The following is a 72,089-nucleotide window of genomic DNA, read 5'->3' on the forward strand; positions in this document are numbered from 1 at the left end:
GTATCAAATAATATTAGTTATCCAAAGAGTGCAAAAATTGTACCAAATTGAAATAGGAGGGGGATAATACCTAAACTAGGGCTAATCTCTCCCTGGATTGACCCTAGATTTACCCTTCCTACCAGCGGAGGTTGGCGCCCTAATTTGTTGACGTAATGGTCGGCAGCCCTAATGGCCCTAAAGCACCCTAAAAAATCTTGCACTAAATTAACCACAAAAAACACACACATACAAAAAGACAGTGATACCCAATATGAAAATTATCTCGCAATATCAGGAGAAAAGCTGCAACCAAAAATGGGTAGCAGAAAAAGTGCCCTGTATCTAATGATAGGGCCAATCTGTAGTACTAATAGCAGTATTTTAAACTACAGTTTAGGTAATAGACTCAAATCACTCTTCCTACTGCACAATACCCGTAGACTTTAATCTTGTAGCATGCACATTCCTTGTCAAATGACATATCCATCAATAATAGATGTCTGATCAAGCAGTGACAGATGCCGCATTCAATATGCCTATTGCACAGTGCCCATCAAGTTGAAATAATCATGTGCCAAGTGGATCAACATTAAATGCATGACAAAAAGAAAACAGCAGGGTACTTACAAATTGGACAAAAATTCAGAGATCTCACAGATAAATCAGTGGTCTCATTTCACTCTTGATTATACCGACCAACACATGAGTATACAGTCAAATAGTTTCAAAAAAAAGTTTCCACATAGTCGTAGTACTTATCAGCCATTGTTCAGCTCCATCTATTTCCCTGGGCGTTTCCCCCTTAAGATGCAAGGGTTCATCAGTGGATCAGAGTCGTGGGCTTCAGTATTCCCTCTGGCCGTTGTCAATGCTGTGAGCGGCCACACACAGCATTGACAACGGCCAGAGACTTGTGACTATCCAACATCCTCCTGATTACATCCCAGAGGTTTTCAATGGGGTTCAGGTCTGGAACTTGGGCTGCCCATGACAGAGTTTTGATGTTGTGGTCTCTTAATTTTTTCCAGAGCTGTACATTGTGAAAATGACAATGTCCTATGAAGCCTAGCTATCGGATGGAGGACAAAGTTGGTAGTCATGGGGGCATTCAGCAGGCCCTGAGCTGCCATGACAACCCATGGCTTTCCCCAATTGCATCATGATCAATTAGCCTATTAGTGATAAATAGTGGCTTTAAAATGGTTAAAGAGGTTTCCCACTACTAGGACAACCCTTTAATAAGATGAAATAGGGCCTAAATGAAATATTAAAAACAGTTTATACTCCTTGACCAGCACTAGTCCAGTGATGTCAGCATCCCGATTACTGGCACTCATGTGACAAAGGGGTTGTCAAAAAATTGCAAAACTATTTACCCACTTCCCAATGTGTGACGTATGTGTATGCAACTGGTAGACAGTACATGAAGCAGGCTCAGGAGCTGAGCTCGCGCTATGCCCAGCAGATGCCTACTGTATTACACAGCCAACATCTGCATGAAAAAACAACAATGGGCACTTCCTCTCATCTATACTGTTAAGAAGGATTGTCCACTATTTGGACCGCCATTCTGAAATGAAACGGGGCCCCAATAAAAATTAATACAGCTTTTATGCACCTCCAGGACAGGCACTGGTCCAGAGATGGTGGTGCCACTTCTGATGGCACTTATGTGACATTTTTATGTCATGTGTGTCCTCAAGCCCTTGGATGAAACTTCAATGTCCAGGGGTAGGGGAGGAATAGACTTTTTATGGGCTGCTAATTGTTTACAGCACTCACAGGACAATACCAAATCATGCGAGTGCGGCAGATGTGTTGCCAACATTGCTGGAATGATTCTGGTCCAGAAGATGAGTATAAGCTATTTTTATTTTCAGTGGATTTCCTATTTTGTTTTAAGAAGAGGTTGTTCAAGTAATAAACAAGTCCTTTGAACAATAGAGATCAGAGCCAGTGCTGATCATTGCTGGCTGTGTAATACAGTGGGCATTTGCTGGGTATGTTGCAGGCTCATATATTGAACCTGCTCTATACACTGCCTCCCGACTTACAACGTGAAATAATTTAGTAATTTTTGACATTCCAATTGATCTGCACATTAAAATATTGCATACAATTTAACAAGAGCATTAAAAAATGAAAATGTATGTCTTAGTATGATAGCTCTTTTCTTTTTTAAGCTTTTTTAAGCTATCCCTGAAAACCAGGGATTCAAGCTTCAGGAGGCTAATTTGCATATTCCAGGTGCCTTCTGGGAGAAGCGAAGTCTCCCTAAGCTAGAAGATCGTTGGGTACAGCCGGGACCAGCTGCTTCGAAAGCATCACCAAACCAGGGATTCAAGCTTCAGGAGGCTAATTTGCATATTCCAGGTGCCTTCTGGGAGAAGCGAAGTCTCCCTAAGCTAGAAGATCGTTGGGTACAGCCGGGACCAGCTGCTTCGAAAGCATCACCAAACCAGGGATTCAAGCTTCAGGAGGCTAATTTGCATATTCCAGGTGCCTTCTGGGAGAAGCGAAGTCTCCCTAAGCTAGAAGATCGTTGGGTACAGCCGGGACCAGCTGCTTCGAAAGCATCACCAAACCAGGGATTCAAGCTTCAGGAGGCTAATTTGCATATTCCAGGTGCCTTCTGGGAGAAGCGAAGTCTCCCTAAGCTAGAAGATCGTTGGGTACAGCCGGGACCAGCTGCTTCGAAAGCATCACCAAACCAGGGATTCAAGCTTCAGGAGGCTAATTTGCATATTCCAGGTGCCTTCTGGGAGAAGCGAAGTCTCCCTAAGCTAGAAGATCGTTGGGTACAGCCGGGACCAGCTGCTTCGAAAGCATCACCAAACCAGGGATTCAAGCTTCAGGAGGCTAATTTGCATATTCCAGGTGCCTTCTGGGAGAAGCGAAGTCTCCCTAAGCTAGAAGATCGTTGGGTACAGCCGGGACCAGCTGCTTCGAAAGCATCACCAAACCAGGGATTCAAGCTTCAGGAGGCTAATTTGCATATTCCAGGTGCCTTCTGGGAGAAGCGAAGTCTCCCTAAGCTAGAAGATCGTTGGGTACAGCCGGGAATTTTTGCCTGTAGGACATTATTGCAAGAGAGCTTGGCTGAGTAGATTACACAAGAAGGAAAACACACAGCAAGTCAGCAGGATCTAGGAGCAACATGGCAGATGTGACAACCTACATGGTGAGCTGCAGCATGTGCTACATGTTCACAGATCGACCAGAAGAAGAATCCAATTTCACCTGTCAGAAGTGTAGACTAGTGGCCCTTTTAGAAGAAAAGGTGCGGGGTCTGGAAGAAAGAATAGCAACTTTGAAACTCATCAAAGAGAATGAAGACTTTCTAGACAGAACAGAAGCATCTCTACTGGTCACAGAAGGTGCAAAAAGTGTCAGAGAACCTCCAAAAGCAGATGAGTGGAAGCATGTGACCAAAAGAAGCAAGAAGACCATGGAGAAATCACCAACCACACAACTGAAGAACCGATATCAAATCTTTGTAGAGGATGAAGATGGCACACCTAAGAATGAAGCAATACCAGCAAGCAAAAAAGAAAAGGGCACACAGCAACAAGTGACAGCAAAAAGTACAGCCAAGAAGCAACGAAGAGTGGTGGTGGTGGGAGACTCACTACTGAGAGGCACCGAAGCAGCCATCTGCAGACCGGACATAACTACAAGAGAAGTATGCTGCCTTCCAGGTGCGATGATCAAGGATGTGACCGATAGGATACCAAAGCTCTTCAGCTCCAAGGACGTCCACCCATTTCTTCTGATACATGTTGGCACCAATGACACGGCAAGGAAGGACCTACCGACAATCTGCAAGGACTTTGAAAAGTTGGGGAAGAAAGTAAAGGAACTGGATGCACAGGTAGTTTTTTCTTCTATCCTTCCAGTAGACGGGCATGGCACCAGGAGATGGAACAGGATCCTTGATGCAAACAACTGGCTAAGACGATGGTGCAGACAACAAGGATTTGGATTCCTGGACCACGGTGTGAATTACTGGTATGATGGACTCCTCGCCAGAGACGGACTACACCTCAACAAACCTGGGAAACACACATTCGCCAGAAGACTCGCTACACTCATCAGGAGGGCGTTAAACTAGAAGAAGAGGGGACGGGAAGAAAAACATTAGACTCGAACAAAGACGACCCAGGAAAACATACTCAGAAGGGAGGTAAGAACATTTCTAAAACAATCCACAGTGAGGAGATTGGAACAAAACAAAATCCTCTAAACTGCATGCTCGCAAACGCCAGAAGCCTGACAAACAAGATGGAAGAACTAGAAGCAGAAATATCTACAGGTAACTTTGACATAGTGGGAATAACCGAGACATGGTTAGATGAAAGCTATGACTGGGCAGTTAACTTACAGGGTTACAGTCTGTTTAGAAAGGATCGTAAAAATCGGAGAGGAGGAGGGGTTTGTCTCTATGTAAAGTCTTGTCTAAAGTCCACTTTAAGGGAGGATATTAGCGAAGGGAATGAGGATGTCGAGTCCATATGGGTTGAAATTCATGGAGGGAAAAATGGTAACAAAATTCTCATTGGGGTCTGTTACAAACCCCCAAATATAACAGAAAGCATGGAAAGTCTACTTCTAAAGCAGATAGATGAAGCTGCAACCCATAATGAGGTCCTGGTTATGGGGGACTTTAACTACCCGGATATTAACTGGGAAACAGAAACCTGTGAAACCCATAAAGGCAACAGGTTTCTGCTAATAACCAAGAAAAATTATCTTTCACAATTGGTGCAGAATCCAACCAGAGGAGCAGCACTTTTAGACCTAATACTATCTAATAGACCTGACAGAATAACAAATCTGCAGGTGGTTGGGCATTTAGGAAATAGCGACCACAATATTGTGCAGTTTCACCTGTCTTTCACTAGGGGGACTTGTCAGGGAGTCACAAAAACATTGAACTTTAGGAAGGCAAAGTTTGAACAGCTTAGAGATGCCCTTAATCTGGTAGACTGGGACAATATCCTCAGAAATGAGAATACAGATAATAAATGGGAAATGTTTAAGAACATCCTAAATAGGCAGTGTAAGCGGTTTATACCTTGTGGGAATAAAAGGACTAGAAATAGGAAAAACCCAATGTGGCTAAACAAAGAAGTAAGACAGGCAATTAACAGTAAAAAGAAAGCATTTGCACTACTAAAGCAGGATGGCACCATTGAAGCTCTAAAAAACTATAGGGAGAAAAATACTTTATCTAAAAAACTAATTAAAGCTGCCAAAAAGGAAACAGAGAAGCACATTGCTAAGGAGAGTAAAACTAATCCCAAACTGTTCTTCAACTATATCAATAGTAAAAGAATAAAAACTGAAAATGTAGGCCCCTTAAAAAATAGTGAGGAAAGAATGGTTGTAGATGACGAGGAAAAAGCTAACATATTAAACACCTTCTTCTCCACGGTATTCACGGTGGAAAATGAAATGCTAGGTGAAATCCCAAGAAACAATGAAAACCCTATATTAAGGGTCACCAATCTAACCCAAGAAGAGGTGCGAAACCGGCTAAATAAGATTAAAATAGATAAATCTCCGGGTCCGGATGGCATACACCCACGAGTACTAAGAGAACTAAGTAATGTAATAGATAAACCATTATTTCTTATTTTTAGTGACTCTATAGCGACAGGGTCTGTTCCGCAGGACTGGCGCATAGCAAATGTGGTGCCAATATTCAAAAAGGGCTCTAAAAGTGAACCTGGAAATTATAGGCCAGTAAGTCTAACCTCTATTGTTGGTAAAATATTTGAAGGGTTTCTGAGGGATGTTATTCTGGATTATCTCAATGAGAATAACTGTTTAACTCCATATCAGCATGGGTTTATGAGAAATCGCTCCTGTCAAACCAATCTAATCAGTTTTTATGAAGAGGTAAGCTATAGACTGGACCACGGTGAGTCATTGGACGTGGTATATCTCGATTTTTCCAAAGCGTTTGATACCGTGCCGCACAAGAGGTTGGTACACAAAATGAGAATGCTTGGTCTGGGGGAAAATGTGTGTAAATGGGTTAGTAACTGGCTTAGTGATAGAAAGCAGAGGGTGGTTATAAATGGTATAGTCTCTAACTGGGTCGCTGTGACCAGTGGGGTACCGCAGGGGTCAGTATTGGGACCTGTTCTCTTCAACATATTCATTAATGATCTGGTAGAAGGTTTACACAGTAAAATATCGATATTTGCAGATGATACAAAACTATGTAAAGCAGTTAATACAAGAGAAGATAGTATTCTGCTACAGATGGATCTGGATAAGTTGGAAACTTGGGCTGAAAGGTGGCAGATGAGGTTTAACAATGATAAATGTAAGGTTATACACATGGGAAGAGGGAATCAATATCACCATTACACACTGAACGGGAAACCACTGGGTAAATCTGACAGGGAGAAGGACTTGGGGATCCTAGTTAATGATAAACTTACCTGGAGCAGCCAGTGCCAGGCAGCAGCTGCCAAGGCAAACAGGATCATGGGGTGCATTAAAAGAGGTCTGGATACACATGATGAGAGCATTATACTGCCTCTGTACAAATCCCTAGTTAGACCGCACATGGAGTACTGTGTCCAGTTTTGGGCACCGGTGCTCAGGAAGGATATAATGGAACTAGAGAGAGTACAAAGGAGGGCAACAAAATTAATAAAGGGGATGGGAGAACTACAATACCCAGATAGATTAGCGAAATTAGGATTATTTAGTCTAGAAAAAAGACGACTGAGGGGCGATCTAATAACCATGTATAAGTATATAAGGGGACAATACAAATATCTCGCTGAGGATCTGTTTATACCAAGGAAGGTGACGGGCACAAGGGGGCATTCTTTGCGTCTGGAGGAGAGAAGGTTTTTCCACCAACATAGAAGAGGATTCTTTACTGTTAGGGCAGTGAGAATCTGGAATTGCTTGCCTGAGGAGGTGGTGATGGCGAACTCAGTCGAGGGGTTCAAGAGAGGCCTGGATGTCTTCCTGGAGCAGAACAATATTGTATCATACAATTATTAGGTTCTGTAGAAGGACGTAGATCTGGGTATTTATTATGATGGAATATAGGCTGAACTGGATGGACAAATGTCTTTTTTCGGCCTTACTAACTATGTTACTATGTTACTATGTTACTATGTTACTGGCCCAAGAATTCGTTATTGACTGCAAGATCGGCTTTTATTAAATGAGTGGGTCTCCTCTTTATCTGGGAATCCAGGAAACAAACTGAAACTTTCCTTAGCTCTGAGAATGAAAATGGAGAACCCCCATATTGTAAGGAGGAACTGGGCAATGTTTCTTTCCATGTGAGAAATGTGATGATGACACGTCTTTAGGGCAGTGAGAATCTAGAAATAGAGCAGTGAGAATCTGGAATTGCTTGCCTGAGGAGGTGGTGATGGCGAACTCAGTCGAGAGGTTCAAGAGAGGCCTGGATGTCTTCCTGGAGCAGAACAATATTGTATCATACAATTATTAGGATCTTTAGAAGGACGTAGATCTGGGGATTTATTCTGACGGAATATAGGCTCAACTGGATGGACAAATGTCCATTTTTCGGCCTTGCTAACAATGTTACTAATTTCCATTCTAATGTACAACTCTAAACAATGTAAAATCCAATAAAAAGCATTGAACTAAAAACTTCTTGAAACCTCCATGAAACAGACAATGAGATGTGGAAAAAAACAGTGATTTCATTAAAGTCCGAAATGTTGCAGCACACAAGGACACGAACAAACTTTCTACAGGAGCCAATGCTGTCTGTAATATGTAGGCAAGAAAGGAAGGGATCATCATAATACACTTTTCGTTAAATGCTTTGTGCTGTTGACTTTAGGCGCTGGATTTAGAGAAGCTGAGATTTTCGGAGAAGAATTAACTGCGGTAATGAAGAAAATAAATGACTGAAAAATATCCTTCAGCATTTGCTCATGGCTCATTAGTAGTCACGTATTGTATGGAGGATTCACATTAGGTTGGGAATCTCATAAAAAAGTATCAGGATTTGAATAGGTAAATGGATTTTTTCCTCATTAATATCATGCCGTATGCACATTGTTGCATCAGCTCTATACAATGAAGCTGTATTCAACTAATTATTTTTTGTCTATGACTAGCTACAGTAGATAGATGTTTTTAGACTTCTACAGTTTACTTTTCAGCTTTGCTGTGTAGACTGGGACACAGTCAGCATATTTCTCTCATTATCAGCAGCGGACAGTAAATTGGATTATAAATTAATCATATCACAATAAGGGTGCGTGTCCACTGTCCGGATTACATCCGGATTAGCTGTGGATTGAATGCTTTGTACAACCACAGCATTCAATCTGCAGCATCCAGATGTTACAGCATAGTGGAGGAGAGTATATGAATTCCCATTTCCACTATGAGTGTGAACACGCACCCGGCGGGCCTGCACTTCCGGACATGCAGCGTGTCTTTTTAGAACGCAGCATGTCCGTTTACCTTGTGGCGATGCTGCGGTGCTGCAAGGTAAATCACAGGGCCCTATGAATGGGGTGCGGAGATTTCAGATGTGTGCAATGAACACACCAGGAATCACCGCGAGTATAGAATGGGGCGGTGCTTTGGGCGGAGCGAGTTTTCCGCTCCGTTCAAAGCGCCAGCAATCCAGAACGTGGAACCTTACCCTTATACTATTTGATGCTTGGGTAGAAATGCTAGACATACTGATAGGAATGTGTATTTAGTCTCTTGCTTCTGCGTGGGCTTTTGTTAAAACAAATTGCTCTTTCTCCTTCTGGAGATCTTATTGGTCTATCATCACGTTTCTGACTATTGATTCCCATACATTTCAGTTGCCGTAAATCGCTAACACACCCTACTATATTTTCAGTACAATCAACAAAATAAACAAATGTGTTTCCAATATTGCCACCTTTAGAAATATTTTTAGCAATGCAGCATAGATATCTACAATGGAAAATAATATTTTAGCATCACAGACTTTCAAATGCTTAATTAAATAAAACGTAGCAGTATAACATGTATCCTTTAAATCTGTCCTGACTTTCCTTTAAATTGTCAGATCTTTTCCTATTCACATCTGGGTTGGCCATCCCTTTTGTTGGATGGATCCATCTAAGACTTTTATCTACCACATCAAGACTGCAATCCAGAGATAAGCAATTAGACTCATAATAAAAATCACATTTGCTATAAATTTTCCAAAAATGTAAATTTCCCAATTTTTTAGTATTCAATTGATATGAATCCAGCAAAATGTTGGTTAGCTGTCTGCCAATTTACTAGATTCTTTACAGGACTAGACATGGTTTAAAACAATAATTCAAACTTAAACTCAAATCTCATAGGTCCACCCTTCACCTGTCTTTTCAACATACCTCCCTGCCAGGTCATCCTCTCACTCTTTGGATCTTCTGTTAGTCTACCTTACATGGGGTGTGAAGACACAAAAGAGCACAGTGAGGTCAAAAATACTCTGTTGTAAAAAAAAATCACAGTAATAAGCAAGTGCTAGTCAAAAGATGGAAAAAACAGGGTATTTAGTTGATACGTTTTTTTGCAAAAAAAATGTATACTAAGCTGCTCCACCAATCGTCAAGGTATACCCATATAGAGCAGTCCTAACTAATGTATATAATCCCTATCTGATGTATTTAAAAACCTGATCATCTGTATAGTACCTGTATAAGCAGGGTTCAGAGATGGAATATCCATGTGGACATGCTGGATGGAACAGCTTTGATGCAAATGACCCATATGGAGTGGTGGACTCCCTAGTCTTGTAGAAACAAGAGAACAATTATAGAACCAGAAACACATGGGCTACTTGCACATTGAACAAGACTGTAGGAACCTGTTCACACACCACCAAGAAACTTGAAGACACAAAAGAGCACAGTGAGGTCAAAAATACTCTGTTGTAAAAAAAATCACAGTAATAAGCAAGTGCTAGTCAAAAGATGGAAAAAAACAGGGTATTTAGTTGATACTTTTTTTGCAAAAAAAATGTATACTAAGCTACTTGCACATTGAACAAGTCTGTAGAAACCTGTTCACACACCACCAAGAAATTTCTACACATGTCAGAGCTGATATTGAAAGTATAGGCAATGTGTGCACACTTTCGGCATTCTCACCCGGCTGCTGCTCGCCTGTCTACACTGTAACATCACTTCTGCCTTCTTCTCACCGGCTGATATGCAACGTAACAAAAAGGTGGCCCTCCACCTTGCTTATGATGGAGAAACTTTAAAAGCAGCAGCAAGCAATAGTAGGGTTTTAGCTGCAGCATGCATGAGTTGCTCTGCAGAACAACACAAATTCACCACCCATGAGTGGGCCTCAATGAAAGACATGTGTCGTGTTGTGCTGCTTTGAATATTCCACTAATATGGCCGGTGCTGATGATGCCATCATGGGCGCTATTACATAACCCATATTCAGGTCATGATGGATGAGGTGGTGGCAGAAGAGGAAAAGGAGCAGGAGGAGGAGTAGATCCAATTCAGTTTTCAGGCCTGTCATCCAGACATTGCTCGGAGGGTGAGTTACTGTCCCAACATGGACTGGGTACCCAGCTGTATAGCCAGCAGACAATTTCACAGTATGATAATGAGGAGGAGGTGGGGGAGGAGGAACAACCATGTTCACATCAGGGTGGCACTCAAATCATCTCACAGGCATCACTGTATCTTGGCTCTGGGGAAACAGAGTACCCAGATGATATACCTCCCACCGAGTACAGCTTGCTGTTGCCTCTGGCAGCCTGACACACATGAGCCAATGCATTTTGCAGTGCCTGAGCAACAACCTCCGAGTATCCTGTGTTGTTACAGTGCAGAATGCTGGGTGGCCACCCTGCTGGATCTCTGCTAAGAGGACAATGTAACATCATCACTTCCGTCAATGGAGCAGGATCGCAAAATGAGTAACTACAAGTATCGTGGCCTCAGTTCGAACAAAAGAAACAGAGTTACAGACACATAAAATAGTAGAAAAATCACAAACACAAGGAGAATTATGAGTTTCCAATTCTGAAACGTTAACACAAATATCAGTGCATCTCTGACAAGGAGAGATCTATAAAGCTGTCAGTCTCCTACACGATTCATTAACGTACACTCTCAAGCAATGTTTTCCTTCATAATCACATTGAAGTGGTGAAACAGCCTACTCTAGAATTGCTAATGGGATGTGTAGGCTGTGGTCGATGTGAAAACGTAACATTGCAATATTTTACAAAAGGCTAATGATATTTGACAAAAGCTAATAGCAAAACTGTCAATCTGTTGCTTCAGAGGAGCTGCTATGGATTGTACTTTTAATGACTGTTGGTTTCACCAGTTTAGTACGTTTAGCTCCTTCAAATAAAAAAAAGTGGAAAAACTCAGTTTTTAATTTGAAGTTTTTAGAATCAGCACTAAAAGTAGCTTCTTCTCATCAGCATTGGTCACATTTGATGAACATTTCAAGAGAAGACCAAAGAAAATCTGGGGGACGTCAAAATAAGTAGGTAAGAGAAGAGCCAGAGCAAAGAAAAATCTTCCCCCATGTAAAAATTCAGTACCCAGTCACCAATTTGGGCCTGATTCATCAAGACCAGCATTGCTCATGCCGGTCTTGATGAAGGAGGATGTTGGAGTCAGTCCTGGTTCATAAAGAGGTTCAAGAGGTTCCTGAATCTGGAGCATCTGACAAGTGGTGTACACTGTCATGTGGTAAGCCAGAAATCTCATTCCACTCAGGAGAGAGTTTTTGGAGTAGGGAACTCCACAGCTCATCATGAATTAGACAAGCTGTGACATCACGCTCACGTCCCGTCCCAGCTCCGCCAAAATAAGAAGAAACTGTCCTGAAGATGCCAAAAGTTGCAAAATTTTGACACGACTCTGAGCTGCGCCACAACAGATTTTGTGGTTGTTCAGAGCTTTTACACCAGAACAAGAAGAAATAAGGAGAAACTGGCATGAAGATGCCAAAACTCGCAAAATTTTGATGCAATTCAGAGCTGCGCCTAAATTTTACAGCTGTTCAAAGTTTTTATGTCAGAACATTTGCATGAAAGATTTGATGAATAGGGCCCATTGTATTCTGGTTTCCAGCCAAAGCAGCAATAAAAATCTTTTATAGCCGGGTCCATTTGTTATCCCTCCATCCTCACCTACTGCCAAAGTCCAGTTTGGATAATAAAAGTAAAGATCACTATTACTGCTAGAATCTGTTTTGTTTTTGACCATTCGCCATCTTATTGTGGTTTTCTGGCTGCTGGTCTTTTTCCTCTGGTGCTGGGTTGTCTTGGTCAGGTGATTGTATCACCCTACCTGCCTCCCAGTCCTTGCTGGACAACAGTGTTAAACCGCTGGAGTTCTGACTAGGTGCTTTGTTAGCTTTCTGTGTTTGAAATTGTGCAGTTCTGGGACCCCCGTTTTTGCTATCTTTAGTTTATGTTTTCAGCTGGTTTCTGCAGCCTTGTCTGTATTTTCTATTAGGAGGTGACCTGTTTTTATACCCAGTCCTTAGATCTTTTAGGGACCTCCTTCCCCCTATCTATAGGTCTTTGCTTGAGATTAACCTAGGATCGTCGGTGGGTCTATTCGCAAGGAATGGGTCACCCACTCCATCGTAGGGTATCAGCCTAGTCTCAGTGCAGGGTCAGTTTTCCCCCTTCTATCCTAGTTCTGTGTTGCAGTTCCATAACAGTTTGTCCAGCCACACATATATATAAAAAAAAAATCATCTCCTGGATTTCTTCAATATGTGCAGCGTCCAAGAACTTGCTCAACGCTTGCAAGGGTTAACTTTGGAAGTAGCTGACCTACAACAGCACGTAAGGAATTACTCTGGAGCATGCTCTGAAGAACCTAAGGTAGGATTACCTGAGTTTTTTTCTGGTAAACGGCAGGAATCTTTTATGTTTAAAAATGCATGTTTATGATATTTTTGTCTTAGACCCAGATCCTCAGGGAGTGAATTAGAGCATGTGGGGATTATTATGTCTTTATTGTGAAGTGAACCCCAAATCTGGGCATTTTCATTTCATCCTGATGATCCTTGCTTGAAATCAGTAGAAGCATTTTTTTCTGCTACGGGGTTGTTATATGATGATTCTGATCGGGTCACATCAGCTGAGGCAGAGCTCAGACACCTTAAACAGGATTCTGTTGATGCTGAGAGTTATTGCACCCAGTTCAGACGATGGTCCGCAGAGGTCAGGTGGAATGAACCAACACTCAAGAGTCAGTTTTTAGCTGGTTTGAGTGAAAGAGTTAAAGATTTGCTCATTGCATATCCTGCACCTGATACTTTGGAAACTGCTATGCAGTTAGCTATCCATGTGGATAGAAGAATGAGAGGCAGATGGAATGAAGTGAAGGCTCTTATAATGCTGGACCCAGTCTCTCAGGATAGCCCCGTCGACAGCGGGGAACCGATACAACTTGGGGTGATGTCCTCTTGTTCCCAGGAGAGGGAGAAGAGGTTTTCTGAATGGCTATGCTAGTATTGTGGTAAGGCTGACCATTTTATTAAGCAATGTGAGGTTTGCATAAGGAAAGAAAAAAAAAAGGTCAGTAGGAGTAACACTCCAGTTCGTATTGCTTTTTTACGGTCCACAGGAGTTTTTTTTCTGGTAATACAACATAACTTGGTCATTCCATTGATTTTCAGGTAATGGTGGATTGTGGTTCTGCACTTAATTTGATTGATCAACAATTCCTAGACAAATATAAGTTTGATTCTGAACTATTGTCATCTCCTATTCCTGTTGTGGCTATTGATAACACTCCTCTGGAACATGGGTGTATTTCTCGAAAGGTTACCGGGTTCCCACTTATTGTGAATATGGAACATCAGGAGTGTATAGACTTGTTTGTCCTTGCTAAATTACCTTGCCTAGTCATCCTGGGTTTACCCTGGTTAAAAATGCACAATCCTTTGCTGGACTGGTCGTCTAGTGCTATAAGGTTCTGGGGTCAGGGGTGTTATGGTAACTGTTTCAATGATCACATTGATGGTAATTGTTTCAATGCTCACATTGCTGCTGTTGTGAAGAAGGAGCTACCTGAAGCCATTCAGGATTTCTGGAGGGTATTTTTGGAGGTTGAGTCACAAGCTCTACCGCCCCATAGAGATTACAACTGCGCTATTGAGTTCATCCCAGGTGCCACACTTCCTAAGAGTCGTTTATTTAATCTGACGATTCCCAAGAGGGAGGCCTTAAAGGAATACCTACAGACTAGTTTAGCTGCAGGTCATATAAGACCCTCTAAGTCCCTTGTGGCTGTAGGATTCTTTTTTGTCAAAAAGAAGGATGGGGGCCTTAGGCCATGTCTGGATTTTTGGGAGATTAATAAGATCACTGTGCGCAATCCTTACCCGTTGCCGCTAATTCCGGATTTGTTTAATCAACTAACCAGAGCGAAGTGGTTCTCTAAGATTGACCTTCGTGGGGCATATAATTTGCTGCGGGTGAAGGAGGGCAATGAATGGAAGACAGCCTTTAATACCCCTGAAGGTCATTTTGAGTGTCTGGTGATGCCTTTTGGCCTTACCAATGCGCCTGCGTTTTTTCAAAATTTCATTAATGACATTCTGAAGTCGTTGATCGGTAGGATTGTTATTGTTTATTTGGATGATTTTTTGATCTATTCACCTGATCTGGAGTCACATTGGCAGAGAGTCTGCAAAGTTCTACAGATTTTGAGCGAAAACTCACTTTTTGCTGAATTGGAGAAATGCGAGTTTGCAGTACAGAAAATGAGTTTTTTGGGGTACCTTGTCTCCAGTGATGGTTTGAGATGGACCCGGCGAAGGTTCAGGCAGTGATGGAGTGGCCTAGGCCTGAATGTTTGAAGTCGGTTCAGAGATTTTTAGGGTTTGCTAATTATTGCAGAAAATTCATAAAGAATTTTTCTGTGATCGCTAAACCTGTAACTGATCTCACCAAGAAGGATTCTAATACTGTCCAATGGTCCTCTGAGGCTGATAAGGCTTTTGAGCATCTCAAGGAGAGGTTTAGTTCTGCTCCTGTTTTGATTCAGACAGCTGAGACCAAGCCATTTCTGGTACAGGTTGATGCCTCTTCAGTTGGGGTGGGGGCCGTTCTATCCCAAGAGGGAGAGGATGGGGTGCATCCCTGTGCTTTCTTTTCTAAAAATTTTTTCGGAGTCTGAGCTCAACTATGATGTTGGGAACAAGGAGTTGCTGGCTATTAAACTTGACATTTTTTGGAGGGGGCTAGACAGTCGATACAGGTTTTTACTGATCATAAGAATCTGATATATCTGGATGCTGCTAAACATTTGAATGCCCGTCAAGCTAGGTGGGCACTGTTTTTTGCCCGGTTTCATTTCTCCGTTACATATATCCCTGGGACAAAGAATGTTAAAGCGGATGCTTTATGTTAGGGCTGGCGGAATCCACTGAGTAAATATAGATGTTATTATTGATGCGTTCGTAGCCCGGGGTTCACCGAGTCACTGTGATAGAAAAGCACTGTGTCCTGTTAAGCTCACAGGAGTACACAGCTAACTGCTGAGCTGATAGCAGTCAGTGGTCATGCAGTCAGAGAAACACACAAACAATTCCTCACCAGAGGTTCCGGTACTCTAGTGGCTTATTTCAGCCGGGCCCTGAATACATGCAAACAAACTCCTCACCGGAGGTGGTGGTATTCTAGTGGCTTATTTCAGCCGTACCCTGACCACAAGCATACATGACCACACTGGCTTCAAAGCTCATGACTAAGATTGATACTAGCGCATGGCCGTGCAGCCATGCGAACCTTTTATAGTTGCAGCAACTTCAGGACCTTCTTAGAGGACCAATGGGAGTTGCTTCAGGACCTAAGCGTGTGATCCCTGACCTCCAATGAGAGGTCTTTCTTTGAGCATGCTCAGAAGGGAGAAAGCAGGACTTAGTCCTAGAAGCGAGTCCTCGCCGCTGACCAGTACTAGCTATAATGGCACAGCCTGGAAGAACAGCAGTAACCAGATGCAGAGTATCTGCCTGAGCCAGACACTGGGACTGACATCTCCGCTGAGCAGGCTCCTCTGTGGCTGGAGAAGAATGGGAGTCTGCAGCGGAAATCGTTCGAGATTCCCCCTGTGCAGAGGCGGGAACTCGGCACCTAACATTTTGTCTAGCAGTTTCTCTCCAGCAGTTAATAATGAGAAGGAGGAATGTATTTTGCAGAAAGGGCTTGTGGTGGTGGCAGAATTGGGTTTTGAGTTGAAGAGTAGCATCCTAGAGGTCCAGAATGCTGCACCAACTAACACTCCGTATGGTAAATTATTTGTGCCTAGAACTTTGCGGAGAGCTTTGTGTGCTGAATGTCATGAGTCTCGGTTGGCTCGTCATCCAAGGATTTCAGAAACTAGAAAGTCAATTGGTCAAAGTTTCTGGTGGCCAAGGTGGCAAAGAGAAATCATCAAGTGGGTGCGCCAGTGTACTGTGTGTGCTAGGTCGAAGGCTTCACATGCCCTGGCTGCAGGGTTGCTGTTCACTTTGGAGGTTCCTAGTTCTCCATGGTCACATCTTGCTATGGATTTTATCACCGATCTGCCTGTCTCTGAGGGTTTTTCTGTCATCTGGGTTGTTGTGGACTGGTTTAGTAAGATGTGTCATCTGGTCCCATTAAATAAATTACCCTGTGCCAAGACTCTAGCTAAGGCATTTGTGAAAGAGATTGTCCGGCTCCATTTGGTTCCCATGGACATTGTTTCTGATAGAGGACCACAGTTTGTGGCTCACTTTTGGCATACTTTTTGTGACAGATTAAAGGTGACAGAACCAGGACGTCAAGCAGTTTTTGAGATGTTTTGTAGCAGACAATCAGGAGATGTGGTCAGAATATCTACCAGTAGCTGAGTTTGCTCTTAATAATCATATGTCTTCCTCAGCTAGGTGTTCTCCTTTGTTTTGCTGTACAGGGAGGCATCCATATTTTGGTCTATTTTCAAAGATTGGGGCAGCGGTGCGTGAGGAGGAGAGTTTTTCTGGAAATTTGGACAGGGTTTGGACCAATGTACGCCATAATCTCAAAGAGGCAAATAGGAGGTCAAAGAAATATTTTGACAAGAAAAGAAGGGAGGCATTGTTTGCAGTTGGGGACATGGTCTGGTTGTCCTCTAGGAATCTGCGTTTGAAGATCCCTTCTAAAAAACTGGGGCCTAAGTTTGTAGGACCCTTCAAAGTGGTTCAGGTTGTCAACTCGGCAGCGGTGAGATTTGACATCCCCTCGTCCTGGAGAATTACTTCAGTTTTTCATGCATCTTTACTGAAGAAAGTTGACACACCAGATAAGGAGGCGATGCCAACTGTTCCTCCAGTTGATGAGGATGGCGAGTTTGAGATTTCACGCATTTTAGATTCCAGGTGGCACAGAGGAAGGTTGCAGTATCTCCTGTCTTAGAAGGGTTTCGGTCCTGAGGATATTTCCTGGGTGAAAGCTGAGGACGTTTCGGCCTCATGGCTAATTAAGGCTTTTCACAGGAGATTTCCAAATAAGGCTCGGCCAAGAGGATCCGTAGGATCCTCTTAAAAAGGGAGGTACTGTTAGAATCTGTTTTGTTTTTGACCATCCGCCATCTTGTTGTGGTTTTCTGGCTGCTGGGACCCCCGGTTCTGCTATCTTTAGTTTCTGTTTTCAGTTGGTTTCTGCAGCCTTCTCTGTATTTTCTATTAGGAGGTGACCTGTTTTTATATCCAGTCCTTAGATCTTTTAGGGACCATTTTCCCCCTATCCATAGGTCTTCGCTTGAGATTAACCTAGGATTGTAGGTGGGTCTATTCACAAGGAATGGGTCGCCCGCTCCATCGTATGGTAACAGCCTAGTCTCAGTGCAGGGTCGGTTTTCCCCCTTCTATTCTAGTTCTGTGTTGCAGTTCCGTAACAATTATCGTATAAGATACACATTTCATCTATTTTGGAGGACAGTGGGGATTGTCTACTTCAATTCCTTTCTTAAGAAAGGAATAATCACATTTCCTCTGCACGTTTTCAGAGGCTGATTCTATTTTGTCTCTGGATACATAGCCCTGTGGGAGAACATTTCCAAGCATTGTGCACCGCGGTTTAATTATCTTCTGATTTGCAGCACATTGTCCCTCCATGATGTGCATTGTTCATGCATTTGTAGAAGTGAACCTGACAGTGAAATATCACAGACCAGAAGAATGGAATCAATTTACAGTCCATATAATTCTTCTTTAATGAGCCAGTTAATTTAACCACATGTTAAAAGTTCACATTGTAGCGCTGACCACTCTTGCTTCCTCTACTGTACGCTAAGAAGACCTTCTGGCACCTACATCCTCATTTATAGCCATCATAGTGGCATATTATAATAGTCTTGAAAGAACGGCATAATGAAAGCAACCAGAATCTGATTAACAATTTTGATGATGTTATCAGGACAAATCCAACATACAATACATGAATAATAGAATAAGTTAAGTCATTGTAGAAGAACACACAAAAAGAAATTAGGCTCAGTTGATATTTGACTTGGAGATCATTTTTTGAGGCTATGGTGTGCAGGCTGAAAGATTTGATGGAAGAAATAGCTTGCAGCCATATTCTTCCCATCAAACTTCACAATGGAGCAATGATGGACCCCCATTATAAACCATTATAAACCATTAGACTCCATTTGGAGTAGGTAATCTCTGTCGTACGATGGATTCAACAAGACATCATGATCATGGCTTCTGTTACAGTATAGACAGAAACCATGACATGAATGGGAACAAAGCCTAAGGCTACTTTTGCACATACTTACTTTTTCAGCCAGATTTTCAAACCAACAACTCACAGCTCAAATTTAAAATTTTCGAAGCAGAAAATGACTTCCAATGCCTTTTTGTGTGTTTCTTTTCTGTTTTTTTTATCTGCAGCATTGACATTTTTTCATTGATTAGTTATGGATTTGTTATGGATTTTCTCCAATTTGGAAATAAAAATCTTTAGCTAAACCCAACTTGGCTTTCACTGTGGATTACCCACATGTGTGGAGGGGTGGAAAAGGATTTTTATACAATGGTACCCTTTCAGCAATGATAGATAATTTGAAGAGCTGTTAAGATTGGGAAACTGATATTCATTAATTTTGCAAGGATAATCATTCCACAAAATCTTTATTTTGGCATTATTTATTGGCACAAGGTTTGTTGTGGCTTACTCACCAAGCGATCAAAGCCTGGAGGATACGTTCGCGTGGGAAAGAAGACTCTGTAAATAAATGTTACCATTGATAACAATTGACAATGAGTATTCTTATTCTTAGAATGTAATTTCCATAATTACTTTAAGCATATTTTATTTCATCGGTAAGGCATTTTACAACTTGATCATCCACTATGTTCCAGGCAGCTACTTTTAATATTTATTGTAAAAAAAGCTTTAAAAATCAATTAATGTTGGATAGTCACAGCCCAAGTGTAGCATTATTGATATGGAGTATTGCTTTACATTCTTTCATCTACGATTCTGCAGTAGTTACTACTTGCCTTGCCCTGTCTTATGTCACCTTGTTCAACTTCTTTTGCAATTTGAATTTGCAGGCTTCACTGAATGTTCTAAAAAAGTTTCCCCCTTCTTTCCCCCAATATCTACAATTAGTAACAGTCAAAGGTCCCAATACATATTATATTGGCACCCAATTCACCAGCTTCAACAGGTTTATCTAATATGGATGGCTAGCTTTAATGTCACGGGTAGGGTTGAGCGAAACGGGTCGTTCATTTTCAAAAGTCGCCGACTTTTGGCAAAGTCGGGTTTCATGAAACCCGATCCGACCCCTGTGCGGGGTCGGCCATGCAGTACGCGACTTTCGCGCCAAAGTCGCGTTTCAATGACGCGAAAAGCGCCATTTCTCAGCCAATGAAGGTAAACGCAGAGTGTGGGCAGCGTGATGACATAGGTCCTGGTCCCCACCATCTTAGAGAAGGGCATTGCAGTGATTGGCTTGCTGTCCGCGGTGTCACAGGGGCTATAAAGGGGCGTTCCCGCCGACCGCCATGTTACTGCTGCTGATCTGAGCTTAGGGAGAGGTTGCTGCCGCTTCGTCAGAAGCAGGGATAGCGTTAGGCAGGGTCCATTAACCACCAAACCGCTTGTGCTGTAGCGATTTCCACTGCCCAACACCACCTTCGGTGTGCAGGGACAGTGGAAGCTACATTTTTTTTTTTCCTCAGCGCTGTAGCTCATTGGGCTGCCCTAGAAGGCTCCCTGATAGCTGCATTGCTGTGTGTACGCCGCTGTGCAAACCAACTGCTTTTTTCAAAGCACAAATCCTCTTGTTCCTTCCTTTCTGCACAGCTATCTTGTTTGTTTGTCCACACTTTTTATTTAATTTGTGCATCAGTCCACTCCTTATTGCTGCCTGCCATACCTGGCTGAGATTACTGCAGGGAGATAGCAATTGAAGGACACTCCCTGTTTTTTTTTTTTTTTTTTTGTGGGAGATTAAGATTGGCATTTCTGCTAGAGTGCCATCCCTGTCTGTGTCATCTCTCACTCAGTGGGCCATAGAAAGCCTATTTATTTTTTTGCTTGATTTGGGTTCTAAAATCTACCTGAAAAAATCACTACATCAATCAGTGGGAGAAAAATATTGGCCTCAGGGCTTGTGTGCCACTCCTTACTCCTGTGTGTGCCATCTCTCACTCAGTGGGCCATAGAAAGCCTATTTATTTTTTTGCTTGATTTGGGTTCCAAAATCTACCTGAAAAAATCACAACATCAATCAGTGGGAGAAAAATATTGGCCTCAGGGCTTGTGTGCCACTCCTGACTCCTGTGTGTGCCATCTCTCACTCAGTGGGCCATAGAAAGCCTATTACTTTTTTTGCTTGATTTGGGTTCTAAATTCTACCTGAAAAAATCAATAAATCAATCAGTGGGAGATTAATATTGGCCTTTGGGCTTGTGTGCCAGTCCTAAGCGTGCCATCTCTCTCACAAATAGTGGGCCATAGAAAGCCTATTTATTTTTTTGGTTGATTTGGGTTCTAAATTCTACCTGAAAAAATCAATAAATCAATCAGTGGGAGATTAATATTGGCCTTTGGGCTTGTGTGCCAGTCCTAAGCGTGCCATCTCTCTCTCTCAGATAGTGGGCCATAGAAAGCCTATTTATTATTTTTTTTATTGGGTTTATAAATTTTCCCTGGAAAAAAAAAAAAAAGGTGGGAGATTAATATTGGCCTCTGGGCTTGTGTGCCAGTCCTGAGCGTGCCATCTCTCTCACAAATAGTGGGCCATAGAAAGCCTATTTATTTTTTTGGTTGATTTGGGTTCTAAATTCTACCTGAAAAAATCAATAAATCAATCAGTGGGAGATAAATATTGGCCTCTGGGCTTGTGTGCCACTCCTGACTCCTGTGTGCGTCCTCTCTCACTCAGTGGGCCCTACAAAGCCTATTTTTTTTTAATTTGTTTTCTAAATTCTCCCTGAAACAATCATTTTATTTTATTTTGTTTCTAAATTCTTCCTGAAAAATTCATTTTTTTGTATTTTTTTTTCTAAAGTCTCCCTGAAAAAAAAAAAAAAAATCAAATCAGTGGGAGATTAATATTGCCCTTTCTGCTTGTGTGCCAGTCTTGACTCCTGGGTGTGCCATCTCTCTCTCTCTCTCCAATTGTGGGCCATAGAAAGCCTATTTTTTTTTTTGCTTGATTTGGGTTCCAAAATCTACCTGAAAAAATCACTAAATCAATCAGTGGGAGATAAATATTGGCCTCTGGGCTTGTGTGCCACTCCTGACTCCTGTGTGCGTCCTCTCTCACTCAGTGGGCCCTAGAAAGCCTATTTTTTGTTTTATTTGTTTTCTAAATTCTCCCTGAAAAAATCATTTTATTTTATTTGGTTTCTAAATTATTCCTGAAAAAATCATTTTTTTGTATTTTTTTTTTCTAAAGTCTACCTGAAAAAAAAGAAAAAAAATCAAATCAGTGGGAGATTAATATTGCCCTTTCTGCTTGTGTGCCAGTCTTGACTCCTGGGTGTGCCATCTCTCTCTCTCCAATTGTGGGCCATAGAAAGCCTATTAATTTTTTTGCTTGATTTGGGTTCCAAAATCTACCTGAAAAAATCACTAAATCAATCAGTGGGAGATAAATATTGGCCTCTGGGCTTGTGTGCCACTCCTGACTCCTGTGTGCGTCCTCTCTCACTCAGTGGGCCATAGAAAGCCTATTTTTTTTTTATTTGTTTTCTAAATTCTCCCTGAAACAATCATTTCATTTTATTTGGTTTCTAAATTCTTCCTGAAAAATTCATTTTTTTGTATTTTTTTTTCTAAAGTCTCCCTGAAAAAAAAAAAAAAATCAAATCAGTGGGAGATTAATATTGCCCTTTCTGCTTGTGTGCCAGTCTTGACTCCTGGGTGTGCCATTTCTCTCTCTCTCTCCAATTGTGGGCCATAGAAAGCCTATTTATTTTTTTGCTTGATTTGGGTTCCAAAATCTACCTGAAAAAATCACTAAATCAATCAGTGGGAGATAAATATTGGCCTCTGGGCTTGTGTGCCACTCCTGACTCCTGTGTGCGTCCTCTCTCACTCAGTGGGCCATAGAAAGCCTATTTATTTTTTTGCTTGATTTGGGTTCCAAAATCTACCTGAAAAAATCACAACATCAATCAGTGGGAGAAAAATATTGGCCTCAGGGCTTGTGTGCCACTCCTGACTCCTGTGTGTGCCATCTCTCACTCAGTGGGCCATAGAAAGCCTATTACTTTTTTTGCTTGATTTGGGTTCTAAATTCTACCTGAAAAAATCAATAAATCAATCAGTGGGAGATTAATATTGGCCTTTGGGCTTGTGTGCCAGTCCTAAGCGTGCCATCTCTCTCACAAATAGTGGGCCATAGAAAGCCTATTTATTTTTTTGGTTGATTTGGGTTCTAAATTCTACCTGAAAAAATCAATAAATCAATCAGTGGGAGATTAATATTGGCCTTTGGGCTTGTGTGCCAGTCCTAAGCGTGCCATCTCTCTCTCTCAGATAGTGGGCCATAGAAAGCCTATTTATTATTTTTTTTATTGGGTTTATAAATTTTCCCTGGAAAAAAAAAAAAAAAGTGGGAGATTAATATTGGCCTCTGGGCTTGTGTGCCAGTCCTGAGCGTGCCATCTCTCTCACAAATAGTGGGCCATAGAAAGCCTATTTATTTTTTTGGTTGATTTGGGTTCTAAATTCTACCTGAAAAAATCAATAAATCAATCAGTGGGAGATAAATATTGGCCTCTGGGCTTGTGTGCCACTCCTGACTCCTGTGTGCGTCCTCTCTCACTCTGTGGGCCCTAGAAAGCCTATTTTTTGTTTTATTTGTTTTCTAAATTCTCCCTGAAAAAATCATTTTATTTTATTTTGTTTCTAAATTATTCCTGAAAAAATCATTTTTTTGTATTTTTTTTTTTCTAAAGTCTACCTGAAAAAAAAGAAAAAAAATCAAATCAGTGGGAGATTAATATTGCCCTTTCTGCTTGTGTGCCAGTCTTGACTCCTGGGTGTGCCATCTCTCTCTCTCCAATTGTGGGCCATAGAAAGCCTATTAATTTTTTTGCTTGATTTGGGTTCCAAAATCTACCTGAAAAAATCACTAAATCAATCAGTGGGAGATAAATATTGGCCTCTGGGCTTGTGTGCCACTCCTGACTCCTGTGTGCGTCCTCTCTCACTCAGTGGGCCATAGAAAGCCTAATTTTTTTTTATTTGTTTTCTAAATTCTCCCTGAAACAATCATTTCATTTTATTTGGTTTCTAAATTCTTCCTGAAAAATTCATTTTTTTGTATTTTTTTTTCTAAAGTCTCCCTGAAAAAAAAAAAAAAAATCAAATCAGTGGGAGATTAATATTGCCCTTTCTGCTTGTGTGCCAGTCTTGACTCCTGGGTGTGCCATCTCTCTCTCTCTCTCTCTCCAATTGTGGGCCATAGAAAGCCTATTTATTTTTTTCCTTGATTTGGGTTCCAAAATCTACCTGAAAAAATCACTAAATCAATCAGTGGGAGATAAATATTGGCCTCTGGGCTTGTGTGCCACTCCTGACTCCTGTGTGCGTCATCTCTCACTCAGTGGGCCCTAGAAAGCCTATTTTTTGTTTTATTTGTTTTCTAAATTCTCCCTGAAAAAATCATTTTATTTTATTTGGTTTCTAAATTATTCCTGAAAAAATCATTTTTTTTTTATTTTTTTTTTCTAAAGTCTCCCTGAAAAAAAAAAAAAAAAATCAAATCAGTGGGAGATTAATATTGCCCTTTCTGCTTGTGTGCCAGTCTTGACTCCTGGGTGTGCCATCTCTCTCTCTCTCTCCAATTGTGGGCCATAGAAAGCCTATTTATTTTTTTGCTTGATTTGGGTTCCAAAATCTACCTGAAAAAATCACTAAATCAATCAGTGGGAGATAAATATTGGCCTCTGGGCTTGTGTGCCACTCCTGACTCCTGTGTGCGTCCTCTCTCACTCAGTGGGCCATAGAAAGCCTATTTTTTTTTTATTTGTTTTCTAAATTCTCCCTGAAACAATCATTTCATTTTATTTGGTTCATAAATTCTTCCTTAAAAAATCATTTTTTTTTATTATTTTTTTTTTTCTAAAGTCTCACTTTTAAAAAAAACAAAACAAATCAGTGGTAGATTAATGTTAATGTGGCACCCCTAGGGGTATTTGCCACAAAAATAGTTACTGACAGTAAGTACAAATACTAAAATAGCAAGACTGCACTACCACCTCCGGCCAGAAGGGGGAGCTCCAGAGACTCCCCTTGATCCATTCTGGTCTGAGAGAAGAAATGGCAGTTGGGCTAAGGAGCTGAAAGTGAGAGGTCATACAGTTGAATCTCTAACAGCCCTGTGACTGTTACCAGGCCTAAATCACCGGCCTGAGGAGAAGAGGGATAGAGAAAAAGGACATTGTGAGAACCGGGTAGCATTAATCACTACCCAGAACAGGCGCAAAGACGGATACCGGATCCGTGGCTGTATTCATTATATATAATACAGCAACCGGAAAAACGTGAGGTGATATCAGCTTCACTAGGGCCGGACGCAGCAACAGACACAGAGTTCAGCGGTACTCCCAGAGGGGGTAAACCGATAAAAGGACTCGGGTTGCCCGTCGAACCAGGACTAGGAGGGGACAGATTGGGCCGGCAGCCAGTTCACATACAGCAGCAGGGCCACACAGAAATTGCGCACAATAAGAGGCGAAGACCCCGGCAGGGTCAAAGTAACTCAGAGTTCCCATACAGACTCCGGTGACAGGACTGGTTGTAAATCCTTTTATGTTAAAGTAAACTGGTTAAACGTTTCAGTGCCTCAGTCTTTCATTTGGACAATAGCCATCTATCCAGGATCGGGATCGTCACCGCTGGGAGAATCTGCTGCTGATCAAGTAAGTGCCTGTCCCCTCATGATACCCCTTACACTGTGCATTGCCTGAGGCCACAGCACCGGGTCAAGCCACCCGTGACATCCCCCTCAAGAGACAGACTCCATTGGTCCGGTGCTGGGTATCCCGGTCTCCTGGGCATCACATTTACATTTGCGCTTCAGTGACAGTCCTGCGTGTATGGCATCTCTCTCATTTGTTGCCACCAACAACAGAGTGTGTAACATTGTGCCTGATTTTCGTTGTGGTCTCACCCACCTGTAAAGGGGTAGCTAAATCATACTGAAGTTATAGCTCACCGTGTAAGTTGTGTGACAGCAACAAATACCGTTAGTTTGGTAACGTTTTTAAAACAATGAGGAAGTCTGGTGGAAGAGGTCGTGGCCGGGGGCGTTCATTGTCAGCTGGTAATGAGGGTAGTGGTAGTGGTGGAGCATCAGGTGGTCGTGGGAAAAAAAATATTGCACCTAAGTCTGGAGCTGTGGAGCCAGGTTCGTCGTCTGGCTACACAAGGCCTCGAACGCTCCCTTTTCTGGGAGTAGGAAAACCGCTTTTAAAGCCGGAGCAGCAAGAGCAAGTTTTGGCTTATCTTGCTGACTCAGCCTCTAGCTCTTTTGCCTCCTCTCGTGAAACTGGTAAAAGTAAAAGCAGCGCGTCGTTAGTGGATGTTCACAGTCAGGGACAAGTCGCTTCCTTCTCCTCTTCAGCAAAAACAACAACAGAGAAGAATGCAGCAGGCGAGACAACGGGTTACTCCATGGAGCTCTTTACACATACCGTCCCTGGCTTAGAAAGTGAAGCAGTTAACAGTCCATGCCCATTACAAGTTGAATCTGACATGGAGTGCACTGATGCACAGCCACAGCCAGACTACTATGCTGGTCCTTTGACTCAGACCACAACATTGCCCTCGCAGGGTGCTGATCAAGAATCAGACCCTGATGAGACTATGTTGCCCCATCACGAACGCTATACCACCGACCGACACGGTGACACAGACGAAGTTGCACACGAGCTACAAGAAGAGGTAATAGATGACCCAGTTCTTGACCCCGATTGGCAGCCATTGGGGGAACAGGGTGCAGGCGGCAGCAGTTCTGAAGCGGAGGAGGAGGGGCCGCAGCAGGCATCAACATCGCAACAGGTTCCATCTGCCGGGCCCGTATCTTGCCCAAAACGTGTGGCAAAGTGAAAACCTGTTGGAGGACAGCGTGGCCATCCGGTTAAAGCTCAGTCTGCAATGCCTGAAAAGGTATCCGATGCTAGAAAGAGTGCAGTCTGGCATTATTTTAAACAACATCCAATTGATCAGCGCAAAGTCATCTGTCAAAAATGTTCAACTACCTTAAGCAGAGGGCAGAATCTGAAAAGTCTCAATACAAGTTGCATGCATAGACATTTAACCACCATGCATTTGCAAGCTTGGACTAACTACCAAACGTCCCTTAAGGTTGTAGCACCCTCGGCCAATGAAGCTAGTCATCAACGCAACATCCCTTCCGGCAGTGTAGGGCCACCTTTTTCTGCACCACCTGCAGTATCTGTGCAGGTTTCTTTGCCAGGCCAAAGCAGTCAGGGTCAGGGAATCACCAGTTTCGTAGTAGGAAACACTGCATCTAGGGCACCGGCGGCAACAATACCATCTCCCACCGTCTCTCAGTCTGCCATGTCCACCGGCACACCCGCTAGTTCCACGATCTCCAGCTCTCCAGTCCAGCTCACCCTACATGAGACTATGGTTAGAAAAAGGAAGTACTTAGCCTCGCATCCGCGTACACAGGGTTTGAACGCCCACATAGCTAGACTAATCTCGTTAGAGATGATGCCCTACCGGTTAGTTGAAAGCGAAGCTTTCAAAGCCCTGATGGACTACGCTGTACCACGCTACGAGCTACCCAGTCGACACTTGTTTTCCAGAAAAGCCATCCCAGCCCTCCACCAGCATGTTAAAGAGCGCATCGTCCATGCACTCAGGCAATCTGTGAGCACAAAGGTGCACCTGACAACAGATGCATGGACCAGTAGGCATGGCCAGGGACGTTACGTGTCCATCACGGCACACTGGGTAAATGTGGTGGATGCAGGGTCCACAGGGGACAGCAAGTTTGGGACAGTTCTGCCTAGCCCACGGTCTAGGAAACAGTTGGCTGTAGCCGTTCGCACCCCCTCCTCCTCCTCCTCGTCCTCCTGCAGAAGCGAGACCTCGTCCACAGACCGCAGTCGCACAACCACTCCATCCGCAGCTGCCACTGTTGCACACCAGGTCTCCCATTATGGGGCAGCTACTGGCAAACGTCAGCAGGCTGTATTGGCTATGAAGTGTTTGGGCGACAACAGACACACCGCTGAAGTTCTGTCCGAGTTCTTGCAGAAAGAAACGCAGTCGTGGCTGGGCACTGTAGATCTTGAGGCAGGCAAGGTAGTGAGTGATAACGGAAGGAATTTCATGGCTGCCATCTCCCTTTCCCAACTGAAACACATTCCTTGCCTGGCTCACACCTTAAACCTGGTGGTGCAGTGCTTCCTGAAAAGTTATCCGGGGTTATCCGACCTGCTCCTCAAAGTGCGTGGACTTTGCTCACATATCCGCCGTTCGCCCGTACACTCCAGCCGTATGCAGACCTATCAGCGTTCTTTGAACCTTCCCCAGCATCGCCTAATCATAGACGTTACAACAAGGTGGAACTCAACACTGCACATGCTTCAGAGACTGTGTGAACAGAGGCGGGCTGTTATGTTTTTGTGGGAGGATACTGTTGTGAATTCTGTGGCTGAATTCACTCCTGTGGTCACAAGTGGTACTGCAGCTTCTGAGCTTCCTCCCTCAGGTGTTCTGGTGAGCTCGTTAACTGCTTCATTACTTAACTCCGCCTGATGCTGCTATCCTTGCTCCTTGTCAATGTTTCAGTGTTGGATCTGAGCTTCTCCTGATTGTTCCTGTGACCTGCTGCTCTGTATAGCTAAGTGCTTTTTGTTTTTTTGTTGCTTTTTTTCTGTCCAGCTTGTCTTTTGTTTTGCTGGAAGCTCTGAGACGCAAAGGGTGTACCGCCGTGCCGTTAGTTCGGCACGGTGGGTTTTTTTTGCCCCCTTTGCGTGGTTTTGCTTTAGGGTTTTTTGTAGACTGCAAAGTTCGCTTTACTGTCCTCGCTCTGTCCTAGAATATCGGGCCCCACTTTGCTGAATCTATTTCATCCCTACGTTTTGTCTTTTCATCTTACTCACAGTCATTATATGTGGGGGGCTGCCTTTTCCTTTGGGGAATTTCTCTGGGGCAAGTCAGGCCTATTTTTCTATCTTCAGGCTAGCTAGTTTCTTAGGCTGTGCCGAGTTGCCTAGGTAGTTGTTAGGCGCAATCCACAGCCGCTTTTAGTTGTGTTTAGGATAGGATCAGGTGTGCAGTCTACAGAGTTTCCACGTCTCAGAGCTCGTTCTTGTATTTTTGGGTATTTGTCAGATCACTGTGTGCGCTCTGATCGCTAAGCACACTGTGTTTCTGGATTGCCTTCATAACACCTGTCATTAGCAAACATAACAGTACAAGGAGCCTAACTAATGATTCTCAATAGAGGGAAAGAAAAAGTTCTGACATCATTTTTTTTTTTTTTTTTTCTGCTCTGTGTTCACTTTTTTTTTTCCCCCTAGACATTTGGGTGATTCTGGACACAGGTGTGGACATGGATATTCAGGGTCTGTGCTCTTCAATGGATAATCTCGTTATAAATGTACAAAAAATTCAAGATACTATTGATCAGAAATCTATGTTAGAACCAAGAATTCCTATTCCTGATTTGTTTTTTGGAGATAGAACTAAGTTTCTAAGTTTCAAAAATAATTGTAAGCTATTTCTGGCCTTGAAACGTCATTCTTCTGGTAATCCTATTCAACAGGTTTTGATTATTATTTCTTTTTTGCGCGGCGACCCTCAAGACTGGGCATTTTCTCTTGCGCCAGGAGACCCTGCATTGAGTAGTGTCGAGGCGTTTTTCCTGGCGCTCGGATTGCTGTACGATGAGCCTAATTCAGTGGATCAGGCTGAGAAAAATTTGCTGGCTTTGTGCCAGGGTCAGAATGATATAGAAGTATATTGTCAGAAATTTAGGAAATGGTCAGTACTCACTCAGTGGAATGAATCTGCGCTGGCAGCTTTGTTCAGAAAGGGTCTCTCTGAGGCTCTTAAGGATGTCATGGTGGGATTTCCTATGCCTGCTGGTTTGAATTAGTCTTTGTCTTTGGCCATTCAGATCGGTCGACGCTTGCGCGAGCGTAAATCTGTGCACCATTTGGCGGTACTGCCTGAGGTTAAACCTGAGCCTATGCAGTGCGATAGGACTATGACTAGAGTTGAACGGCAGGAATACAGACGTCTGAATGGTCTGTGTTTCTACTGTGGTGATTCCACTCATGCTATTCTGATTGTCCTAAGCGCACTAAGCGGTCCGCTAGGTCTGCCGTCATTGGTACTGTACAGTCCAAATTCCTTCTGTCCATTACCTTGATATGCTCTTTGTCGTCGTTTTCTGTCATGGCGTTTGTGGATTCGGGCGCTGCCCTGAATCTGATGGATTTGGATTATGCTAAACGTTGTGGGTTTTTCTTGGAGCCTTTGCGGTGTCCTATTCCATTGAGAGGAATTGATGCTACACCTTTGGCCAAGAATAAACCTCAATACTGGGCCCAGCTGACCATGTGCATGGCTCCTGCACATCAGGAAGTTATTCGCTTTCTGGTGTTGCATAATCTGCATGATGTGGTCGTGTTGGGGTTGCCATGGCTACAAACCCATAATCCAGTATTGGATTGGAATTCCATGTCGGTATCCAGCTGGGGTTGTCAGGGGGTACATGGTGATGTTCCATTTTTGTCGATTTCGTCATCCACCCCTTCTGAGGTCCCAGAGTTCTTGTCTGATTATCAGGATGTATTTGAGGAGCCCAAGTCCGATGCCCTACCTCCGCATAGGGATTGTGATTGTGCTATCAATTTGATTCCTGGTAGTAAATTCCCTAAAGGTCGATTATTTAATTTATCCGTGCCCGAACACGCCGCTATGCGCAGTTATGTCAAGGAATCCCTGGAGAAGGGACATATTCGCCCATCGTCATCACCACTGGGAGCAGGGTTCTTCTTTGTAGCCAAGAAGGATGGTTCGCTGAGACCGTGTATTGATTACCGCCTTCTTAATAAGATCACTGTTAAATTTCAGTATCCCTTGCCATTGTTATCTGACTTGTTTGCTCGGATTAAGGGGGCTAGTTGGTTCACTAAGATAGATCTTCGTGGTGCGTATAATCTGGTGAGAATCAGGCAAGGAGATGAATGGAAAACTGCATTCAATACGCCCGAGGGTCATTTTGAGTATCTAGTGATGCCGTTCGGACTTGCCAATGCTCCATCTGTGTTTCAGTCTTTTATGCATGACATCTTCCGTGAGTATCTGGATAAATTCCTGATTGTTTACTTGGATGACATTTTGATCTTCTCAGATGATTGGGAGTCTCATGTGAAGCAGGTCAGAATGGTTTTTCAGGTCCTGCGTGCTAACTCTTTGTTTGTGAAGGGATCAAAGTGTCTCTTCGGTGTGCAGAAAGTTTCATTTTTGGGGTTCATCTTTACCCCTTCTACTATCGAGATGGATCCAGTTAAGGTCCAAGCCATCCAGGATTGGATTCAGCCGACATCTCTGAAAAGTCTGCAAAAGTTCCTGGGCTTTGCTAATTTTTATCGTCGCTTCATCTGTAATTTTTCTAGCATTGCCAAACCATTGACTAGAGTTGAGCGACCTTGACCTTTTTAGAGTCGAGCCGGGTTTCGCGAAACCCGACTATCTCAAAAGTCGGGTCGAGTGAAATCGGCCGATTATGACGTAAAGTCGGGATCGACCGAAACACGAAACCCAATGCAAGTCAATGGGGCAGCATAGTCGGCAGTGAGTGGGGGCCAGGAAAACACCTAGAGTGCCCATTTTAATGTCAAAACCAGAGATTCAAGCTTCAGGAGGCTAATTTGCATATTCCAGGTGCCTTCTGGGAGAAGCGAAGTCTCCCTAAGCTAGAAGATCGTTGGGTACAGCCGGGACCAGCTGCTTCGAAAGCATCACCAAACCAGGGATTCAAGCTTCAGGAGGCTAATTTGCATATTCCAGGTGCCTTCTGGGAGAAGCGAAGTCTCCCTAAGCTAGAAGATCGTTGGGTACAGCCGGGACCAGCTGCTTCGAAAGCATCACCAAACCAGGGATTCAAGCTTCAGGAGGCTAATTTGCATATTCCAGGTGCCTTCTGGGAGAAGCGAAGTCTCCCTAAGCTAGAAGATCGTTGGGTACAGCCGGGACCAGCTGCTTCGAAAGCATCACCAAACCAGGGATTCAAGCTTCAGGAGGCTAATTTGCATATTCCAGGTGCCTTCTGGGAGAAGCGAAGTCTCCCTAAGCTAGAAGATCGTTGGGTACAGCCGGGACCAGCTGCTTCGAAAGCATCACCAAACCAGGGATTCAAGCTTCAGGAGGCTAATTTGCATATTCCAGGTGCCTTCTGGGAGAAGCGAAGTCTCCCTAAGCTAGAAGATCGTTGGGTACAGCCGGGACCAGCTGCTTCGAAAGCATCACCAAACCAGGGATTCAAGCTTCAGGAGGCTAATTTGCATATTCCAGGTGCCTTCTGGGAGAAGCGAAGTCTCCCTAAGCTAGAAGATCGTTGGGTACAGCCGGGACCAGCTGCTTCGAAAGCATCACCAAACCAGGGATTCAAGCTTCAGGAGGCTAATTTGCATATTCCAGGTGCCTTCTGGGAGAAGCGAAGTCTCCCTAAGCTAGAAGATCGTTGGGTACAGCCGGGACCAGCTGCTTCGAAAGCATCACCAAACCAGGGATTCAAGCTTCAGGAGGCTAATTTGCATATTCCAGGTGCCTTCTGGGAGAAGCGAAGTCTCCCTAAGCTAGAAGATCGTTGGGTACAGCCGGGACCAGCTGCTTCGAAAGCATCACCAAACCAGGGATTCAAGCTTCAGGAGGCTAATTTGCATATTCCAGGTGCCTTCTGGGAGAAGCGAAGTCTCCCTAAGCTAGAAGATCGTTGGGTACAGCCGGGACCAGCTGCTTCGAAAGCATCACCAAACCAGGGATTCAAGCTTCAGGAGGCTAATTTGCATATTCCAGGTGCCTTCTGGGAGAAGCGAAGTCTCCCTAAGCTAGAAGATCGTTGGGTACAGCCGGGACCAGCTGCTTCGAAAGCATCACCAAACCAGGGATTCAAGCTTCAGGAGGCTAATTTGCATATTCCAGGTGCCTTCTGGGAGAAGCGAAGTCTCCCTAAGCTAGAAGATCGTTGGGTACAGCCGGGACCAGCTGCTTCGAAAGCATCACCAAACCAGGGATTCAAGCTTCAGGAGGCTAATTTGCATATTCCAGGTGCCTTCTGGGAGAAGCGAAGTCTCCCTAAGCTAGAAGATCGTTGGGTACAGCCGGGACCAGCTGCTTCGAAAGCATCACCAAACCAGGGATTCAAGCTTCAGGAGGCTAATTTGCATATTCCAGGTGCCTTCTGGGAGAAGCGAAGTCTCCCTAAGCTAGAAGATCGTTGGGTACAGCCGGGACCAGCTGCTTCGAAAGCATCACCAAACCAGGGATTCAAGCTTCAGGAGGCTAATTTGCATATTCCAGGTGCCTTCTGGGAGAAGCGAAGTCTCCCTAAGCTAGAAGATCGTTGGGTACAGCCGGGACCAGCTGCTTCGAAAGCATCACCAAACCAGGGATTCAAGCTTCAGGAGGCTAATTTGCATATTCCAGGTGCCTTCTGGGAGAAGCGAAGTCTCCCTAAGCTAGAAGATCGTTGGGTACAGCCGGGACCAGCTGCTTCGAAAGCATCACCAAACCAGGGATTCAAGCTTCAGGAGGCTAATTTGCATATTCCAGGTGCCTTCTGGGAGAAGCGAAGTCTCCCTAAGCTAGAAGATCGTTGGGTACAGCCGGGACCAGCTGCTTCGAAAGCATCACCAAACCAGGGATTCAAGCTTCAGGAGGCTAATTTGCATATTCCAGGTGCCTTCTGGGAGAAGCGAAGTCTCCCTAAGCTAGAAGATCGTTGGGTACAGCCGGGACCAGCTGCTTCGAAAGCATCACCAAACCAGGGATTCAAGCTTCAGGAGGCTAATTTGCATATTCCAGGTGCCTTCTGGGAGAAGCGAAGTCTCCCTAAGCTAGAAGATCGTTGGGTACAGCCGGGACCAGCTGCTTCGAAAGCATCACCAAACCAGGGATTCAAGCTTCAGGAGGCTAATTTGCATATTCCAGGTGCCTTCTGGGAGAAGCGAAGTCTCCCTAAGCTAGAAGATCGTTGGGTACAGCCGGGACCAGCTGCTTCGAAAGCATCACCAAACCAGGGATTCAAGCTTCAGGAGGCTAATTTGCATATTCCAGGTGCCTTCTGGGAGAAGCGAAGTCTCCCTAAGCTAGAAGATCGTTGGGTACAGCCGGGACCAGCTGCTTCGAAAGCATCACCAAACCAGGGATTCAAGCTTCAGGAGGCTAATTTGCATATTCCAGGTGCCTTCTGGGAGAAGCGAAGTCTCCCTAAGCTAGAAGATCGTTGGGTACAGCCGGGACCAGCTGCTTCGAAAGCATCACCAAACCAGGGATTCAAGCTTCAGGAGGCTAATTTGCATATTCCAGGTGCCTTCTGGGAGAAGCGAAGTCTCCCTAAGCTAGAAGATCGTTGGGTACAGCCGGGACCAGCTGCTTCGAAAGCATCACCAAACCAGGGATTCAAGCTTCAGGAGGCTAATTTGCATATTCCAGGTGCCTTCTGGGAGAAGCGAAGTCTCCCTAAGCTAGAAGATCGTTGGGTACAGCCGGGACCAGCTGCTTCGAAAGCATCACCAAACCAGGGATTCAAGCTTCAGGAGGCTAATTTGCATATTCCAGGTGCCTTCTGGGAGAAGCGAAGTCTCCCTAAGCTAGAAGATCGTTGGGTACAGCCGGGACCAGCTGCTTCGAAAGCATCACCAAACCAGGGATTCAAGCTTCAGGAGGCTAATTTGCATATTCCAGGTGCCTTCTGGGAGAAGCGAAGTCTCCCTAAGCTAGAAGATCGTTGGGTACAGCCGGGACCAGCTGCTTCGAAAGCATCACCAAACCAGGGATTCAAGCTTCAGGAGGCTAATTTGCATATTCCAGGTGCCTTCTGGGAGAAGCGAAGTCTCCCTAAGCTAGAAGATCGTTGGGTACAGCCGGGACCAGCTGCTTCGAAAGCATCACCAAACCAGGGATTCAAGCTTCAGGAGGCTAATTTGCATATTCCAGGTGCCTTCTGGGAGAAGCGAAGTCTCCCTAAGCTAGAAGATCGTTGGGTACAGCCGGGACCAGCTGCTTCGAAAGCATCACCAAACCAGGGATTCAAGCTTCAGGAGGCTAATTTGCATATTCCAGGTGCCTTCTGGGAGAAGCGAAGTCTCCCTAAGCTAGAAGATCGTTGGGTACAGCCGGGACCAGCTGCTTCGAAAGCATCACCAAACCGCGCGCCTTACGGCGCGCGAATTTTTGCCTGTAGGACATTATTGCAAGAGAGCTTGGCTGAGTATATTACACAAGAAGGAAAACACACAGCAAGTCAGCAGGATCTAGGAGCAACATGGCAGATGTGACAACCTACATGGTGAGCTGCAGCATGTGCTACATGTTCACAGATCGACCAGAAGAAGAATCCAATTTCACCTGTCAGAAGTGTAGACTAGTGGCCCTTTTAGAAGAAAAGGTGCGGGGTCTGGAAGAAAGAATAGCAACTTTGAAACTCATCAAAGAGAATGAAGACTTTCTAGACAGAACAGAAGCATCTCTACTGGTCACAGAAGGTGCAAAAAGTGTCAGAGAACCTCCAAAAGCAGATGAGTGGAAGCATGTGACCAAAAGAAGCAAGAAGACCATGGAGAAATCACCAACCACACAACTGAAGAACCGATATCAAATCTTTGTAGAGGATGAAGATGGCACACCTAAGAATGAAGCAATACCAGCAAGCAAAAAAGAAAAGGGCACACAGCAACAAGTGACAGCAAAAAGTACAGCCAAGAAGCAACGAAGAGTGGTGGTGGTGGGAGACTCACTACTGAGAGGCACCGAAGCAGCCATCTGCAGACCGGACATAACTGCAAGAGAAGTATGCTGCCTTCCAGGTGCGATGATCAAGGATGTGACCGATAGGATACCAAAGCTCTTCAGCTCCAAGGACGTCCACCCATTTCTTCTGATACATGTTGGCACCAATGACACGGCAAGGAAGGACCTACCGACAATCTGCAAGGACTTTGAAGAGTTGGGGAAGAAAGTAAAGGAACTGGATGCACAGGTAGTTTTTTCTTCTATCCTTCCAGTAGACGGGCATGGCACCAGGAGATGGAACAGGATCCTTGATGCAAACAACTGGCTAAGACGATGGTGCAGACAACAAGGATTTGGATTCCTGGACCACGGTGTGAATTACTGGTATGATGGACTCCTCGCCAGAGACGGACTACACCTCAACAAACCTGGGAAACACACATTCGCCAGAAGACTCGCTACACTCATCAGGAGGGCGTTAAACTAGAAGAAGAGGGGACGGGAAGAAAAACATTAGACTCGAACAAAGACGACCCAGGAAAACATACTCAGAAGGGAGGTAAGAACATTTCTAAAACAATCCACAGTGAGGAGATTGGAACAAAACAAAATCCTCTAAACTGCATGCTCACAAACGCCAGAAGCCTGACAAACAAGATGGAAGAACTAGAAGCAGAAATATCTACAGGTAACTTTGACATAGTGGGAATAACCGAGACATGGTTAGATGAAAGCTATGACTGGGCAGTTAACTTACAGGGTTACAGTCTGTTTAGAAAGGATCGTAAAAATCGGAGAGGAGGAGGGGTTTGTCTCTATGTAAAGTCTTGTCTAAAGTCCACTTTAAGGGAGGATATTAGCGAAGGGAATGAGGATGTCGAGTCCATATGGGTTGAAATTCATGGAGGGAAAAATGGTAACAAAATTCTCATTGGGGTCTGTTACAAACCCCCAAATATAACAGAAAGCATGGAAAGTCTACTTCTAAAGCAGATAGATGAAGCTGCAACCCATAATGAGGTCCTGGTTATGGGGGACTTTAACTACCCGGATATTAACTGGGAAACAGAAACCTGTGAAACCCATAAAGGCAACAGGTTTCTGCTAATAACCAAGAAAAATTATCTTTCACAATTGGTGCAGAATCCAACCAGAGGAGCAGCACTTTTAGACCTAATACTATCTAATAGACCTGACAGAATAACAAATCTGCAGGTGGTTGGGCATTTAGGAAATAGCGACCACAATATTGTGCAGTTTCACCTGTCTTTCACTAGGGGGACTTGTCAGGGAGTCACAAAAACATTGAACTTTAGGAAGGCAAAGTTTGAACAGCTTAGAGATGCCCTTAATCTGGTAGACTGGGACAATATCCTCAGAAATGAGAATACAGATAATAAATGGGAAATGTTTAAGAACATCCTAAATAGGCAGTGTAAGCGGTTTATACCTTGTGGGAATAAAAGGACTAGAAATAGGAAAAACCCAATGTGGCTAAACAAAGAAGTAAGACAGGCAATTAACAGTAAAAAGAAAGCATTTGCACTATTAAAGCAGGATGGCACCATTGAAGCTCTAAAAAACTATAGGGAGAAAAATACTTTATCTAAAAAACTAATTAAAGCTGCCAAAAAGGAAACAGAGAAGCACATTGCTAAGGAGAGTAAAACTAATCCCAAACTGTTCTTCAACTATATCAATAGTACAAGAATAAAAACTGAAAATGTAGGCCCCTTAAAAAATAGTGAGGAAAGAATGGTTGTAGATGACGAGGAAAAAGCTAACATATTAAACACCTTCTTCTCCACGGTATTCACGGTGGAAAATGAAATGCTAGGTGAAATCCCAAGAAACAATGAAAACCCTATATTAAGGGTCACCAATCTAACCCAAGAAGAGGTGCGAAACCGGCTAAATAAGATTAAAATAGATAAATCTCCGGGTCCGGATGGCATACACCCACGAGTACTAAGAGAACTAAGTAATGTAATAGATAAACCATTATTTCTTATTTTTAGGGACTCTATAGAGACAGGGTCTGTTCCGCAGGATTGGCGCATAGCAAATGTGGTGCCAATATTCAAAAAGGGCTCTAAAAGTGAACCTGGAAATTATAGGCCAGTAAGTCTAACCTCTATTGTTGGTAAAATATTTGAAGGGTTTCTGAGGGATGTTATTCTGGATTATCTCAATGAGAATAACTGTTTAACTCCATATCAGCATGGGTTTATGAGAAATCGCTCCTGTCAAACCAATCTAATCAGTTTTTATGAAGAGGTAAGCTATAGACTGGACCACGGTGAGTCATTGGACGTGGTATATCTCGATTTTTCCAAAGCGTTTGATACCGTGCCGCACAAGAGGTTGGTACACAAAATGAGAATGCTTGGTCTGGGGGAAAATGTGTGTAAATGGGTTAGTAACTGGCTTAGTGATAGAAAGCAGAGGGTGGTTATAAATGGTATAGTCTCTAACTGGGTCGCTGTGACCAGTGGGGTACCGCAGGGGTCAGTATTGGGACCTGTTCTCTTCAACATATTCATTAATGATCTGGTAGAAGGTTTACACAGTAAAATATCGATATTTGCAGATGATACAAAACTATGTAAAGCAGTTAATACAAGAGAAGATAGTATTCTGCTACAGATGGATCTGGATAAGTTGGAAACTTGGGCTGAAAGGTGGCAGATGAGGTTTAACAATGATAAATGTAAGGTTATACACATGGGAAGAGGGAATCAATATCACCATTACACACTGAACGGGAAACCACTGGGTAAATCTGACAGGGAGAAGGACTTGGGGATCCTAGTTAATGATAAACTTACCTGGAGCAGCCAGTGCCAGGCAGCAGCTGCCAAGGCAAACAGGATCATGGGGTGCATTAAAAGAGGTCTGGATACACATGATGAGAGCATTATACTGCCTCTGTACAAATCCCTAGTTAGACCGCACATGGAGTACTGTGTCCAGTTTTGGGCACCGGTGCTCAGGAAGGATATAATGGAACTAGAGAGAGTACAAAGGAGGGCAACAAAATTAATAAAGGGGATGGGAGAACTACAATACCCAGATAGATTAGCGAAATTAGGATTATTTAGTCTAGAAAAAAGACGACTGAGGGGCGATCTAATAACCATGTATAAGTATATAAGGGGACAATACAAATATCTCGCTGAGGATCTGTTTATACCAAGGAAGGTGACGGGCACAAGGGGGCATTCTTTGCGTCTGGAGGAGAGAAGGTTTTTCCACCAACATAGAAGAGGATTCTTTACTGTTAGGGCAGTGAGAATCTGGAATTGCTTGCCTGAGGAGGTGGTGATGGCGAACTCAGTCGAGGGGTTCAAGAGAGGCCTGGATGTCTTCCTGGAGCAGAACAATATTGTATCATACAATTATTAGGTTCTGTAGAAGGACGTAGATCTGGGTATTTATTATGATGGAATATAGGCTGAACTGGATGGACAAATGTCTTTTTTCGGCCTTACTAACTATGTTACTATGTTACTATGTTACATTCTTCTTAATGAAGCCTGTCAAGCGTAATTTACCTTATAATAATTGGAAGGCATTTGAAATTGGGGGTCATTTGGCTAAAGTTGTGTGGGGTAGGGCTGGTTCAAGTAATTAGTGGGCCCAGGAAATCTGGACCACGTCACGGCAGTGGAGCAGGGAGAGGTAAGTATTTCAACTTTGCAAGTGCTGTGATCCTGAGCAAGCAGGGGGGGCCCACTTGTTGGCATTGGCACTGGCACAGGGCCCCTCAAAGTACAGCGGTGTGTTTGCACGGCGGGGGCGCCTCCCACCGGCAGCAACACTTTTGCGTACTATGAGAGGCCCTGTGCCAGTGACGTCGCCAACTAGTATTCCTCCCCCCACCTGATGAAGGAACCTGCACTTTCATCTGCACCTTCCTCTTTGTCCCCGTGTAAGGTGGTATGGTATGCGGGAAGAGCAACCTGACTTTCAGCAGGGTCACAATGTTGTTGTGTAGCATGCACGGGGAATGTTGCGTTATGGGTCAATGTACCAGCAGACTCATCTATCACTGGCTGGGCAATGGGCACGATGAAGTGGAAACACAGATATAGGCCCAAAGAATAAAGTGGGCTTAATGCAGTTCAAAATTGGTAACACAGGAATAACCAGGGGGCATTGCAGTGGAGGACAACTGGAATGAGAGGCTGACACAGAGAGTAGGGCCAAATCAGTAAGTAGTCGAAATGCAGTTCAAAATTGGCAACCGTAGTAAACAGGCGGCACAGCTTTGTTCAGTGGAGGAGAACAGCAAGGAGTGGCAGACACCGATAGTAGGCCCCAACCCAACTAGTAGGCCAAATGCAGTCTAACATTAACAACTACTTAACGAGAGCCTGAAAATGGAATTTCAGGACAGGAAACCAGGAGAACAGCAAGGAGTGGCAGACACCGATAGTAGGCCCCAAACCAACTAGTACGCCAAATGCAGTTGTTCCATTTAACCACAATTTAATGAGAGCCTGAAGATAGAAGCTCAGGAAAGGCAACCTGGGGAACACCTTGGAGTGTAACACACCATCTCTCTCCACCCCATACCCATTTTGTAGGCCTAATGCAGTGTACTTTTCTACAACTACTAAACGAGAGTCGGAAGACCGAAGCAATGGCAAGGAAACCTGGGGAACACCTTGGAGTGTAACACACCATCTCTCTCCACCCCATACCCAATTTGTAGGCCTAATGCAGTGTAGTTTCCAAGAACTACTAAACGAGAGCCGGAAGATCGAAGCTCAGGAAAGGCAACCTGGGGAACACCTTGGAGTGTAACACACCCTCTCTCTACACCCCATACCCAATTTGAAGGCCTAATGCAGTGTAGTTTCCAAGAACTACTAAACGAGAGCCGGAAGATCGAAGCTCAGGAAAGGCAACCTGGGTAACACCTTGGAGTGTAACACACCGTCTCGCTACACCCCATACCCAATTTGAAGGCCTAATGCAGCGTAGTTTCCAACAACTACTAAACGAGAGCCGGAAGATCGAAGCTCAGGAAAGGCAACCTGGGGAACACCTTGGAGTGTAACAAACCCTCTCTCTACACCCCATACCCAATTTGTAGGCCTAATGCAGCGTAGTTTCCGACAACTACTAAACGAGAGCATGAAGATCGAAGCTCAGGAAAGGCAACCTGGGGAACACCTTGGAGTGTAACACACCCTCTCTCTACACCCCATACCCAATTTGAAGGCCTAATGCAGTGTAGTTTCCAAGAACTACTAAACGAGAGCCGGAAGATCGAAGCTCAGGAAAGGCAACCTGGGGAACACCTTGGAGTGGAACACACCATCTCTCTACACCCCATACCCAATTTGAAGGCCTAATGCAGCGTAGTTTCCAACAACTACTAAACGAGAGCCGGAAGATCGAAGCTCAGGAAAGGCAACCTGGGGAACACCTTGGAGTGTAACACAACGTCTCTCTACACCACGGAAGGGCTGATTCTTAGGAAGGAAGGCTGTTGGAAATAAGCATTGCGCGTCCGAGGGTGATTATATTCTTATTAGGTATATACTCACCCTCGGACGCGCCCTGCTTCTTTATTTGGAATGAATGTTTATTTGCAATGTGGTGTTGACTTTCTCTATTATTTTGGTAATTAATGATTTTATTATTTTCATTGTTTTGCATCTTCTCGGCAATAATATAAAGAAGACGCGACAGGACAACACTCGGTGGATGCCATATCTGTGTTTTCAATTTAAAAAACCTTTCAGTTAACTACTTGCAGGAGAAAGTAATTGTAGCTGGTGGCCATTTTTAGTACTGTACCAGATTTTAGTTGTGTGTTTGTTTTTAATGTTAAAATGTCTGCATTTGATATCTCTCCAGTATTTTCTTTTTTGTAAGCAAAATACTTATTTTTATATTTTCTGATGTTGGTTCCAGTGGTACACGGGCAGCAGTGTCCTGGTCAGTGTAGTAGTAGTTGAAAGAATGGACCGCAGACAGGCATCGAAGGCCTAAAATAAAAAAATTGGGCTGGCTGTAGGCAATTTTAAATTGGTTCCAGGGGTACACGGGCAGCAGTGGTGTGGTCAGTGGAGGCCTAGTGGAAGGAGTGACCGCAGACAGGCATCGAAGGCCTAAAATGATAACACATGGCTGTAGGCAATTTTAAATTGGTTCCAGGGGTACACGGGCAGCAGTGGTGTGGTCAGTGGAGGCCTAGTGGAAGGAGTGACCGCAGACAGGCATCGAAGGCCTAAAATAATAACACATGGCTGTAGGCAATTTTAAATTGGTTCCAGGGGTACACGGGCAGCAGTGGTGTGGTCAGTGGAGGCCTAGTGGAAGGAGTGACCGCAGACAGGCATCGAAGGCCTAAAATAATAACACATGGCTGTAGGCAATTTTAAATTGGTTCCAGGGGTACACGGACAGCAGTGGTGTGGTCAGTGGAGGCCTAGTGGAAGGAGTGACCGCAGACAGGCATCGAAGGCCTAAAATAATAACACATGGCTGTAGGCAATTTTAAATTGGTTCCAGGGGTACACGGGCAGCAGTGGTGTGGTCAGTGGAGGCCTAGTGGAAGGAGTGACCGCAGACAGGCATCGAAGGCCTAAAATAATAACACATGGCTGTAGGCAATTTTAAATTGGATCCAGGGGTACACGGGCAGCAGTGGTGTGGTCAGTGGAGGCCTAGTGGAAGGAGTGACCGCAGACAGGCATCGAAGGCCTAAAATAATAACACATGGCTGTAGGCAATTTTAAATTGGTTCCAGGGGTACACGGGCAGCAGTGACCTGGTCATTGTAGTAGTAGTTGAAAGAATGGACCGCAGACAGGCATCGAAGGCCTAAAATAAAAAAATTGGGCTGGCTGTAGGCAATTTTAAATTGGTTCCAGGGGTACACTGGCAGCAGTGGTGTGGTCAGTAGAGGCCTAGTGGAAGGAGTGACCGCAGACAGGCATCGAAGGCCTAAAATAATAACACATGGCTGTAGGCAATTTTAAATTGGTTCCAGGGGTACACGGGCAGCAGTGGTGTGGTCAGTGGAGGCCTAGTGGAAGGAGTGACCACAGACAGGCATCGAAGGCCTAACATAACAAAAATGTCAATACAATGGTATTGTCAGTGGCAGGCATTGAAGGATGTCAGCGCATAGACTAAACATTGGTGGAGCTGTGAGATAATTTTGCAAGTGGTAGAGCACTGTTTGAGCTGGGGTGGGGGGAAACTGTCTTGTGGCCGGCGGTACAGGCCCAGGGCCCCTCATATTACAACGGTGTGTCTGACGTTGGGTGCGCACCACCACCGCCAGAGACACTTTATTGTACTAGGAGGGGCCCAGTGGCAGTGCCGTCGACCAAAAGCGGGCTCACCCACCTCTTCAGACAAACTGCACTCTCACGGGTGCTGTCGCCAAGTGTCGATACCACGGCCCCGTGTGGGGAGTTTGGCCATTTAGTGAGGTGTAAACATGTCGTATGCTGGACAATCAGGTGCTGAAAATTACGAGATTGGAAAAGGCATTCAGAATAGTCCACAGGCAAGACCTTTTCATAGGAAAGCTAGGTGTCAGCCGGGCAAGGTGGGGCAAAAGATTTCGAAATCCAGTTGTGGTTCATTTTAATGAAGGTTAGATCATCTACATTTTGGGTAGCCAGTAGTGTTGAGCGATAACGTCCGATACTTGAAAGTATCGGTATCGGATAGTATCGGCCGATACCCGAAAAATATCGGATATCGCCGATACCGATATCCGATACCAATACAAGTCAATGGGACATCAAGTATCGGAATGTATCCTCATGGATCCCAGGGTCTGAAGGAGAGGAAACTCTCCTTCAGGCCCTGGGATCCATATTAAAGTGTAAAATAAAGAATTAAAATAAAAAATATTGTTATATTCACCTCTCCGGCGGCCCCTGGACATCAGCGGGAGGATCCGGCGTCCGGCACGGCTTCTTTCTTCAAAATGCGCGCCTTCAGGACCTGTGGAATGACGTCCCGGCTTCTGATTGGTCGCGTGCCGCCCATGTGACCGCCACGCGACCAATCAGAAGCCGCGACGTCATTCCTCAGGTCCTAAAAGGCGCTCATTCTAGGACTTTAGCTGAGGAATGACGTCGCGGCTTCTGATTGGTCGCGTGGCGGTCACATGGGCGGCACGCGACCAATCAGAAGCCGGGACGTCATACCACAGGTCCTAAAGGCGCGCATTTTGAAGAAAGAAGCCGTGCCGGACGCCGGTTCCTCGCGCAGATGTCCAGGGGCCGCCGGAGAGGTGAATATAACAATATTTTTTATTTTAATTCTTTATTTTACACTTCCGATACCGATACCCGATATCACAAAAATATCGGATCTCGGTATCGGAATTCCGATACCGCAAGTATCGGCCGATACCCGATACTTGCGGTATCGGAATGCTCAACACTAGTAGCCAGACGAGTCCTTTTTTCTGTTAGTATTGAACCTGCAGCACTGAATACTCTTTCTGATAGGACACTAGCTGCCGGGCAAGCAAGCTCCTGCAATGCATATTCTGCCAATTCTGGCCAGGTGTCTAATTTTGATGCCCAGTAATCAAATGGGAATGACGGTTGAGGGAGAACATCGATAAGGGATGAAAAATAGTTTGTAACCATACTGGACAAATGTTGTCTCCTGTCACTTTGAATTGATGCTGCAGTACCTGTCCTGTCTGCGGTCATAGCAAAATCACTCCACAACCTGGTCAGAAAACCCCTCTGGCCAACGCCACTTCTGATTTCTGCCCCTCTAACTCCTCTGGTCTGCTGGCCCCTGCAGCTCGTGTGAGAACGATCACGGGCGCTGTGTGCAGGGAATGCCAGAAGCAAACGGTCAACAAGAGTTGATTGTTTGGTTGCTAATATTAGTTCCAAGTTCTCATGTGGCATTATATTTTGCAATTTGCCTTTATAGCGAGGATCAAGGAGGCAGGCCAACCAGTAATCGTCATCATTCATCATTTTAGTTATGCGTGTGTCCCTTTTGAGGATACGTAAGGCATAATCCGCCATGTGGGCCAAAGTTCCAGTTCTCAAATCTGCGGTTGTGCTTGGTTGAGGGGCAGTTTCAGGCAAATCCACGTCACTTGTGTCCCTCAAAAAACCAGAACCCGGCCTTGCCGCGCCACCAATTTCCAGTGGCCCCGGAAAAGCTTCCTCATTAAAAATATAATCATCCCCATCATCCTCCTCGTCCTCCTCCTCCTCTTCGCCCGCTACCTCGTCCTGTACACTGCCCTGGCCAGACAATGGCTGACTGTCATCAAGGCTTTCCTCTTCCTCAGCTGCAGACGCCTGATCCTTTATGTGCGTCAAACTTTGCATCAGCAGACGCATTAGGGGGATGCTCATGCTTATTATGGCGTTGTCTGCACTAACCAGCCGTGTGCATTCCTCAAAACACTGAAGGACTTGACACATGTCTTGAATCTTCGACCACTGCACACCTGACAACTCCATGTCTGCCATCCTACTGCCTGCCCGTGTATGTGTATCCTCCCACAAAAACATAACAGCCCGCCTCTGTTCACACAGTCTCTGAAGCATGTGCAGTGTTGAGTTCCACCTTGTTGCAACGTCTATGATTAGGCGATGCTGGGGAAGGTTCAAAGAACGCTGATAGGTCTGCATACGGCTGGAGTGTACGGGCGAACGGCGGATATGTGAGCAAAGTCCACGCACTTTGAGGAGCAGGTCGGATAACCCCGGATAACTTTTCAGGAAGCACTGCACCACCAGGTTTAAGGTGTGAGCCAGGCAAGGAATGTGTTTCAGTTGGGAAAGGGAGATGGCAGCCATGAAATTCCTTCCGTTATCACTCACTACCTTGCCTGCCTCAAGATCTACAGTGCCCAGCCACGACTGCGTTTCTTTCTGCAAGAACTCGGACAGAACTTCCGCGGTGTGTCTGTTGTCGCCCAAACACTTCATAGCCAATACAGCCTGCTGACGTTTGCCAGTAGCTGCCCCATAATGGGAGACCTGGTGTGCAACAGTGGCAGCTGCGGATGGAGTGGTTGTGCGACTGCGGTCTGTGGACGAGCTCTCGCTTCTGCAGGAGAAAGAAGAGGAGGAGGGGGTGCGAACGGCTACAGCCAATTGTTTCCTAGACCGTGGGCTAGGCAGAACTGTCCCAAACTTGCTGTCCCCTGTGGACCCTGCATCCACCACATTTACCCAGTGTGCCGTGATGGACACGTAACGTCCCTGGCCATGCCTACTGGTCCATGCATCTGTTGTCAGGTGCACCTTTGTGCTCACAGATTGCCTGAGTGCATGGACGATGCGCTCTTTAACATGCTGGTGGAGGGCTGGGATGGCTTTTCTGGAAAACAAGTGTCGACTGGGTAGCTCGTAGCGTGGTACAGCGTAGTCCATCAGGGCTTTGAAAGCTTCGCTTTCAACTAACCGGTAGGGCATCATCTCTAACGAGATTAGTCTAGCTATGTGTGCGTTCAAACCCTGTGTACGCGGATGCGAGGCTAAGTACTTCCTTTTTCTAACCATAGTCTCATGTAGGGTGAGCTGGACTGGAGAGCTGGAGATCGTGGAACTAGCGGGGGTGCCGGTGGACATGGCAGACTGAGAGACGGTGGGAGATGGTATTGTTGCCACCGGTGCCCTAGATGCAGTGTTTCCTACTACGAAACTGGTGATTCCCTGACCCTGACGGCTTTGGCCTGACAAAGAAACCTGCACAGATACTGCAGGTGGTGCGGAAAATGGTGGCCCTACACTGCCGGAAGGGATGTTGCGTTGCTGACTAGCTTCATTGGCCGAGGGTGCTACAACCTTAAGGGACGTTTGGTAGTTAGTCCAGGCTTGCAAATGCATGGTGGTTAAATGTCTATGCATGCAACTTGTATTGAGACTTTTCAGATTCTGTCCTCTGCTTAAGGTAGTTGAACATTTTTGACAGATGACTTTGCGCTGATCAATTGGATGTTGTTTAAAAAAATGCCAGACTGCACTCTTTCTAGCATCGGATACCTTTTCAGGCATTGCAGACTGAGCTTTAACCGGATGGCCACGCTGTCCTCCAACAGGTTTTAGCTTTGCCATGCGTTTTGGGCAAGATACGGGCCCGGCAGATGGAACCTGTTGCGATGTTGATGCCTGCTGCGGCCCCTCCTCCTCCGCTTCAGAACTGCTGCCGCCTGCACCCTGTTCCCCCAATGGCTGCCAATCGGGGTCAAGAACTGGGTCATCTATTACCTCTTCTTGTAGCTCGTGTGCAACTTCGTCTGTGTCACCGTGTCGGTCGGTGGTATAGCGTTCGTGATGGGGCAACATAGTCTCATCAGGGTCTGATTCTTGATCAGCACCCTGCGATGGCAATGTTGTGGTCTGAGTCAAAGGACCAGGATAGTAGTCTGGCTGTGGCTGTGCATCAGTGCACTCCATGTCAGATTCAACTTGTAATGGGCATGGACTGTTAACTGCTTCACTTTCTAAGCCAGGGACGGTATGTGTAAAGAGCTCCATGGAGTAACCCGTTGTGTCGCCTGCTGCATTCTTCTCTGTTGTTGTTTTTGCTGAAGAGGACAAGGAAGCGACTTGTCCCTGACCGTGAACATCCACTAACGACGCGCTGCTTTGACATTTACCAGTTTCACGAGAGGAGGCAAAAGAGCTAGAGGCTGAGTCAGCAAGATAAGCCAAAACTTGCTCTTGCTGCTCCGGCTTTAAAAGCGGTTTTCCTACTCCCAGAAAAGGGAGCGTTCGAGGCCTTGTGTAGCCAGACGACGAACCTGGCTCCACAGCTCCAGAATTAGGTGCAATATTTTTTTTCCCACGACCAGCTGATGCTCCACCACTACCACTACCCTCATTACCAGCTGACAATGAACGCCCCCGGCCACGACCTCTTCCACCAGACTTCCTCATTGTTTTAAAAACGTTACCAAACGAACGGTATTTGTTGCTGTCACACAACTTACACGGTGAGCTATAACTTCAGTATGATTTAGCTACCCCTTTACAGGTGGGTGAGACCACAACGAAAATCAGCCACAATGTTACACACTCTGTTGTTGTTGGCAACAAATGAGATGGCACACACGCAGGACTGTCACTGAAGCGCAAATGTAAATATTTATCTCCCACTGATTTGTGTTTGTTTTTTTTAAAAGGGAGACTTCAGAAAAAAAAAAATTAAAAAAAAATTATTTTTTACAGAAGAATTTATAAAACAAATAAAATGAAATGATTGTTTCAGGGAGAATTTAGGAAAAAAAAAAAAAAAAGGATTTGTAGGGCCCACTGAGTGAGAGAGGACGCACACAGGAGTCAGGAGTGGCACACAAGCCCAGAGGCCAATATTAATCTCCCACTGATTGATTTAGTGATTTTTTTTGGTAGATTTTGGAACCCAAATCAAGCAAAAAAATTAATAGGCTTTCTATGGCCCACAATTGGGGAGAGAGAGAGAGATGGCACACCCAGGAGTCAAGACTGGCACACAAGCAGAAGGGGCAATATGAATCTCCCACAGATTTTTTTTTTTTTTTTTTTTTTCAGGGAGACTTGAGAGAAAAAAAAATACAAAAAAAATGATTTTTTTCAGGAATAATTTAGAAACCAAAGAAAATAAAATGATTGTTTCAGGGAGAATTTAGAAAACAAATAAAACAAAAAATAGGCTTTCTAGGGCCCACTGAGTGACAGATGACGCACACAGGAGTCAGGAGTGGCACACAAGCCCAGAGGCCAATATTAATCTCCCACTGATTGATTTAGTGATTTTTTTTGGTAGATTTTGGAACCCAAATCAAGCAAAAAAATTAATAGGCTTTCTATGGCCCACAATTGGGGAGAGAGAGAGAGATGGCACACCCAGGAGTCAAGACTGGCACACAAGCAGAAGGGGCAATATGAATCTCCCACAGATTTTTTTTTTTTTTTTTTCAGGGAGACTTGAGAGAAAAAAAAATACAAAAAAAATGATTTTTTTCAGGAATAATTTAGAAACCAAAGAAAATAAAATGATTGTTTCAGGGAGAATTTAGAAAACAAATAAAACAAAAAATAGGCTTTCTAGGGCCCACTGAGTGACAGATGACGCACACAGGAGTCAGGAGTGGCACACAAGCCCAGAGGCCAATATTAATCTCCCACTGATTGATTTAGTGATTTTTTTCAGGTAGATTTTGGAACCCAAATCAAGCAAAAAAATTAATAGGCTTTCTATGGCCCACTATTTGTGAGAGAGATGGCACGCTCAGGACTGGCACACAAGCCCAGAGGCCAATATTAATCTCCCATTTTTTTTTTTTTCCAGGGAAAATTTATAAACCCAATAAAAAAAATAATAATAAATAGGCTTTCTATGGCCCACTATCTGAGAGAGAGAGATGGCACGCTTAGGACTGGCACACAAGCCCAAAGCCCAATATTAATCTCCCACTGAATGATTTAATGATTTTTTCAGGTAGAATTTAGAACCCAAATCAAGCAAAAAAATTAATAGGCTTTCTATGGCCCACTGAGTGAGAGATGGCACACACAGGAGTAAGGAGTGGCACACAAGCCCTGAGGCCAATATTTTTCTCCCACTGATTGATTGATTGATTTTTTCAGGTAGAATTAGGAACCCAAATCAACCCAAAAAATAAATAGGCTTTCTATGGCCCACTATTTGTGAGAGAGATGGCACGCTCAGGACTGGCACACAAGCCCAGAGGCCAATATTAATCTCCCACTTTTTTTTTTTTTCCAGGGAAAATTTATAAACCCAATAAAAAAAATAATAATAAATAGGCTTTCTATGGCCCACTATCTGAGAGAGAGAGATGGCACGCTTAGGACTGGCACACAAGCCCAAAGGCCAATACTAATCTCCCACTGATTGATTGATTGATTTTTTCAGGTAGAATTATGAACCCAAATCAACCAAAAAAATAAATAGGCTTTCTATGGCCCACTATTTGTGAGAGAGATGGCACGCTCAGGACTGGCACACAAGCCCAGAGGCCAATATTAATCTCCCACTTTTTATTTTTTTTCCAGGGAAAATTTATAAACCCAATAAAATAATAAAAAAATAGGCTTTCTATGGCCCACTATCTGAGAGAGAGAGAGATGGCACGCTTAGGACTGGCACACAAGCCCAAAGGCCAATATTAATCTCCCACTGATTGATTTATTGATTTTTTCAGGTAGAATTTAGAACCCAAATCAAGCAAAAAAATTAATAGGCTTTCTATGGCCCACTGAGTGAGAGATGGCACACACAGGAGTAAGGAGTGGCACACAAGCCCTGAGGCCAATATTTTTCTCCCACTGATTGATGTTGTGATTTTTTCTGGTAGATTTTGGAACCCAAATCAAGCAAAAAAATAAATAGGCTTTCTATGGCCCACTGAGTGAGAGATGACACAGACAGAGATGGCACTCTAGCAGAAATGTCAATCTTAATCTCCCACAAAAAAAAAAAAAAAAAAGGAACTGTCCTTCAATTACTATCTCCCTGCAGTAATCTCAGCCAGGTATGGCAGGCAGCAATAAGGAGTGGACTGATGCACAAATTAAATAAAAAGTGTGGACAAACAAACAAGATAGCTGTGCAGAAAGGAAGGAACAAGAGGATTTGTGCTTTGAAAAAAGCAGTTGGTTTGCACAGCGGCGTACACACAGCAATGCAGCTATCAGGGAGCCTTCTAGGGCAGCCCAATGAGCTACAGCGCTGAGGAAAAAAAAAAAAAAAGGAGCTTCCACTGTCCCTGCACACCGAAGGTGGTGTTGGGCAGTGGAAATCGCTACAGCACAAGCGGTTTTGTGGTTAATGGACCCTGCCTAACGCTATCCCTGCTTCTGACGAAGCGGCAGCAACCTCTCCCTAAGCTCAGATCAGCAGCAGTAACATGGCGGTCGGCGGGAACTCCCCTTTATAGCCCCTGTGACGCCGCAGACAGCAAGCCAATCACTGCAATGCCCTTCTCTAAGATGGTGGGGACCAGGACCTATGTCATCACGCTGCCCACACTCTGCGTTTACCTTCATTGGCTGAGAAATGGCGCTTTTCGCGTCATTGAAACGCGACTTTGGCGCGAAAGTCGCATACCGCATGGCCGACCACGCACAGGGGTCGGATCGGGTTTCATGAAACTCGACTTCGCCAAAAGTCGGCGACTTTTGAAAATGTTCGACCCGTTTCGCTCAACCCTACCATTGACCGATTTGACCAAGAAGGGTGCTGATTTGGTTAATTGGTCTTCTGCTGCTGTGGAAGCTTTTCAGGAGTTGAAGCGTCGTTTTTGTTCTGCCCCTGTGTTGTGTCAGCCAGATGTTTCTCTTCCGTTCCAGGTCGAGGTTGATGCTTCTGAGATTGGAGCAGGGGCGGTTTTGTCACAGAGAGGTTCTGATTGCTCAGTGATGAAACCATGTGCTTTCTTTTCCAGGAAGTTTTCGCCCGCTGAGCATAATTATGATGTGGGCAATCGAGAGTTGCTGGCCATGAAGTGGGCATTCGAGGAGTGGCGTCATTGGCTTGAAGGAGCTAAGCATCGCGTGGTGGTATTGACTGATCATAAGAACTTGACTTATCTCGAGTCTGCCAAGCGCTTGAATCCTAGACAGGCCCGTTGGTCGTTATTTTTTGCCCGCTTCGACTTTGTGATTTCGTACCTTCCGGGCTCTAAAAATGTGAAGGCGGATGCTCTGTCTAGGAGTTTTGTGCCCGACTCTCCGGGTTTATCTGAGCCAGCGGGTATCCTCAAGGAAGGAGTCATTGTGTCTGCCATCTCCCCTGATTTGCGGCGGGTGCTGCAAAAATTTCAGGCGAATAAACCTGATCGTTGTCCAGCAGAGAAACTGTTCGTCCCTGATAGGTGGACCAATAAACTTATCTCTGAACTTCATTGTTCGGTGATGGCTGGTCATCCTGGAATCTTTGGTACCAGAGAGTTAGTGGCTAGATCCTTCTGGTGGCCATCTCTGTCACGGGATGTACGTACTTTTGTGCAGTCCTGTGGGATTTGTGCTAGGGCTAAGCCCTGCTGTTCTCGTGCCAGTGGGTTGCTTTTGCCCTTGCCGGTCCCAAAGAGGCCTTGGACACATATTTCGATGGATTTCATTTCTGACCTTCCCGTTTCTCAAAAGATGTCAGTCATTTGGGTGGTCTGTGATCGCTTTTCTAAAATGGTCCATCTGGTGCCCTTGGCTAAATTGCCTTCCTCCTCTGATTTGGTACCTTTGTTCTTTCAGCATGTGGTTCGGTTGCATGGCATTCCTGAGAATATTGTTTCTGACAGAGGTTCCCAGTTTGTTTCAAGGTTTTGGCGAGCCTTTTGTGGTAGGATGGGCATTGACCTATCCTTTTCCTCGGCTTTCCATCCTCAGACTAATGGCCAGACCGAACGAACCAATCAGACCTTGGAAACATATCTGAGATGTTTTGTTTCTGCAGACCAGGATGATTGGGTGTCCTTTTTGCCGTTGGCTGAGTTCGCCCTTAATAATCGGGCCAGCTCGGCTACCTTGGTTTCTCCATTTTTTTGCAATTCTGGGTTCCATCCTCGTTTCTCTTCAGGACAGGTTGAGTCTTCGGACTGTCCTGGTGTGGATTCTGTGGTGGATAGGTTGCAGCAGATCTGGACTCAGGTAGTGGACAATTTGATCTTGTCCCAGGAGAAAGCTCAACTTTTCGCTAATCGCAGACGCCGTGTGGGTCCCCGACTTCGTGTTGGGGATCTGGTTTGGTTATCTTCTCGTCATATTCCTATGAAGGTTTCCTCTCCTAAATTTAAACCTCGTTTTATTGGTCCGTATAGGATTTCTGAGGTTCTCAATCCTGTGTCTTTTCGTTTGACCCTCCCAGACTCCTTTTCCATACATAATGTATTCCATAGGTCGTTGTTGCGGAGATACGTGGCACCTATGGTTCCATCTGTTGAGCCTCCTGCCCCGGTTTTGGTGGAAGGGGAATTGGAGTATATTGTGGAGAAGATTTTGGATTCTCGTGTTTCTAGATGGAAACTCCAGTATCTGGTTAAATGGAAGGGTTATGCTCAGGAAGATAATTCCTGGGTTTTTGCCTCTGATGTTCATGCTTCCGATCTTGTTCGTGCCTTTCATGCGGCTCATCCTGGTCGGCCTGGGGGCTCTGGTGAGGGTTCGGTGACCCCTCCTCAAGGGGGGGGTACTGTTGTGAATTCTATGGCTGAATTCACTCCTGTGGTCACACGTGGTACTGCAGCTTCTGAGCTTCCTCCCTCAGGTGTTCTGGTGAGCTCGTTAACTGCTTCATTACTTAACTCTGCCTGATGCTGCTATCCTTGCTCCTTGTCAATGTTTCAGTGTTGGATCTGAGCTTCTCCTGATTGTTCCTGTGACCTGCTGCTCTGTATAGCTAAGTGCTTTTTGTTTTTTTGTTGCTTTTTTTCTGTCCAGCTTGTCTTTTGTTTTGCTGGAAGCTCTGAGACGCAAAGGGTGTACCGCCGTGCCGTTAGTTCGGCACGGTGTTTTTTTTGCCCCCTTTGCGTGGTTTTGCATTAGGGTTTTTTGTAGACTGCAAAGTTCGCTTTACTGTCCTCGCTCTGTCCTAGAATATCGGGCCCCACTTTGCTGAATCTATTTCATCCCTACGTTTTGTCTTTTCATCTTACTCACAGTCATTATATGTGGGGGGCTGCCTTTTACTTTGGGGAATTTCTCTGGGGCAAGTCAGGCCTATTTTTCTATCTTCAGGCTAGCTAGTTTCTTAGGCTGTGCCGAGTTGCCTAGGTAGTTGTTAGGCGCAATCCACAGCCGCTTTTAGTTGTGTTTAGGATAGGATCAGGCGTGCAGTCTACAGAGTTTCCACGTCTCAGAGCTCGTTCTTGTATTTTTGGGTATTTGTCAGATCACTGTGTGCGCTCTGATCGCTAAGCACACTGTGTTTCTGGATTGCCTTCATAACACCTGTCATTAGCAAACATAACAGGATACACATACACGGGCAGGCAGTAGGATGGCAGACATGGAGTTGTCAGGTGTGCAGTGGTCGAAGATTCAAGACATGTGTCAAGTCCTTCAGTGTTTTGAGGAATGCACACGGCTGGTTAGTGCAGACAACGCCATAATAAGCATGAGCATCCCCCTAATGCGTCTGCTGATGCAAAGTTTGACGCACATAAAGGATCAGGCGTCTGCAGCTGAGGAAGAGGAAAGCCTTGATGACAGTCAGCCATTGTCTGGCCAGGGCAGTGTACAGGACGAGGTAGCGGGCGAACAGGAGGAGGAGGACGAGGAGGATGATGGGGATGATTATATTTTTAATGAGGAAGCTTTTCCGGGGCCACTGGAAATTGTTGGCGCGGCAAGGCCGGGTTCTGGATTTTGGAGGGACACAAGTGACGTGGATTTGCCTGAAACTGCCCCTCAACCAAGCACAACCACAGATTTGAGAACTGGAACTTTGGGCCACATGGCGGATTATGCCTTACGTATCCTCAAAAGGGACACACGCCTGCCTCCTTGATCCTCGCTATAAAGGCAAGTTGCAAAATATAATGCCACATGAGAACTTGGAACTAATATTAGCAACCAAACAATCAACTCTTGTTGACCGTTTGCTTCTGGCATTCCCTGCACACAGCGCCCGTGATCGTTCTAGCACGAGCTGCAGGGGCCAGCAGACCAGAGGTGTTAGAGGGGCAGAAATCAGAAGTGGCGTTGGCCAGAGGGGTTTTCTGACCAGGTTGTGGAGTGATTTTGCTATGACCGCAGACAGGACAGGTACTGCAGCATCAATTCAAAGTGACAGGAGACAACATTTGTCCAGTATGGTTACTAACTATTTTTCATCCCTTATCGACGTTCTCCCTCAACCGTCATTCCCATTTGATTACTGGGCATCAAAATTAGACACCTGGCCAGAATTGGCAGAATATGCATTGCATGAGCTTGCTTGCCCGGCAGCTAGTGTCCTATCAGAAAGAGTATTCAGTGCTGCAGGTTCAATACTAACAGAAAAAAGGACTCGTCTGGCTACCCAAAATGTAGATGATCTAACCTTCATTAAAATGAACCACAACTGGATTTCGAAATCTTTTGCCCCACCTTGCCCGGCTGACACCTAACTTTCCTATTTAAAGGTCTTGCCTGTGGACTATTCTGATCGACTTTTCCAATCTCGTAATTTGCAGCACCTGATTGTCCAGCATCCGACATGTTAACACCTCCCTAAATGGCCAAAGTCCCCACACGGGGCCGTGGTATCGCCACTTGGCGCCAGCACCCGTGAGAGTACTGTTTGTCTGAGGAGGTGGGTGTGCCCGCTTTTGGTCGACGGCACTGCCACTAGGTCCCTCATAGTACAATAAAGTGTCTGGCGGTGGTGGTGCGCACCCAACGTCAGACACACCGTTGTAATATGAGGGGCCCTGGGCCTGTACCGCCGGCCACAAGACAGTCCCCCCCCCCCAGCTCAAACAGTGCTCTACCACTTGCAAAATTTTCTCTCACAGCTCCACCAATGTTTAGTCTATGCGCTGACATCCTTCAATGCCTGGCACTGTCAATACCATTGTATTGACATTTTTCTTATGTTAGGCCTTCGAAGCCTGTCTGCGGTCACTCCTTCCACTAGGCCTCCACTGACCTGTCTACTGCTGCCTGTGTTCCCCTGGAACCAATTTTAAATTGCCTACAGCCCAATTTTTGTTATATTAGGCCTTCGAAGCCTGTCTGCGGCCCGTTCTTTCCACTACTACTACACTGACCAGGCCACTGCTGCCCGTGTTCCCCTGGAACCAATTTTAAATTGCCTACAGCCAGCCCAATTTATTATGTTAGGCCTTCGAAGCCTGTCTGCGGTCCCTCCTTCCACTAGGCCTCCACTGACCTGTCTACTGCTGCCCGTGTTCCCCTGGAACCAATTTTAAATTGCCTACAGCCAGCCCAATTTATTATGTTAGGGCTTCGAAGCCTGTCTGCGGTCCCTCCTTCCACTAGGCCTCCACTGACCTGTCTACTGCTGCCCGTGTTCCCCTGGAACCAATTTTAAATTGCCTACAGCCCAATTTTTGTTATGTTAGGCCTTCGAAGCCTGTCTGCGGCCCGTTCTTTCCACTACTACTACACTGACCTGGCTACTGCCGCCCGTGTTCCCCTGGAACCAATTTAAAATTGCCGACAGCAAGCCCAATTTATTATGTTAGGGCTTTGAAGCCTGTCTGCGGTCCCTCCTTCCACTAGGCCTCCACTGACCTGTCTACTGCTGCCCGTGTTCCCCTGGAACCAATTTTAAATTGCCTACAGCCCAATTTTTGTTATGTTAGGCCTTCGAAGCCTGTCTGCGGTCACTCCTTCCACTAGGCCTCCACTGACCTGTCTACTGCTGCCTGTGTTCCCCTGGAACCAATTTTAAATTGCCTACAGCCCAATTTTTGTTATATTAGGCCTTCGAAGCCTGTCTGCGGCCCGTTCTTTCCACTACTACTACACTGACCAGGCCACTGCTGCCCGTGTTCCCCTGGAACCAATTTTAAATTGCCTACAGCCAGCCCAATTTATTATGTTAGGCCTTCGAAGCCTGTCTGCGGTCCCTCCTTCCACTAGGCCTCCACTGACCTGTCTACTGCTGCCCGTGTTCCCCTGGAACCAATTTTAAATTGCCTACAGCCAGCCCAATTTATTATGTTAGGGCTTCGAAGCCTGTCTGCGGTCCCTCCTTCCACTAGGCCTCCACTGACCTGTCTACTGCTGCCCGTGTTCCCCTGGAACCAATTTTAAATTGCCTACAGCCCAATTTTTGTTATGTTAGGCCTTCGAAGCCTGTCTGCGGCCCGTTCTTTCCACTACTACTACACTGACCTGGCTACTGCCGCCCGTGTTCCCCTGGAACCAATTTAAAATTGCCGACAGCAAGCCCAATTTATTATGTTAGGGCTTTGAAGCCTGTCTGCGGTCCCTCCTTCCACTAGGCCTCCACTGACCTGTCTACTGCTGCCCGTGTTCCCCTGGAACCAATTTTAAATTGCCTACAGCCCAATTTTTGTTATGTTAGGCCTTCGAAGCCTGTCTGCGGCCCGTTCTTTCCACTACTACTACACTGACCTGGCTACTGCCGCCCGTGTTCCCCTGGAACCAATTTAAAATTGCCGACAGCAAGCCCAATTTATTATGTTAGGGCTTCGAAGCCTGTCTGCGGTCCCTCCTTCCACTAGGCCTCCACTGACCTGTCTACTGCTGCTCGTGTTCCCCTGGAACCAATTTTAAATTGCCTACAGCCCAATTTTTGTTATGTTAGGCCTTCAAAGCCTGTCTGCGGCCCGTTCTTTCCACTACTACTACACTGACCTGGCTACTGCCGCCCGTGTTCCCCTGGAACCAATTTAAAATTGCCGACAGCAAGCCCAATTTATTATGTTAGGCCTTCGAAGCCTGTCTGCGGTCCCTCCTTCCACTAGGCCTCCACTGACCTGTCTACTGCTGTCCGTGTTCCCCTGGAACCAATTGTAAATTGCCTACATCCCAATTTTTGTTATGTTAGGCCTTCGAAGCCTGTCTGCGGCCCGTTCTTTCCACTACTACTACACAGACCAGGCCACTGCTGCCCGTGTTCCCCTGGAACAAATTTTAAATTGCCTACAGCCAGTCCAATTTATTATGTTAGGCCTTCGAAGCCTGTCTGCGGTCCCTCCTTCCACTAGGCCTCCACTGACCTGTCTACTGCTGCCCGTGTACCCCTTGAACCAACATCAGAAAATATAAAAATAAGTATTTTGCTTATAAAAAAGAAAATACTGGAGAGATATCAAATGCAGACATTTTAACATTAAAAACAAACACATACAACAAAAATCTGGTACAGTACTAAAAATGGCCACCAGCTACAATAACTTTCTCCTGCAAGTAGTTAACTGAAAGATTTTTTCAATTTAAAACACAGATATGGCATCCACCGAGTGTTGTCCTGTCGCGTCTTCTTTATATTATTGCCAAGAAGATGCAAAACAATGAAAATAATAAAATCATTATTTACCAAAAAAATAGAGTAAGTCAAAACCACATTGCAAATAAACATTCATTACAAATAAAGAAGCAGGGCGCGTCCGAGGGTGAGTATATAACTAATAAGAATATAATCACCCTCGGACGCGCCCTGCTTCTTTCCGACAGCCTTCCTTCCTAAGAATCAGCCCTTCCATGGTGTAGAGAGAGGGTGTGTTACACTCCAAGGTGTTCCCCAGGTTGCCTTTCCTGAGCTTCGATCTTCATGCTCTCGTTTAGTAGTTATGTAGAGAAAATTGGCGCGCACTCAGGGTAATAAGGGAGCGAGGTGCAGGTGTAGTGGGCTATGACAGCCCTACGTACATATAGAATATAGTACACCGCACACTCTGTATATATATTTTGCAAATAGTGAAGGATTTTATTTATATAAAGTAGAATTAGGTGACATGAAAAGCGACCAAAGGTAATTATAATGACGTTTCGGCCCTGCCAGGGCCTTAATCATATAATCGCTATAGAAAAAATAAAGAACAGACAAAAAAATACATGAACATACAATATATGAAATACACCGTATATAAAGTCCAACAAAAATAAAAATAAAGTTCCCATCCTGGATAAAAGAGAAAAAAATGCAAAATAAAATAGAGGGGAAAAAGGGGGGAAGGGAAAAAGATTGTCATAGTAACTGTAGCATAATCTGATATACTTCCATAATATATAACACTTCGTATGCCAGCAAGAAAGACATGAGGTTAGAAACATGATAACAGGGTAAGGCTAAAACTCCTGAAGCAAGACCATATGACAGTACACTTGGGCAACTTTACTAGATGCAATTTACCTTCAATGTGCACAAAAGAGAGGAAAAGATCCTGGTAGGTAGAGGCATATACTGTGGAGAAGACAGAGGTACGTGAGATGGAGGGTATATAGGGAGGATACATAGATAATGAGAGGCTATAGGTGAAATGCTGTATAATATATACCTTGGGTGCCAGTAAGCTGTGTGTATATCTCGCAAAGAGAGCCCTGTAGGGGTCTGTAAGGCGTAGAACTGTAAGGGAAAGGTACGTAAATAAATGTAATGGTAGCTAAACCAATAGATGGTAGGAGAGGGGAAGACCTATTACCTTTATAAGTGCAGTAGATATGCGGCGCTCCCGCGCCCTGCAGTCAGTGTGTGGTGTGGCTGGCGCTGCTGTGTTATGAAGGCGCAAACCGGAAGTAGGACCTGCGGTACCGGAAGTGATGCAGGCGGCTCTGGAGCGCTACTGCGCATGCGCGGCCGGCGATATTGTTGATGCCTGGTTGCTGGGGAACTCAGGCGCTCCAATGCACAGCCATAGAAAGCGAAGCCAAAGCGCTAGTGTGGGCAGTGTCACCTATGATAGCCTGGTATAGTGGTGACATAGAAAGTGTAGGGCAGGCACAAAGGTAATAAATTGGACCTAGTGCTAGAACTTGTAATGTAGAAAAGGGTAGTGCATGTAAGAAAAGACAAAATACAGTGTGGCAGAAATAACATGAGCGATAATATGGGTACGATTACTACACAAATAGACTAACGAGGGGTCATGTATGAAATGAAAATATGAAATGAAAATATGGACATAGCTAAAGTAATGTGGCTAGGGGACTCACCGGGGTGATCAACGGATCTGCGGGGAAAGAAAAGGACAATATCAATAGGCTTAAAGAACTATATCAGCCAATCTATTTCCCTATTAAGACCCCTAGGTGCAAGTGTATCCAATGTATATATCCAATAAGTCTCCCTAGATTTTAATTGTTTGATATGATTGCCGCCCCGTCTAGGTCGGGGTACCTGCTCCAAAACCTGGAATTTGAGTTGAGCCACCGTGTGTCTCGCCTTAATAAAGTGGTCAGGCAGGGGAAGCCATGTTTTGTTACATCTGATGGTGGACTTATGGCTAGCGATTCTATCGCGTATATGTTGCGTGGTTTCGCCCACGTACAGTAGGCCGCAGGGGCATTTGATGGTATAGACCACGAAATTAGAATCGCATGTGTAAAATCCACGGATGGGATATGACTTCCCAGTCCTAGGGTGGGTCACGTTATCTGATTTTATTACGTTTGAGCAAGCAGCACAGTTCAAACATGGGAAGGTCCCGTTGCGTCGTGAGCCTAAAAATTGTTGGGTAGGTATCCGGTGTGTGCTGCCCATGTCAGCCCTGACAATCTGATCGCGGATATTAGGTGGTCTCCTCGTGCTCATAAGTGCGGGTACCTTGAAAGACGGGATTTCGGGGTGGGCCCTACCTAGAAGGGGCCAATGTTTTTTGATGACGGAGTATATTTTAGTCATGAAGGGATGATGGGTATGGACAAACGGTATCCTTTCTTGGGGATAACGTGGCGTGGGGCTAGTGGGTGGACCGTAGGACCTGTTAAGTTCCTGCGTCAAGAGAGTAGAAGGATAATTCCTGTCGCTGAATTTCTGTGCCATGGACGTTAATCTGACTTGTCGCGTCTCGGGGTCCGTTACAATGCGGGACACTCTTTTAAATTGAGATCTGGGCAAACTGTTTTTAGTGGTGGTGGGATGGCAGCTGGAATAAAGTAGCAGGCTGTTACAGTCCGTGGGTTTTGTATACAGGTCCGTTTGTAGGAATCCGTTGGTGTCTTTCAATACCAAGGTGTCCAGGAAAGCAATTTCTGTTGCATGGGTATGGATAGTGAATTTAAGTTCTTGGAAAGTGGAGTTGAGGGTAGAAAAGAATGAGTCGAGGGTATCTGATGACCCTGTCCAAATTAGGAAAACATCATCTATGTATCTACAGTAGTCTAAAGCATGTTGGGAAAAGGACTCATTATTATAGACGTAATGTGATTCGAAGTAATCCATATACGCATTAGCGTAGGCCGGAGCCACATTAGAACCCATGGCGGTCCCGCACAACTGGACATAATATGTGTCCTCATATAGGAAATAATTTTCAAATAAGACCATATTTAGAAGTTCAAGACAAAAGGATATGGCATTCTGAGACATATCAGATCGTTCCAGGAGCTCTCTGGTGGCTCGTATACCTTTCTCGTGGGTTATGGATGTATATAGACTGTTCACGTCCATGGTGACGAGAAGGCTGTGGGGAGGTACCTGATGTATCTGTTTAATTTTCTCTAGAAATTGGTTGGTGTCTAATATATAAGATCTAGTGTTTTTTGTTAGTGGTGTCAGGATTTTTTCGAGAAATACGGACAGTGGTGAAAGGACTGAATCGGTTGAGGCCACAATAGGTCTGCCAGGGGGGTTCTGTAGAGATTTGTGTATTTTAGGAAGGACGTAAAAAACTGGGATTATTGGGTGGGGGTTCTGTAAGAATGTAGCCGTCTACAACAAAAATCTGGTACAGTACTAAAAATGGCCACCAGCTACAATAACTTTCTCCTGCAAGTAGTTAACTGAAAGATTTTTTCAATTTAAAACACAGATATGGCATCCACCGAGTGTTGTCCTGTCGCGTCTTCTTTATATTATTGCCAAGAAGATGCAAAACAATGAAAATAATAAAATCATTATTTACCAAAAAAATAGAGTAAGTCAAAACCACATTGCAAATAAACATTCATTACAAATAAAGAAGCAGGGCGCGTCCGAGGGTGAGTATATAACTAATAAGAATATAATCACCCTCGGACGCGCCCTGCTTCTTTCCGACAGCCTTCCTTCCTAAGAATCAGCCCTTCCATGGTGTAGAGAGAGGGTGTGTTACACTCCAAGGTGTTCCCCAGGTTGCCTTTCCTGAGCTTCGATCTTCATGCTCTCGTTTAGTAGTTGTCGGAAAGTAGGCTGCATTAGGCCTACAAATTGGGTATGGGGTGGAGAGAGATGGTGTGTTACACTCCAAGGTGTTCCCCAGGTTTCCTTGCCATTGCTTCGGTCTTCCGACTCTCGTTTAGTAGTTGTAGAAAACTACACTGCATTAGGCCTACAAAATGGGTATCGGGTGGAGAGAGATGGTGTGTTACACTCCAAGGTGTTCCCCAGGTTTCCTTGCCATTGCTTCGGTCTTCCGACTCTCGTTTAGTAGTTGTAGAAAACTACACTGCATTAGGCCTACAAAATGGGTATCGGGTGGAGAGAGATGGTGTGTTACACTCCAAGGTGTTCCCCAGGTTTCCTTGCCATTGCTTCGGTCTTCCGACTCTCGTTTAGTAGTTGTAGAAAACTACACTGCATTAGGCCTACAAAATGGGTATCGGGTGGAGAGAGATGGTATGTTACACTCCAAGGTGTTCCCCAGGTTTCCTTGCCATTGATTCGGTCTTCAGACTCTCGTTTAGTAGTTGTAGAAAACTACACTGCATTAGGCCTACAAAATGGGTATCGGGTGGAAAGAGATGGTGTGTTACACTCCAAGGTGTTCCCCAGGTTTCCTTGCCATTGCTTCGGTCTTCCGACTCTCGTTTAGTAGTTGTAGAACACTACACTGCATTAGGCCTACAAAATGGGTATCGGGTGGAGAGAGATGGTGTGTTACATTCCAAGGTGTTCCCCAGGTTTCCTTGCCATTGCTTCGGTCTTCCGACTTTCGTTCAGTAGTTGTAGAAAACTACACTGCATTAGGCCTACAAAATGGGTATCGGGTGGAGAGAGATGGTGTGTTACACTCCAAGGTGTTCTCCAGGTTGCCTTTCCAGAGCTTCGATCTTAATGCTCTCGTTTAGTAGTTGTTGGAAACTACACTGCATTAGGCCTCCAAATTGGCTATGGGGTGGAGAGAGATGGTGTGTTACACTCCAAGGTGTTCTCCAGGTTTCCTCGCCATTGCTTCGATCTTCCGACTCTCGTTTTGTAGTTGTAGAAAACTACACTGCATTAGGCCTACAAAATGGGTATCGGGTGGAGAGAGATGGTGTGTTACACTACAAGGTGTTCCCCAGGTTTCCTTGCCAATGCTTCGGTCTTCCGACTCTCGTTTAGTAGTTGTAGAAAACTACACTGCATTAGGCCTACAAAATGGGTATGGGGTGGAGAGAGATGGTGTGTTCCACTCCAAGGTGTTCTCCAGGTTGCCTTTCCTGAGCTTCTATCTTCAGGCTCTCGTTAAATTGTGGTTAAATGGAACAACTGCATTTGGCGTACTAGTTGGTTTGGGGCCTACTAACAGTGTCTGCCGCTCCTTGCTGTTCTCCTGGTTTCCTGTCCTGAAATTCCGTTTTCAGGCGCTCGTTAAGTAGTTGTTAATGTTAGACTGCATTTGGCCTACTAGTTGGGTTGGGGCCTACTATCGGTGTCTGCCACTCCTTGCTGTTCTCCTCCACTGAACAAAGCTGTGCCGCCTGTTTACTACGGTTGCCAATTTTGAACTGCATTTCGACTACTTACTGATTTGGGCCTACTCTCTGTGTCAGCCTCTCATTCCAGTTGTCCTCCACTGCAATGCCCCCTGGTTATTCCTGTGTTACCAATTTTGAACTGCATTTAGCCCACTTTATTCTTTGGGCCTATATCTGTGTTTCCTCCTCATCCTGCCCATTGCCCAGCCAGTGATAGATGAGTCTGCTGGTACATTGACCCATAACGCAACATTCCCCGTGCACGCTACACAACAACATTGTGACCCTGCTGAAAGTCAGGTTGCTCTTCCCGCATACCATACCACCTTACACGGGGACAAAGAGGAAGGTGCAGATGAAAGTGCAGGTTCCTTCATCAGGTGAGGGGAGGAATACTAGTTGGCAACGTCACTGGCACAGGGCCTCTCATAGTACGCAAAAGTGTTGCTGCCGGTGGGAGGCGCCCCCGCCGTGCAAACACACCGCTGTACTTTGAGGGGCCCTGTGCCAGTGCCAATGCCAATGAGTGGGCCCCCCCTGCTTGCTCAGGTTCACAGCACTTGCAAAGTTGAAATACTTACCTCTCCCTGCTCCACTGCCGTGACGTGGTCCAGATTTCCTGGGCCCACTAATTACTTGAACCAGCCCTACCCACCACAACTTTAGCCAAATGACCCCCAATTTCAAATGCCTTCCAATTATTATAAGGTAAATTACGCTTGACAAGCTTCATTAAGAAGAATGGATGGTTTTGACATTAAAATGGGCACTCTAGGTGTTTTCCTGGCCCCTACTCACTGCCGACTATGCTGCCCCATTGACTTGCATTGGGTTTCGTGTTTCTGTCGATCCCGACTTTACGTCATAATCGGCCGATTTCACTTGACCCGACTTTTGAGATAGTCGGGTTTCGCGAAACCCGGCTCGACTCTAAAAAGGTCAAGGTCGCTCAACTCTAGTCACGGGAACTTCAGAGCAAAAGATCAGGCATTTTGGAATCAAACATGAGCAATCCGTCTCTCCCTCAATATCTACCATTATGTAAGAGTTTAAGGTCACTATACACACTTAACCAGGTTCGATGGCTTTATCCAATGTGTTGGGCCAGTTTTAAGGTCACAGGAACATGGGAACAAGAGATTGAGCATTTTGGAATCCAATATAACCAATCCGTCTTTGTCCCAACATCTGATATTAGGTAAGAGTCTAAGGTTCCTAGATACACTAGATTGACACTCAATTTACCAGCTTCAGCAGCTTTATGCGATATGTATGGCCATAATGTTAATGTAGGAACCGATCAAGGCATGTTCTTTATTTTAGTTCTAAAGACTTTATTATTACAAACGGCTTTCTCTAAAAGTGAGTCACAGTAGATGCTAGGATACTTTCCGCAGCAGATCCCCTGTGTGAAATTACAATAGCAGCTCTACATAGTCACAAAGGTAATGACTCTCCTTAAAACAAAGAGAATGGACTGTCCAACAAATACCCATTATATAGCGTATACCGTACCTCACACACTGTAAATCTTTCATATGGTCCGTTTATAGCTTATACATTTGGAGGTTCTGCTGCCAGAATAAGGGGTGTATTAAATGCCTATTTTGGCAGGAGCCGATCTTTAAAATAAGCCCTTCACATTTATGCACCAGATCCATTTACGAGGCCCTTAACTAAAGATTGTAAATGATTAAAAAAAAGTATAATAATGTGCAGAGAGGACCCAGATTCTCTCCTAAACTTGTTCAAAAGATTCAAGCGGACTCGAGTTATGATTGAAAACAGACAGAGCATTTTCCTTTCATAAAGCCACAATTATAGGTTTTCACTTTGTGCCCTACTGAAATCTTTCTGCAAACGCCACAACTTAGAGAAACGACCTGGAGTATCCATAGGGAATCGCATTCTTTGGCTTCCTGAGTCTATCCTAACATACAATTTTCAATAGTTATGGACAATTTTAAAGCATATAAAATATCCAAAAATGGGATCAGGCGTTAGAAAAAAGAAAAAAAAAAGAGGAAGAACAGAGTTCTCGACATATCGCTCATCAGTCTTGCAGACAGAAAGAGAAATTGATGGCCTGTAAGAGATAGCAGAAGATGGATAGACAATTACTTTTTTGTAACGTAAAACATTGACAAATGATAGAGTTTTGTTCTTTAAGAAGATAGTGGACGGCCATGTTACTTCCTGGGTAATTTTTCACAGCCGGGAAAACTTATCTCTGTGCGTTATTGCTTTACATTTTGGAAAATATTAAAATTGTTACCAATATGTACGGAGATATAGGGTAAAATGGAAAATATTCTATAGCTTATATTATAATCTTAGTACAATATGACAGGTTACAGTTCAAATAGAAGTGGAGAATGAAGGGTAGGATTTCATAATCCTGTAATATGTATTTATGGACTCTCTATATCATCCATCTATCAACAAGAGTGATAATAATAAAATGTCATGCATTCTGGAAGGATGATGTGCCCTGATGATAAATCTTTTCTCTTAAAGGGAACCTGTCAGGATGATTTTATTACTGAAGCTAGTGGTATGACAGTAAAGGTCCTAGTGCAGGATTGAAAATTGTTCTTGTCTTGTAGTAATCCGATGTGCCATCACAGAGAAGTCATGTTTTGAAGCTATGTGAAAAATATGCTGAGGGTAGATCATCAATATCAAATTGGTGGGCTATAGCTCTTTGAACCATCACCAATCAGCTGTTCCTGATGCCGGTAGAAGCCAGCGTTGTGGGGTGGGACAGTGCAGCTCCATCAACTGTTTAGTGGCCACAGTGGGATACTGCAGAGTAACTAATTTTCTTTTGAATAGGGGCAGATATTCACTATCCAACTGCGGCCGCTACATAGTTGATGGAGCTGGGCTGTTAAGCTCCGCAACTGTTGACGATTGACCACTATCGCCGTCACCAAGAACAGCTGATCATTCAAGGTGCCAGGTGCCAAAACCCCACCAATCTGAATTTCATGATGACACTGGTGGACCTATCTTAGCTTGCACAAGATCAATCTTCCTATAGATCGCTCTTCCATCAAGTTCAAACAGAAGGATGTCGAAAAAAATAAAAAATCAATAGAGTAGGACATTAATATAAAAGTAATGAAGCATCCCTTTAAGCCAAATCAAAATCTTTTTCACAAGGAAGAGATTTCTATTTACTGAGTTCTTTATCATGGTGGCTAGCTGAAAAAGATTCCTTCAACGGAGGTCCAGCGGGTAATGTGGAACATTAGGTTTGTAGACTGCAGATATTGTAACACTATACAACATTTCCTCCTCTGAACCTACTCATAAGATTACCCATTTTCTTAAGTTGAAGGAATGTCTTTCTTACTGTCCAAATCTGATTATATTTCCTGGAGGATGAACAAGTTCTTCCTTTCTTTAAAATAATTCATGCGTGTATCACTAAGAGATCCTTACTATATCTGTCATTACATCCTTAATAATGCATAATGAATTCTATATATATTTTTTTTTAGCCTTTGAATAATTTAACAGGCTTGAAAATATCAAAGGATTTTTCCATAAAGGAAAATAAATGACCTTGAAGGGAAAGGTCAACATTTTCATTTCAATGAAAGATGTATAAGGGAAGTACAAGTCATTGTTTAAACACCCCTTGAATGCAGAAAACAAGTACTTGGCATCCATTGAAGCAGCTGTGTGTTACGATCCCTTATTTAGTTTCAGAAACTTATAACTTGGATCCAGGGGTGGATTAAGCGTAGCCAGGGCCCTGGGCTGTTCAGACACTGTGGGCCTCCCGGTCATGTGACGGGGTCATGTGATGAGGTCATGTGATGGGGTCATCATATACCTGAACCATATTATTCCAGAAAAATAGTTGTTGTGTGAAACTATAATCTGTCAAAGATGCATTGATCTAGTCAATTTACCCTTCAGTTAGGAAGAAAAAAAAAAAAAACCCACAATACTATCACCTAAGTGCCAGTATTCACAGGAGATCTGTACTTAGTATGCAGTGTCTGTGTAGTGTAGAGGTTATACAGCGATCACTGGTGACATTATACACAGGAGCTCTGTATATAGTATACAGTGTATAGTGTCAGTGTAAAGGTAACACTGACTCACCAGTGACGTCTCTAGGTGAAGTCCTTCATTTTTATCCAGCACAGACCACCATCACTTCATCCAGCCACGACTCGTCTCTGCAGGAAATAACACAGTTATCTCGAGCTCCACTTGCAGAACACATTACTTAATTTTTCCCAACTTCTTCATTACACCACATGAAGAAAAAGAGGCAACATCGTGACACTCTACACAGTAACTGCACTGCCCCCCATTTAAAACAGTGTCCTCAAAAAATAAAATAAATACATCACTGCAGTAATAATATCCCTTAATTAGCCCCTATGGTAAAAATATCCCCCATCCTGGCCCCATGTATCTCATCCCTGGCTTCAGTCATATGTTCTCCCATCCTGCCCTCATGAGTATCCATCCTGCCCCATATGATCTCCCCATCCTGCCCCATCAGTCTCCATCGCATCCATCCTGCCCCATGATCCTGCATGATTTGTCTCCAATCCAGCCCCATGTCTTTCATTCTGCCCCGTGTCTCCAATCATGCCCCGTATCTACATTCTGCCCATGTCTCCAATCCTGCCCTATCTGTCTCCAGACCTGCCCCCAGTGTGTCCAGCATCTCTGACCCCGGTGTCCAGCATCTCTGCCCCCAATGTCCAACATCTCTGCCCCGAGTGGCTGGCTTCTCCGCCCCCAGTGTCCAGCATCTCTGCCCCCAGTGTCCAGCATCTCTGCCCCAAGTATTCAGCATCTCTGCCCCCAATGTGTCCAGCATCTTGCACCCAGTGTGTCCAGCATCCTGCCCCCAGTGTGTCCAGCATCCTGCCCCTAGTGTGTCCAGCATCCTGCCCCCAGTGTCCAGCATCCTGCCCCCAATGTACAGCATCTCTGCCCCCAGTGTGTCCAGCATCCAGCCCCAGTGTGACCATCATATTGCCCCCAGTGTCTCCAGCAATCTGCCCCCAGTGTGTCCAGCATCCTGCCCCCAGTGTATCCAGCATCCTGTCCCCAGTGTATCCTGCATATTGCCCCCAGTGTGTCCAGCATATTGCCCCATTTTGTTCAGCATTCTCACCCCAGTGTGTCCAGCATATTGCCCCCAGTGTGTCCAGCATTCTGCCCCCAGTGTGTCCAGCATCCTGCCCCCAGTGTGTCCAGCATATTGCCCCCAGTGTGTCCTGCATATTGCCCCCAGTGTCTCCAGGATATTGCCCCCAGTGTCTCCAGCATATTGCCCCCAGTGTCTCCAGCATATTGCCCCCAGTGTGTCCAGCATATTGCCCCCAGTGTGTCCAGCATTCTGCCCCCAGTGTGTCTATCATATTGCCCCAGTGTGTCCAGCATTCTGCCCCCATTGTGTCCAGCATATTGCCCCCAGTGTGTCCATCATATTGCCCCGTGTGTCCAGCATATTGCCCCCAGTGTGTACAGCATATTGCCCCCAGTGTGTCCAGCATATTGCTCCCAGTATGTCCAGCATATTGCTCCAGTGTGTCCAGCATTTTGCCACCAGTGTGCCCAGCATATTGCCCCCATTGTGTCCAGCATTTTGCCCCCAGTGTGTCCAGCATTCTGGCCCAGAGCCCCCGGATTGCCGTTCGCAATTAAAAAAAAGAGTTCTCCTCACCTGTCCTCGCTCCTTCGGCGAAGCTTCCTCCAGCAGCGCGTACTCGCCGGTGACTGACAATGACATCAGACGCCGGCAACGTGCACGCTGTGGCTGACGTCAGCTGCCAGCCTCGAATTGGCTGTTAACTATCGATGTGCCGGCACTCGCCCGCATGTCAATAGCGTTAAACTGCCGCAACGCCGGTAGGGGCCCGAGGAGCAGATGAGAGGGGGCCCGATGTGGCCCCCGTCTGCCCAGCGGGCCCATACGCCCGTCAGGGCAGTAAAGCCCTGATGGCGGCGGTCAATCTGAGCGGTTGCCCAGGGCCCCCCCACACCACTGGGCCCTGGGCTACCGCCCAGATTGACCTCATTATAATCCGCCACTGCTTGGATCTCTTTTCATAAGTTTTCAAGGTTAGGTTCAGAAAAAAAATCTACTAAATATGAATCTAATGTCTAGTGCCAGTGTTTTTTTTGTTTCTCGGTTTAAAATACTGCACATTTTATGCAATTTCTTAAAACTGTTCATCTTTTAAGAATAAATAAACTTTTCTTTTATTTAATTATTGATCAGCATTTGTATATAATTCATAACCTTATTTTGCTTCTTTCTTTTGCGCATTATGCTGAAAGTGCTGGCTTCTCTGCCTAGTATACTTTGTCTTAGTAGTAGGTCTAGCAGAAATTTGTACTCAGAAAGCCAGTTTCTTTGTTTTCCTTTCCCTTGTTCAGACACTATTTCCTATGAGAACATGGGAGAGGGGAGCAGAGAAAATCACTATGGAAGTGTACACATTACTACAGCTTATTTCAGCTACTTACACAGAATGAACTAGGCAGCAGATAAGCCTGTACTTTCAGCATGTTGATAGAAATAGAAGGAAGCAAAATAAAGTATTTTTGAAAGGAGACTAGCTTATATGATGTCTTCCAAACACATCCAAGCACCGAGAGATGTTTCCCACTTTTCATTCCTCAGTTTACAGCTGCATGAAGGACAACATACATTGGTGCTGAGCTGTGTAGATGTGAATCCAGCTCTCGTGGTGAGGAAAAAGACTTGTTAGAAAGCTCTGCACAATCTTTCAGTGTCTGACTCCACATGTTTTCTCTCTCTGAGCCTCACTCCTGCTTCCCCTCTCTTCTTTATAGAGTATTTAATATTTCCCACTTTGCTAGCAGTTCACAAGAATTCAATTGTTTTTTTTACATGGTTGGTGACTTCAGGAAGAGAGGTGGAGGTGAATAAGTGGCTCATAAGTGAAGAAAGATGCAGATTTATCTAATAAGATATAGTACAAAAGTTCTTATATAAACATGTATCAGCCTCTGGTCAGGAGAAACCTCAAACCATAATAAAAACCATAATAATGCACATTTGATTTGCATCAAATATGAATAAACTTTCACAGCCGAATTTGAATTTCAACAGATTTGGTGACCTCTGGTTTTAGCTTCACCCGGCATAGACAAAAACATCAAATTACAAACAAAGAATGTCAGAGATTAGATGAGAAAAGGTCAAATATCATACAAAAAGTCTTAAAAAAAGTTTCATCAAAATAGCGCAAGAGACAAATAAGGCCTCTTTCACACTGCTGTGCGTCGTTATGCAGTAAAATGACGCATCGACGTTATGAAAATAGTGAAAAACGTGTGTGACGCATCCAGTGTAATGACGGATGCGTTGTTGCCACAATTTCAATGGAGAAATTTCTGGGGACACGAGAGAGAGTGAATTTTTCCGGGTCTGAAAATATTTCCGGCCATCCTGCGTTCATAGGCTTCCATTGTAGCCGATGACGGACTACGCAGGACCCGTTGCTGAACGATTTTCCGACGTGGACAAAAAACGTTTCTTTGAACGTTTTTTGTTCCTGACGGACTGCTATTTTGCGACGGATCCAGTGCACGACGGATGAAACGGATGACCATCCGTCGCTAATACAAATCTATGGGAAAAAACAGGATCCTGTTTTCTCACAAGACGACGTATCTCGGCGGTACACTGCCGACGGAAGTGTGAAAGAGGCCTAAGTCGCAATCAAAATGTAACTCAAACAGAAAATACATGAGGATACCGTGCAGTACTGTATTAGCTCTATCTTTAAACGTCTCTGAAGCTGAGAATATTTTGAAATAAGAGTATAAAACAGGCTTTCCAAGATCTTTACAATGATGCTTATACTATTGAAGGCAAAGATGAGTACATAAAAATCATTGTCTACTTGAAAAAAACAAAAAAATGTTGTGGAATAGAAAGGGTCAGGTAATTTGCCCTCATAGTGCCCCTCACATGCACAGTGTGATGACCACATCCAGTCCAAACTGTATGATGCTCCCACAATGACACCCACAGTGTAATGCCTGCACAGCGATCCCTCACACAGTGAAGCTCCCACAGTACATGCCCCAACACAGCACCTGGACATGTCTAAAAAAATGTTAACTAAATATCTTAACATTTACAGCATTAGCGGTAATATTCATTTATTGTTAACGCATGGTATATGTTAGTATATTGGCCACAGAGCATGTTTCTGCAGCTGTACATTAATTTAATATTAAAGATGTGAGGGCCTTTTTTGGGTTTTTTTTTCCGAGGGCAAGTTGCTCCCTAAAACCTAGTTGCACACTATATCGACGTTATATGATGGTGTCCCGTCCATTTAGCCTTCTTACCGCTAAGGCCACTGGCTGGCCACAGAGACATATGATTAATGGGCAGGATGCCATCTGTTCCAATGGGAAAAGTCTCATTTTTTGGTCACGCAAACATGCATAAGACTAAGTAATCAATTGATTGAATAGACAGGACTTAATCACTTCTGGCCTAAACAGACCACTGCCATTTTACAATATTTTTGTAGCGAGGGATTGAAGTGGCAAGTAACAGGTTTCTCTTTATTCTATAATGATCTCTTTGCAATGGCAAGTATAGAAAAGTAATTAAAACTCCTTGGCTCTCATGAAACAGAATCTTTAGCTAAACTGGCCAACCATTTATATTTGTAAATTATGGGAGCCTTTTGCATGAAATGTGAACAAAAAAGTAAAGGTGCCCTGATACTTCAAATAACTGTTGAATGAATGTCTATCTATTTAGTCAATACTTATCTCTACTTACGCTCAAGTAAGACTCCTTTTACATTGCGTTCTTTGCTATCATCAGTGGTCCCATTGGGCCTCTAAACACTCTAGATGGCTATCGGCCCAAAAATGCTTTGGCCGATCGCTTGACCGACAGCCATCTGGGCATAGGTACACTCATTCAGCCAAGCCCTCTTGTGATCTCTGCAAGCCAACGACAGACATCACTGCTGGTATCTTAATTCTGCGATAACAAAGCCATCAGCAGTTTGAGATTGCACCCCCCGTATACATTAGAGTAGAGGTCCCCAACTCCAGTCCTCAAGGCCCACCAACAGGTCATGTTTTCAGGGTTTCCTTAGTCTTGCCCAGGTAATAATTGCATCACCTGTGCAATGCAAAGGAAATCCTGAAAACATGACCTGTTGGTGGGCCTTGAGGACTGAAGTTGGGGACCTCTGCATTAGAGGATAGATTTAGATGGCTGGCTTTTAGGATTCGACATATGGATGCAATACTTTTGCAAAGTGTAGATATGAGTGGGTGCTTCCTCCTTGCTGTGTATTTCTTTTCTTGGTTTCTGC

This window comes from Ranitomeya imitator, chromosome 3 (assembly GCF_032444005.1).
Source record: "Ranitomeya imitator isolate aRanImi1 chromosome 3, aRanImi1.pri, whole genome shotgun sequence".
Taxonomy (NCBI): domain Eukaryota; kingdom Metazoa; phylum Chordata; class Amphibia; order Anura; family Dendrobatidae; genus Ranitomeya; species Ranitomeya imitator.